The sequence below is a fragment of the Rousettus aegyptiacus genome, unplaced genomic scaffold, assembly GCF_014176215.1.
Source record: "Rousettus aegyptiacus isolate mRouAeg1 unplaced genomic scaffold, mRouAeg1.p scaffold_m13_p_1, whole genome shotgun sequence".
Taxonomy (NCBI): Eukaryota; Metazoa; Chordata; class Mammalia; order Chiroptera; family Pteropodidae; genus Rousettus; species Rousettus aegyptiacus.
The window spans coordinates 11913392-11984109 of NW_023416284.1; the positions used below are offsets into that span (position 1 = coordinate 11913392).

Sequence of the window (70718 nt, forward strand, 5' to 3'; positions counted from 1 at the left end):
AGGAGGCAGTGTGCCTGGTGTGCTCGAGTCACAGCGTGGGGGCTGGGGCGGCTGAGGTGGAGGGAGTGACTGACAGGGACAGTATAAAAGCTGAGGTCAAGGGGTGGGGAGCAGATAATGAAGGGGGCCCTCAGGGCATTGGAGGCACAGTGCTCACCAGCTGGGGATGAGATTGTGAAGGCCAAGGGTGCAGGCAGAGAGGCAGAGAGAGCACAGAGGGGCCGTTGCACTAAACTGGGCATGAGGTGATGCTGGCTCCAACCAAGATGGCACCCACGAAGGTGCTAAGAAGTGTTCAAATTCTAGACGTTTCCCTTCTCGTTTTATTGTTTATATAATGTGTACATTTTACTGCAGTATTTTATAAATACAGAATCTATATGTATTTTGAAGGCAGTGCCAACAGATTGAATGTGGGATGTGGGATGTGAGAAAAAGGATTCGATGTGCAGGTTTTTGGACCTGGGGTGTGGCAAAGATGGAGGAGGGCCCCTCAGCAGAGATGGGGAGAGGCAGGTGGCAGAGGTGCTCGTGAGCGCGTGGGTTGAATTACCTGCCACCCCTCTACTCAGAGGCTCTGCACGCCCCCCTTTGGCCCTCCCAAGTCCTCCTCGCCTTTCAGCTCTCAGACAGATGTCAGGCTCCCAGCATCCCTCTGGGAAGCTTAGCCTGACCCTCCCAGATGGTGGTCACTGCTCCCTGCGCTGACCCCAATTCCAGCCTTTCCCAGTCTGCTTCGTAATCGCCTGTTGACTTGCGTTGCGCCTGGACTGAGAGCGACCTGGAGTTGGATGCATCTCTATTGCGCAGCCCTTAGCCTAGGGCCTGGCTTGGAGCACACGGCTCCTCAGTCCATACTGCCGACGGGGTGCTAATGGCCCTTCCTGGAGAGCAGGCCTTGCCGGGAAAGTGAACAGCATCCCACCTTGCTCTGCTCAGGGTCAAGGCAGTGTCGCTGAGAAGGACTTGGGTACCATCACGGGCCCTTTTCCTCTGTGGTACAGCTCAGGGGCCGAGGCCCAGGGAGTGGAAGACAGCTGGGCTCTCTCCCCAGAACCCTTGTCCTCCACACTGCGCTCAGCCCTGGCCCCTCTTCCTCTTCTGTAGCAGACGGCCAGACACCTCCAGAGTCCTGAGCTGGACTCTGCTGCAGACAGGAATCCCCAAGGAGGGGAGGTGCCCGGCTTGGGCCTGGCCCCATGGTTCCTTTCCTGTCTTTCTGCAAATGCTTCCCCCAAAGACATGTAAGACCCTCGCTGATACCCACAAACCTCGAGCTTCCTTTCTGCAGTTGAAATTACTACACCACGTGCAGGACAGGCAAGTAAGAAGAACAGATCGATTTACTGCACGACCGTGCAAGCCAAGCCAGGCAGAGGCCGAGAGACCTGGTCCCAGACACTTTGCTGACCACCTGCCTCTGGCCCCTTTTCCTCTCACACCAGTGGTGGCATCATTTAATCCAGGCTTTAAGTGTCTGAACTTGAACTACCAAAAGCTGCTCTTAACATTCACCCCGGGATATTTAGATCCCATTTGTTTGCTCATTTTCTTTAAATGTCTGAATCCCCACTGCCCAGCACTGTGCCTGATGCAGAGCGGGGGTTCAGTAAACGTTTGTTGGGTGACTGAGTGATCACGTCCTTCTGTTCTCCATCTTTATGTGAGCATGGCCTTTCTCCTCCCAACCTGCAAGGTAAGGAGCAGGGGCCACGCCCACCAATGTTTCTTTGGCCTTCAAGTGCAGCACAGTGCTGGGAACCCAGGGGTCTTAATGAACGAAAATCAGTTATTCATGGTGAGTTACGCTGCATAAGAAACCACACCAAAACCGAGTGACTTAAAAAAGCAGCTTTTATTAAGCTCACAGTTCTACAGGTCGGCAGTTTAGCCTGGGCAGTTGTGCTGGTCCTGGTTAGGTTCTCTCACGCGTCCGTGGTCAGCTACGGGTTGGCTTTGTTGATCTTTGCCGAGCACCGTCACATGACCGAGGTCTCAGCAGCAGTGACAGCTGGGCTGACCGACGCTGATCCAGGTGGGTTCCCATCCTCCAGCAGGCCGGCCCAGGCTTTTTCTCATTTTCTCATGCCAGAGGCAGTCGTCCTGCGAGAAAGTAGAATGCACCTGACTTCCTGAGGCCCGGGCTGGGGAACCGGTAGACTGTCCCGTCTACGACATCCAGTTGACCAACGCAAGTCACAAGGCCGGTTCGGGGTTCCCATGCAATGGGTGGGGGACAATAGACTCTACCTCTGGATGGGAAGAGCTGAGTGTCACATCGTGAGAGGTTTGGATACCGAGAGGTAAGAACAACCGTGGCTGGTTTTGCAATCTGCCATGCCAGTTGGGCCTTATAAAGATCGAGTCCGCCCACTTTAATGATTATTAGATTCTATGTCTGACGTAACCAGGAGCTTCTAAACTTGGATGGAAATTTTGGATGCATCTGATTTCCTTTCCCGCGTCCTTTCTCCGTTTCCTTGGCATCCGGTGGCGGGTGCTGACGTTCTCCTTCTCTGTGTCCTGAGAGGTGAAAATGGCATCAACTTTCCCCCACCTGAGGGTTTCCAGAAGGCAGAAATCGAGCAAATGAACAACATCAAACGCATCTCTCGGGTCCTTGGCGTGTGCGCCAAGATCCTGTTCTCCAGGATGTCTGCTTTGCTCCCAGCCAGATCTGGATTGTGGGCCTGGTTCCCAAGTACACCCTGTGCCCTGCTTTTGGACGAGTGTGGAGGGAGAGTTTAGGGTAGATCCTAGGGCCCCTTGCCTCCCGGAAACTTGCTACGATGGGGGTTAAGGACATCTCTCTGTGCTGTCAGCTTGTTTTACTGTTTCCCAGCACTTACTACAACGAGAATGTATCATTTATTAATGTGTGTCCTTATGGCCTGTCTCTCTCCATAGAATGCCAGGGTTTTGTCTTTTCCGGACTGACCTCCGGCCTTCTGATGCCGAATGACGAAGGAGTACCCCAGGCCAAATGCTGGAGGGTGAGCTGCGAGAAGGACCGGAGCCTACCGGGCTGAGGGGAGAAGGCTTTCCGGAAGTGATGCTGGAGCTGACCCACTCGGACCGTGGGCTCCCTAGCACTGGAGTTTACGTCTGCCACACCGGGGCCGGGCGGAGAAGAACTGCTTGAAGTTTTTCTCGTAGGTGGGCAGGCTCTCTTTGAAACAGTATGCAGATTGCTTGTCACATTCGCAGGCCCTCAGCCCGCAGAGGCAGCCGACACCGAGACCAAGGGTACATTCACCTGCAGAGAAACCGAGGGTCACGGGGGGGGCGGCACACAGGCCCTGCGCGTCCTCAGAGCTCGTCTCGCATTCCCACTGTCTTGACATTTCACTTGTACGTCACAGGCATCAACTGCTTGAGACACCCAAAATGAAATGCTTGAGGCACATGCTCCCCCCACCCACCAAGTCCGTCCTTCGTCCACACTCTCGGCTCTGCAAATGGCACCACCTCCTACTCGAGCCAGAAAACTAGCAGCCCACCTCGATTCCTCTCCTCCTCTGCCGTTCCATATCCAGCCCCCCAGCAAGTTCCCCTGATTTCTCTACGTTTAAAATATTTCATGCTCTGCCCTCTTCCCTCCAGCTTCTCGGCCACCACCCCCTTCCCTTGTCATCGCCAGCTCTTCCTCCGTAATGGAAGGAAATAAACGGAGACTTTCCTCAAACGTTACCTGGAATTAGGTTTGCTCTCCGGCTTGAAGCCCTACCGTGTTTTTCCTGCTCTTGGGGGAAGACACCCCGAATCCTCGCGGCAGACTCCAAACGGCTCACCGTGACCTGGCCCTCGCCAACCTCTCCACCCTCGTTGGCCCTCACTCTGCCGCCGTTACCCTGCTCCGAGCACGCGGGTTTCTTTCTGTCACACGTCTTGCTCGGTCTCGTCCCAGGGCCTTTGCACTTGCCATTTCATCCCCCGTCTAAAACACGTCCCTCCCGGATCTTCAAGGGGCCGGGTCCATCCCGCCCCTGGCGTCTTGGTCAAGTTTCCCCTCGTCGGAGAGGCTCTCCCCGGCCACCAGATCTGAAGCTCTCTCCCGCCACGCTGCCTCTCGCCCCTGCTCATTCCATTCACTGCCCCTTTCATCGCCGATACTTCTCTTATTTGTCCGCTGGCTTGTACTGTCTCTGACCCTCAAGAGAGAGGGCAAGCTCCTCGACGCTGGGACTTCTCCTGCCTTGTCCAGCGCAGTATCTCCAGCATGCGGAACAACTTTGGGCACATAGTAGGTGCTCAGCAGTCATTGAATAAATGAATGAAACCTCACGGGCCTTCGGGATCCAGTGTCTGCCCTTGGGCCAAGTCACGAGCAGATGGGAATCTTTTATCCAGTAGTCAGAGCTCTGTGTGTGTGTGTGTGTGTGTGTGTGTGTGTGTGTGTGTGTGTCTAAGGCTTCCTCTTCCTAGATAACCCCACCCCGGTTCCACTCTCTTCGGAGGGTTGGGGTAAGAACGCGAGGCAGCCAGACTCCTGGTTTGCTGAGCTTGGGCCAGTTAGCTTCAGTATTCTCACTTATAAAACGGTCATTTAAAATAATGGTGTCAGAAACAAGTAACGGTCTACTTCACGGGGTCGCTGTGAGGACTGTCATCGTCGCTGATGACACACGGAGAGTGCTCTATGAACGCCTGTTATTATTGTGAGGATGTTCCCTTAGCTTCACATGCGGGGGAAAAAAGCCCTCTTAAGGTGGACCCAGTGCTGGCTACAGTCTGTTTGCTTGCCTTTCTCCCTCTCTGAGGTCCGTGATTCCAGCCGGAAGCTGTCCTCCCACATCTCCCTAGAGACTCGCTTTCTCAAGACGCGTCGACACCTGCTCTGTGGCTCAGCTGCGCCTCTCCGTGCGCCCTCGTGAAATGTGCCAGAGTTGCTCGTGCCTCTGGTTCTTGGTTCCTGCTGCCTGGATCCCCTTTACGCTCACATTCCCTGTTCTCCATCTGTGAAAATCCTTCACGATCCATCAAGCCCCAGCACCCCCCAGACACTCCCTTGAGAGTCCCCATGCACATCCACGTCCAGGACTGTCACTTTGGCTGTCCTCTGCATGCCCCTTGCTCCCCTTCCCTGGGCTGCCACCCAGTGTTCTGAAGGAGTCCACCTGGTCTACAGCTGGTCCCCTCAGGGGACAAGGGCTACTTGGGCACAGGGCCCCGGCCCATTCGACCTTGCTCTCCTCCCAGAAGGGCCTGGCCGCACATGATGTCACTTACTCAGGCGCCCGTCTCCCTGGAAACCAGAGGCGAGCCCCTCCCACCCTGCCTCGGCTCCCTCCTCTTTCTTGTCCTTCTCGGTTTCTGTCGAGCTCTTTGTCTCCCGTTCCTTTCTTTTCCATCTCTCCTTTCTTCCATCTCAATTCTTCCTTTCTCTCATATCTCTCTCCCTGTCCTGCTTTACCTTCCAATCCTTTCCAACGCACGGAGGGTAATCCTCTCCTGACAATCAGTTCTACTTCTAAAAGGCTTGGCCCAAGTTCCCAGGCCTCTGGAGCCGATGGTCTTCCAATTTACTTCTGGGGAAATTGAGGCACGAAGAATGTAACTGACAGCGTCAGGCTATTCTTTCTCATTCCGTTAAATAGGTTCCACAAAGGGGACAAAACAAGAAGGCCCGCCTCCCCGCCTATGGCCAACCCGGGTGGCCCGCCACACCTCGAACTGTCCGCGCCCTGGGCCTCCGTCCTGGTCTCTGAGGTCTCTCCCTGGGTGCCCTTGCGCAGTCTCAGGGCTTTGAGTCCCCCTTGAGCACTGATGACTCTCCAGTTCTCATTCCAGCCCGGGCGTCTCCCCTGAGCTCTGGACTTCAACATGCCTGCGTCCGCGTGACTTCCCCCTCGGCTGTCTGACATGCACCTCAAACTCGGTCTGGCTCGCGCCAAGCTCTTGCTGTGTCTTCCTAGTCTGTTCTTCCCCCATCTGCACAAGCCCAGTAGACGACACCATCATCTACGGCTGCTCAGGCCGAGCCTCTCGGGTTCAGCCTCTTTCCTTCACACCCTGTGTATAATCCATCAGGAAACAGGTCCTGACAATTTGCCTCCAAACACTCCCAGCATCTGACGCTTCTCTCCGTCTCTGCTTCATCACCCTGATGTCCCCTACTGTGACTTCTCCCCAGTGCTACCGACACGGCCCACTGATGGCTCTCCTTCTTTCCTCCCTTGCTGCCCAGCTTCTCACACAGTGGCCAGACAGATCTTTCTAAAGCAAAATTAGCACTTATTACTCCCTGCTCCAAAGGCAATTGAAGTGGAAGGCCAGCTCTTTATCCCGTCCCCCCATCCCCGAGAGACTGGCCTTGTCTGAGGCCCAACCTCATCTCCCCTCCTTCCCGTCTCCTCTGCTCCTACCACCCTGGCCAAACGCCACCTCCTTAGGGCGGTCTTGCTCGGCCACCTAGAGTAGCCATTCTCCCCTCCCCCTTGCCATTGTTATTTTTTTTAGCTTGTTGCCTTGTTTTAGATGCTTTGAGCCCTTGTCGCTATCTGAATGTATCTTTACTTTTGAATATTTCATGGTCTGTCTCCCTCCCTGAACATGGGGAGTTTGTCTATTCAATGCAGATCTTCAGCCCCGAGCATGCAGAAAACAGGACCTCACTGCCGGCTGCCCCACTGCCTGGACTTACACTCTGTGGGGCAGTGAAAGGTGCGCATCCCAAGAAACGGGAAGCCAGGTCCTTGGTCCAGACTTGCCGCCTATATGCTTTTGGATCTCAGGCAAGGTTTCTTCTGTCTAAGCCTATGCCTTCAGCTCTCAAACGGGGTAAGAGATATTTGCATTGACTCTTTCATGAGTATTTTTCATTCACTCACCCATCCAACAAACAGGTATTGAGTTCCCAACATGGGTCTGGCCTTTGGCTAGGATCTGAGGATATAAGTCTGAGCCAGTGAATCCCACATGGCATAGCTCCAGGGGCTCCCTGTTCTGTGGGTTCTATAAGAATGAGCGCCCCCCCCCCAACAAGATGGGCTTGTTCCCTATTCTCCTGGAACTCACATTCCAGCTGGGGAGAAAGTTGATGCAAAAATAAACAAGGTAATTAATTTCAGGTCTAGACAAATGCTAAGAGGGAAAAATGGTGATGTGTCAGTGAGTGGAGGTGTGTGAGGAATACATTCAGTAGTAAAGGAGGAAGACGTTTGCTAACTACGGATTCCGATGGCTACCATGCTCACCGTCCCCCTTTGGCAGAGGGAGAAGCCAGAGGCTCTGAGATGGAGGAGACAGCGGTACTGTTGGCTGGAACCCGGTCTCTGCCTCCACCACTAGGCTCCGCCCTGCACAAGATGAGCATGCTTGTGTGGGTGGAGGGGGCTGTCACCACTGGCTGATCTTAAAGTCCCTTGCAAATGCCAAGTACTTATGTAAGCTCACTGAAGGAGGGATAACAACCTCCCAGGTTGCCCGAGGGCCGCCTTCCCTACCCTGCAAATTGGCCCCAGGGCTGGGGTTACAGGCCTTTCTCTGCACTGATGCCCAGTGACATTTAGAGACGTGGACAGGCCAAGTTGTTTTTCTTCTTTCCCTCCCCTGCTCACCAACTGCATCCCAGAGCAGCCACTGGTTGCTAAGCAACCTGGGACTAGGGGTGGGTGCAGGATTTCAGAACTGGAGGCTGGGGAGGCAGTTAACCCTTGCAGGGCGGCTCTTTGGACTGCGGTGTGACTGGGGGTGGGGGAGAGCTTTTGTTCTGCAAGGCTTTCCCGACATTAGCTGGAAGGGATGCAATGCAGAGGAGATGCTTCAAAGGCATCTCTCAATAGTAGTAAAGAAAATCCCAGGGCCTTTTCACAAGGTAAAGGGGAAAAGAAAACTTAGATGAAAAAAGCAACCTCGACTTCTAAAAGGAAGCGCATTACCTAAGCACCTGCTATGGGCCAGAGCCTTTAGTCGGGTTACTTTAGTCGACCCTCACAGCGACCTTATGAAGTGATTATTATTATCTCCATCTTACAGATGGGGAGCCTGAGGCCCAGGTGGTTGTGCAATTACCTGGCTTGAAGGGAGTGACGTTGGGATTTGGACCCAGCTCTTCCCGACTGCACAGCATTGCTCTCTCTGGGCCTCTTAGCGGGGTACCTATTGCTAAAACAGAAAGATCTGGGGCAACACAGAGGAGCAGACTCCCTTTGCCTTTCTTCGCCCTCTGGGCCAAGGCTGAGCAGCCTGACAGACGTGCTACAGACAGTAAGACTCGCATTCGTGTGAGCCCCTCAATTTCCATCACCTCCCCCCAACTCCCCTTCCACTGGGGGAGGGCGGCGTGAGGCAGGAGCTCTAGCTCTGGGGTCAGACGATCTGGGCCCAAACCCCAGCTCTTCTTTCTCTGCCTGTGACCTTGGCCATCTCACTTAACCTCTCTGAGCCTCAGGATCCTCCTCGATAATGAGGAGAATAATGCTGACCTTAAAAGTTTATCACGGGGGTTCCAGGTGCCATCGCAGATGCTCGTAACCTGCAGTTATTGTTACTGTACCTGTTTTATGGATGAAGAGACTGAGGCCCAGGAACCTCAGGCCAGGCAGTGTGTTCAGCCCACTGGGAAGACTTCAGACACCGGCATTTTACTCTTGCTTGTTACTTGACTCAATTCCTTCTCCTATCTGGGCCTCAGTCTTCCCATCGCGAAAATAAAGGGTTGGTCTCAATGGTTCCTAAGGGCACTTTTGGTTCTGGAGAAGGCCACCCTGTGTCTGCCTCGAGGCCTCAGCACATGTCAGCAGCAGACCCAGGATTAGAACCCAGATCACCCTGCTGCCAACCCAGCTCCTGGGAGGTGAAGGTGAAGACGACAGGGGTCAGCCTGGTGCTCACCGGCTGGGTCAGCCGAGGAGAGGGATGCTGATGTCCTGGTGGTGATGGGGAAGTGTCCCCCAGGCTAATGCCCTGGGCGGGTCTCTGGTCAAGTTTCAGGAGCAACTGAGCACCACTGCCTGGCCAGGGGCAGCATTTGTGGAAAGCGCAGCCCAGGCCATGAGGTTCCGGTCCGGCCACCAGCCCCCGCCTGCAACCACCGAGCCTGTGCCAAGTGGAGGATGTTGCCGCATGCCACCTCCTGGGACTCCAGCCTCTGCCCCAGGTCACTCACTCTCCTCCATCGCCTCCATCTCCTGGGGTCCTGCACTGCGGCTCTGATCCTGATAAAGGAGCAGAGTGCCCATGTGACGCCAGCCCGCAGGGGACGAGGGCAGAGACTCAGTATGGGCCTGGGACTACCGTGCGGGAAGGTCCTTTGCACCTACTGGAGTTCCGGTTCCCTCCTGAGAGCACCTCTCCCCTTGTTCCTGGGTCCCTGTGCTTTATGGGGATATCAGAGGAGAGAGCTCCTTGAGTATATTTTTCACTAAAAGTGATGCCTTTTCAGCCATGTCACAGTGATCCTTGACATGATAGATGTTCAAGGTCGAGATGAAAAGAGGTGAGAAGAAACCAGTGAGAAGAAAGCAAGACCATGAGCCAGGTCGAGAAGGAGTCACATTTGTTGCATGTCCCGTCCATCGCCACCCAACAGCCAGGTCTGCACCGAGCCCCTCTCACCCTCCCGGGTGCGGGGCTTAGAGGGATGGGAGGAGATGGTCAAAAACTGGGCCTCTGATCTCCAGGGCGCATCATATGCCACAGTAAACAGGACTTTGGGGGCGGCCTCCTCTGGACCCCCCTCATCTGGCCCTACGCTAGGCCTCGATCCCGTCCCATCTCCTGGACGTGGCCTTGGGACTTCACAGAAGAGACCATTTGTTTTAAGCCAGAGTGTGGCTATTGCCAGGCAGCCTCAACACAAGGGAAAAAGGGGGTTCCCTCCCCACTGACAGTGTGCGTGGGGACTGGGCACCACGAGGCTGAGAAGCAGACCCAGCTAAAGCCGCCTCTCCAGTGGCAGAGGTCTGAGGCGTTTCGGGTCTCTGGGCCCAGCGGGACCACACGGTCCTAACTCGTGGTTCATCTTGTGTCCTGAGCTGAAGTGCTGGGTCAGGAGCCCCAGGGAGCCCTGGGAGGTGAGCACTGAGCCCCCCGGATCTCAAGGGGAAGAGGAGGGTGGGGGAGGTGGCGGGTCCCTGACCTGGGGAGGAGACATGAACTCCAAGACACACTGGCTGCTGTGAACAAACAAACACACGTGGGGAAGAAAGGGGTTTCCGCGGCTCCCCAGGCCAGGAAGGGGGCGAGCCGCACACTCTCAGGGGCTTCCGAACCACTGGCTCCACTGGCACGAGTGGCACCCACAAGGAGCCTCTGGGCAAATGCCCTCAGAGGTGCTGCCCTTTACACCCAACTTGCCCTACACATGCCCACACCCCAGCAGCCCCGGACATCCCCCAGGATGTCGGGAGCCACTCCCCACCCACGGAACCCTCGGCACTTGCCCGCTCTTGTCCTTTCCCCTCTTCTCTGAACAGCCTCGACGACGTGCGAGTCCCCCGCGGCACCTATCACAGTGCTGGGCACGCAATCGCCCTTAACGAATATTTGTTTGACTGAAAGACAGCTGAGTTGCTTTGTGAACACACGACAGACACAAGGAGGGATGTTCCCAGCAGCAACACCTGCCAAGAGAAGCTGCAAAGTTCAACTCAGCTCGTCAACGGCTTTTTACTGAGCACGTACTACGTACATACCCCGGCTCCATGCGCCCAGCGTGTGCTGCGTATAGCTGTGGGCAGGAGCAACCGGGGAGAGACAAAGCCGGGACTCTCTGCTTCTCGGAACTGCCACCTTCCATCTCAAAGCACTTGGGAAAAATCTCACTTCCTACATGTTCTCTGGGCCCGTGAGGAGGCAGACATTAAGGGAAGGGCCAGCCAGGTTCAACGACGTTTCCCCAGAGAGAGGCTACTCACAGGCCACGGTGCCGTTGACGATGCGGAACTGGTAGCTGCTCAACACGGGCTGACAGCCGAGCTGCTTCAGCTTCTCATAGCAGCAGTCATGTGCCAGGCAGCATCTGGGGGCCAGACGAGAGGAGATGAGGGGCTGTGCCTGGAGGCGGGCCCTGGGGAGTCAGCTGGAAAGGACCATCTGCCTCCTCCTCTGTGCAAGAAGGGCCTGAAGGTGGGGACGTCGATTCTAGATGATATTGAAGATAATATAAATAACCGCTCACATGCAGTGAGCCCCGTCTAGTACCCATCTCATCAGCTCTCACGGTAACCCTATGCAGTGCAGTCGCTGTCACCAGGTCACAGGGGAGGAAATGAGATTCGGAGAGGTGAAGTTCCCGAAAGCAGACGGCTAGAAGATGACAGACCCAGGACTCGCTCAGCTCTCGCTCGGTCTGCGTACTCATTCATTCACTTCATGGCTTTTTACTGAGCACCTACTAGGTGCCAAGCACCATGATGGTCTCTGAAGAGACAACTGTCAGCAAACACAGACATATATCCTTTAGTTCTTGCTCTCATGGTGCTCGGTTGGCCAGGGGCAGAAAGGGGATAATATTGCAGGGGAGGAAACCGCTGAGAAACAGTCTCTGCTCCCTTCCTCAGCCAGTGGGGGAGAGGCAGGAATGCATAAACCGGGGACCGAATTCTAAAGCGTGTCTGGCTGATGCCCTGAGCCGGATGCTTCGGTCTTCCCCTCTCCCCACCCCAGGGTGCAAGCAGGATCTCTGCCGTCTGTCACTTTTCCTGAATAGTGTTAGATGTCTCATCAGCCTTTGAACTTGGACAGGGGAGGCACGGAGCATCTCAGCGCCCGAAAGCTGACGTTGCCGCCTAGTCGCTCGTGCCGTTGGGCTTTGCCACGGGCTTCGTGGGTCCTCACTGTTGGCGCCTGTACATCACTGGGACAGGCTGTCCTGGCCACTTGCTGCGAGGATTAAATTAGGTCCCGATGCAGATCACCAATCCCATTGCTCAGCACTCAGCACTCATCAGGGTCAGTTTCCCTCCAGGGCTCTGGGTCCTTCCAGCTGGAACGTTCCATGTCTCATGAGCCCAACCCAGAGGAATTGCGCTCCAGGGGTGATACTTCAGACCCCGCCAAGGGGACGTGTTTATCCAGGGCGGGTGGAAAGCGGCAAGGAACATTTTGTTGATTTCTTCCAATGAAACGGCACACGCACTGCGCCGCTTGCTCCCTCCCGTCCCTTGGCCGGATTGCAGCGACCTCCGCTTTTCCTGGGAACTCACACTCCCCACCCCCATCCTCGGAGCAGGCCTGGCAGCCAGGTTTGTGCCGTGTGACCTCATCCAGATGGACAAGTTTTCCAAACTGGGCCACCGAGATGCTCTCTCCCAGGATATGGAGTTAGGCCTGAGGGACTGCAGGTCGATCCTGCTGCGCCTGGAATCCCAACAACTGGGCAACTGGGAGAAGATCACATTTGCTATGAGGACGGAGCACTGAAAAATGTTCCTAGAGCTCTGAGCAGGACTGGCTACGTGGTTTGCAAGTCCTGGTGCAAAACAGACACAGAAGAATTTCAAGGTGGCAACCGCAGAGCACGTACTAGGCCTTAGAAATGCACAAGCCACACGGTTCAGGAGGAGTCCAGTCCTGGCCTTGGGTTCCTCCAAACCTCCCTCCAATTCCCATACAGGTTTCATTTGTTTGTTTTGTTTTGTTTTAATGCTCGACTGATTTGGTTTCTATGACGTTGCAATGCGAGGGTCCCAATACTTTCTCTCTCTCTCTCTCTCTCTCTCTCTCTCTCTCTCCCCGCGCATGAATCTCAAGGCAAATTAAACGACAGGAGAGCTTAGCGCCTCTGCACTCACCTGTCGGTGTCATCCACAGGCGTCCCTTTGCCCCCCAGCCCACAGTAGCAGCCATATCCGTAATAGGAGAAGAAGGCGCTCCGCCCGGTGATGTGTTTGACCATCCTCTGAAACTGCCAGAAGCCGCTGTGAGTGGGGGCCAGCACTGCCAAGGAGAAGATGAGGAAGAAGGAAAAAAAAAAAAATGCAATGGGAGCAAGGCCACCTGCTTGCTCTCTAACTGGAGTGCTTTGCATTCGTCCCATCAGGAGACCCTGGAGTGCAGTGGGTGCGCATATCTGTATGCTGGGATCGTAGGCCCCTTTAATGGGGAAGAAGGTCAGATCAGATCCACCGCATCACACAGCTAGTTTCTTGCTGGCCCAGGATGAGAACTCAGGTTCCCTGCTATTCAGAACAGTACCATCAACTACAGCCTTCCCTTAAAAACAAACAAACAAACGAACAAAACAAAACAAACAAACAAACAAAAAAACTGCCATCCTAGGCAGAAACACCCTCAGGTCTGATATTAAACATTAAGAGGAAAAGTTCAAAGACAGAAATGCCAGTCCCTACAAATATCACAGGGCATTTACAATTTTACAAAAGAAACAAAATACTTAAGAGGCAGAAAACATGCTCCCAATCTGTTTTTTTTTTTTTTAATGGCAAATACACATGGACTCAGCAATTATTACTCCTAAAAAAAAAAAAAAAGTGTGGGGGCGGAGAATGTATAGAGATGTTCACTGCAGCATTATGTGTGATATCAAAAAACTGGGAACTACTCATATATTCACTGACAGGGACATGATAACTAAATGATGTCTTGAAAACTTCTTACTTTTAATAGCAATCTATCCAGGCAATGGGATTGAGGAAGTAGATGGAGAGAAAAGCAGGCAACATTTATTTGTTTTATATACTTTTGTGCTGTCTGATTTTTTTTTTTTTTTACAATGAAGATGTATTTCTTTTCTACTAAAATGTTTTAAATGTGTGTGTAAAGGTCCAGAGGATGCATTCTTAAGTCTTAAAAGTGGTTGCATCTTGGGTATAGGAAAAGGATTGGGGCCAGGGAAAATGAGAAGGGGCTTTATCTTGTTATTTTATGCTCGTTTTATTTCTTTAATTACAAGCATGTGTTAATTTTGCAATAAAAATAAAACAAAACATAAACTTGAAGAAGAAAAATGGAGACAGAGCGTTTTGGGAAATGTTCCCAGGAAGCTTCCCATCTCACACTGTGGTTTTAGATGTCTTGTCACAAAGCACCATGGAGGGGCCAAAGCCTGAGTGTGGTCACTGATGCCCAAGCAGCCCCAGGGGAGAGGGCGAGACCACACTCGGGTGCTGGTATTCAGGGTACAGCACAGGGGCAGAAATGGTCCTTCCTGCTTATGGGTCCCCCACACCACGATCTTGAAAACTGTAAATTCCACCATGGACTAAGACAACATAGGAACCGCATTTTTGACATTTTGACTTAGGGACCCAAAAGTCAGTGTTCCACAGTTGAAACAGGTTTTAAAAATGAATTTGGACAAATATCTACACAACTAACCAAACCAAAAAGTCAAAGAGTTTTCCAACATAACTAACACTGTTTCCTAGTACGTTCTTTTCACTTTGCAGAGGTATGCAATCCGATCTCCTGGTACCACAACTTACAATTACCAATTATTCACCAATAAATCACCTTTTTGACTGGAAATAAAATTGTTCCTAAGTTAGCTAGATATATATGTGTGTTTTTGTTCTGGACTCTGTGGGACTTTAAATGAAAGACTCCTGAAGGGGATGTATGTGCTAAAAAATGAGTCAAATGTCCACTTTCTTAGCAAATGGTTTTAACCTTTGGTTTCCCTGGAAGTTTTATGAGATCCCAACACTGGGAACAGACCATTTTGCAGAAGAAACAGAAGCAGGAGGACTTTGGTGGGATCCCATTCCACTTGATTCTCTTTTGAGTGACATCCGACTTCCCCTCACTCTATGCCACCTCAGGTGGGTCCGCCCCAAAGACACAGACACACAGACAGGAGGACAGCCCCTTAGAGCTCCCCTAGCTGCTCACTACTCACGGCAGGAGGCGAAGACCGCGAGGACGCCAATGACCTTCATTCCCAAAGAGACCAGAGGGGCGCGGTATCAGGATCACAGCTTCCTCTGCTCTCAAAGGGTCTGCCAGCTGAACTCCTGTTCAGGGAGGAAATGACCAAAGTGAGGAGAGTCCGCGTGGGCGCAAAACCCCAGGCCTTCGAAATCCCTCAGTGAAAGGCTCAGAGCAAAGCGATCATTTTTCAGACCTAATTACCTCTGAATATGATACTCTTTCTGGTATTTAGACCTAAATATAAAGATAAAAAGGCATCAATTGTTTGAAAAGTGCAAGTGTTTTTCTTTTTTTAAGATTTCTTCTTTGAGGACACTATCCCTTCATCTCATTCTTCTTTTGAGGAGTCAGTATTTCCCCTCTTCCCAAATTTTAAAGGTATAAATGTGCTTCAGAATGGAAATTCAATGCGGGAAAATCAATCCTAATTTGCATGGTAGTTCCGCCCACCCTGTTCTCCTTCCTGGATGCTGAAGTATCTCATTCATAAACTTGGCCCCTCCATTTCCTCTTCTTACAGTGAGACTAAAAATACCTATCCGTCATTTCCAACATTCGTTAAGAAGTTACTAAATGCCTATTCACAGAGGCCGGGACATGGAAGCAACAAAGTGTCCTACGATAGATGATTGGCTAAAGAAACTGTGGTACATACATACAATGGAATATAACTCAGCCTTAAGAAGAGATGAAATACTACCATTTGTGACAACATGGATGGACCTCCAGATGATCATGCTAAGTGAAATAAGCCAGACAGAAAAAGTTGAAAATCACATGATATCACTTCTACAAACCTAAAAGCAACAAATGAACAGGACAAACAAATAAAGACTCATGGTCATGGACTATGGACTAGTGGTTACCAGAGGACTATACACTAGTGGTTACTAGTGGGGTGGGGGAGGGGGGAGGAGGTACACCGTATAAAGGGGGTCAAATATAAAGTTTGGGGAAGGGTGAAGTAGGTAAAAGGGATCAAATATATGGTAGCTGAAGGAAACTGGACTTTGGGTGGTGAACACACAATAGAATATACGGATGTCAAATAATAATGTACACCTGAAAATTATGTAATCGTATTAACCAATGTTACCCCAATAAACTTAATTTAAAAAAAAGAAAAGAAATTACTAAATGCTGGGAGCTGTGTTCTCTAAAGGTTTTGTGGGTATTCCATTATTTATATTTAATCCTCAGAAAAACCCGAGAGGCTCTATTATCATTTTAGAGATGGAGAAACCGAGGCCCAGAGAGTTTGAACAACTTCCTTGCTCTCACATAGCTCCCTACTGCACAAGCTTGTGGGGACCCACTGAAATTATGCAAGTAAAAGGGCTTTGTACTCTAAAACACTGTACCAGGTAAACACACCCTTCCTATTCCTATTAGCAATGGTAATGGCGCACTTCCCACAGGATGACAGGGGAGAATGTTGGCTCGGCGTCCCATGTCCTCATGGGGAGCAAGCGGTCAATAAGGCTCTTTAAATTACAAGTGGTCTTTAGACGCCCATAAAAACTCAGGCGAACTCTGATAACGTCAAGACCTGGAGTATGAACAATAGCTCAGTTGAGCCCAGAAGATTTGGCAGGTAAGGGCTTTGGCTAGAGTTACACTCCGAGGCAAAGTTTCCCAGGAAAACTTCTAAACGGGGGTCCTGATAAAGACCGCTGGGAGAATTAGTCAGGCGCCTTTGCTATTTTTGCCCTCTTCGGCAAAATTCTGGTGGATGCTGCGAGGCTGGGCCCTGACCAGGCCTGGTCCCAGCCAGCCTTCATTTCAAATGCTGCGCAGTTGTTTCTAAATTAGGTTCCATCTCTACAGGCTGGCTTCCTTTCTCGCTTTGAGTCTGAAAAAAATAATTGTGTAACGGTTTAGTCCACGAGGAAGAGACTCACATCTTTCAAATGAGCAGGTGACTGCACTTTTGAGAGACAAAAGAGCCTGGGTGCATTATTGGTAATGAAATGGCATGGATTCTTATGAAGTATCAACTATGTGCAATTCTAATGAGACAAAATTCTGGCCCAAAGAAGGCTTCTGAGCAAGCTGGAGAGGCCACATGGGTAAATACAGAGCAATATAGACCAAAAGCCCCAAGCAGGCAGAAACTCTACATGGGGGCCTCCATTGTTTCTGGAATTCATAGTACAGTCTTCAGCAGGGCCCCTCTTCAGAGTTTGGAACCTGCTCCTGACCCTCTCACTCACTGAGAAATGCCTCTGCTGCAGGGAACTGTCTGGCCCAAGGTTATGGCCCCTCCTGGTGATGGGGGTAGGAGTAGCCCCTGGCCAATGACTGGCTGAGGTGGTGATTTAAAGGGCCATCTCTTGTCTCCTTCAGGACAGTTCTGAAAAGCCATCTCAGCCCCAGAGCTCCCTGGATGACCAGCTGAGGCCTTAGAAACTGTCTCTATATGTCGGCTTCTCCCTCTGTGGGTCAGCTTCTCACTCTCCCCAATCTTGCCTTACTCACTTTCTGACAGCTGTCTCCTAAAAGCCTCCCTGCATGGACCTCTGCATCTAGAGTCTGTGTCCACGGAGGGGTACCTAAGCCCAGGTAGAGTGATGAGTATTGCTCTAAATGCCTCTGAGTTTAGAGGAAGGAGCAATGCACTCACTTCCAGTCATCTGTGAGTCACTGAGCTAAGGGCTGTACCTACTCAAAACACAGCTAAGAAAACAAAACAAAAATGACCTGAGCATCCAAGCAGATGTCACGAAGCTATTATTTTGGACACAGTTCTAGCAAGACATCCTTTTCTCAGACCCAGAGTTGAACAGGAATTAAGCCTGAATGGCTGCTCTTAGTAGGAAGGCAAAGAAGGGTGGGGTGGGGGGAGGTAATTAAATCTATAACTGACCAAGCCTGCGAACCTGGGGCCATTGAGCGTAGTGGCAGATGGCGCTAGCTACATCAACAGTATTGCACCTGGAGCACAATTATTGACTTTGTGTTGCCAAGAAAAAGTTGCATTTTGCAAGAGACTGCACAGGTGAAGTGCAAATAACTGGATTCTTTCTCAGAGAAGAGGTGGAAGCAGGGATCCATCACTTCCTGACAGAGCCATTTATGCTACCTGAACCTTCGTTTCTTCATCTGTAAGGTGGAGACAATGACCCTGCCCCCCCCCCACACTCTTGGAATGCTGGCCAGAGTCAACAAGCTCTTGAAGCTGAAAGCACTTGGTCAACAGTAGTCAAGGGCAATTGCTGTGTTTGATATGTTCTGCTTAAGAAGATCAGGAAGTAGACAATACTTTTCTTTTTTTTTTTTTTTAACATTTTCCAATAAAATGGGGGAAATAATAAAAGAACTGTAGTATTTCAAGGGGTAAGTTTTCATTATCCAAAACTTCATCTGCAGGTCTCCTCGTTAAGCTGATTCATCAGGAGGCATGACCAACGGTGCCAGCCCATTGGCTTCTCTACCAGAGCATCCACCACTTCACCTTCTGTTTGAAGGTTATCCTTGATCTTACTTGACACGTGTAATGAGATCAAGGACAGACAGAGTAAGACACTGGGTAGTGACTCCAAAACCTAGGATTGGCTAGTTCAGAAAGAGACCAAATGCTCTTTGCGGACAAGTTGCTAAGAAACCAAAGCTCCTGTCTTTAGCCCAGCCCCTGGATGAGGTCATTTAGACTTCAAGCCAGATAGCTTTGGGGGCACCGATTGGCGGCTTGCTGGATCTCTCAGTAGACAACCCAGCTGTGGAACCAGCATCGTTATCATCATTAGTTTAATTCCCATTTGCCAAGCGGCTCATAACCTGCTGAAGGAGATGTGCGCCGTTAGATGAAAACAATATGATAATGAGCATTAACCCGCCCCAAGCATTCACCACGCGCCAGGCACTGTGCTAAGCCTCTCTCTCATTTCCCCATCACAGCAATCCCGTTCTGATCATCTCCATTCTGCAGATGTGGAAACTGAGATCCAGAGAAGTCAAGACAGTTATCTAAGGTCCCCCCACCAGCTAGCAAGTGGTGGAGGCAGGGTTCAAACTCGAGCCTTGACTCCAGAGGCTACGCTTATGACTCCTACCACTGGTGCCATCGGCGGGCCCAGGTAAAGCGCCGCGCAGGAACGCTGGGCGGGAGGGGGGCTCTGGCGTGGAGTGGGCTTTCGAATCAGCTGGACGGGGGTTTTCAAACCTCTCTGCCAGGGGCCCTCAGGCTCAGCTGTTTTCTAATGCTGTCGCTGCGGAGGAGAGCCATGAGATCCGAGGGGCCGATCTAGTGAGGGTGTATGGTGCCATGTCAGTTGGGCGGGTTCCACTACTAGACCAAAAGGGACCCGAGAAAAGGTGTTCTGGAAAGACCTTCACGAAAGAGGTGACTTTGAAGATGGGCCTTGAAGATCAGTAAATTTGGATTAACGTCAGGGAAGGGTGCGAGATGGAGTAGGCATGAGCGAAGACCCTGAAGATGAAAACTCTGAGGGCCCATTCAAGAAACAGGCTGGCTGCAGCCCGGGGAGAAAGCTGGGGAGTAGAGGGAACCATGGCTAGTAAGGATGCTGAGTCTCCCTGTGAGCTGGCACGGCAGTGACCTCTGGCCACATTACTGAGAACCCACTTTACACGTGCGCATTACAAGGTGTGTCCTTTGCGGGCGCCCTCTTTAAAGAAGGACGGGAGACAAAGGCAGCAGAGCCAGCTCTCTCTTTAAAGAGCGGGTGGGCACAGAAACGGACTGGCCAACTGCCTTTCCTTCCCTCCGGCCTCCCTCTCATTTCCTGCTGTGCATTACATGACACCGGGGAGCAAAAGGCACATACTGACGAATATTAAACAGACCTGAGGGGCAAGCACCATTTCACTGCAGGCGCGTGCGCACGCACGCGAGCGCGCGCGCACACACACACACACACACACACACACGGGGGGGGGGGTGAGAAACCCATCTGATTTTCCAAAAGATTGCATAATTCTTAGGTGATATTAAAATAGCTGATGAAGAATCTACTTTAATCTTTTTTGGGTGGGCGTCGAAGGGCTGAAGAGCATTGCTTAGTTATTTCTGACAAAATCATTTACAAGAATAAGCCACCGGCACCAAGTTGCAAACCCATCAGCTCCTAAAACTGCCACCTCCTGCACCTTCTTGGTGCCTCGGATGCCTCCCTGGATGTCCAGGAGGCCTGCTCGGCCCGGGCTCCCACCAGCAGCTCCCCGGAGCAAGCACTTCCTTTATGAGATGGACCGAGACACCACCGCTGTAAAGATCGCCGCCACCTTTGCAGGCCCCAAAAAACTTCCTATGGGTGCCAGTCACTTGGCACAGAATCGTGTCCAGCCTGTGCCTGCTCTTCCGCCACCCTAGGCTCATACTGTATTGAAAATAATCCGATTTGTAACACTTTATAGGTACGTGAGGTATCTTCTCGAACAAACTGTGAACATCTTGAGGAGGCTGGAGTCACCGTTCACATTGTAACTTGTTCTACGAGGCTGGGATAGACAAGATAGCAAATGTTTTGCTGCAAGGCTAGGCAATAAATCCTATTTTTTTCTAGTGATAATAAAGTTCTTGAATGTCCGCTAACATTATCGTCTAATAACATAGTTGCTAAATTATCCATCTGCATATTCCAAGAGTCTAGAATAGGGCCCAGCAGACAATAGTCCAGGACCCCTTCTGACATTATCTTAATTCCACTGTGGAAGAAAGACTTTATCAATTCAATTGGGTTCTGAAGGATAAGTGAACGCTAGGTTAAGGAAGGGGAGGAGGCGTTGGGGGGGGGGCGGGTTAGAGAAGAATCTTCTAGGCAGAGGGAACGGCAGGAGCAAAGGCCTGGGGTGTGTGTACCCGTGCGGCCCTGTGGCAGAGAACAAACGGGTCCCTTCGCATCAGGACCGGAGGGACACGGGAAAGCAAGGAGACAAAAGCAGACGGGTTTGTAGGCCTGATGGCACGAAGCCGAGAACATTTCCATTCGACGGCTCCTATTTTCTCTCTGAAGAGAGAAGTTTACCTTCTGAGTAGGAAGAGGGAGGGGAAGAGGCGGGAGGTTTCAGCAGAGAGGACAGGGTTGGAAATAGCCACTGAGCAGAAAGGACACAGAACTGAGCTAGAAAAGATAGAAGGATTTCTGGGTAGGGTTCAGGGCCCCGCCAAAGACCACGCATTTCCCTTACATCGCTGTAATGTGGCCGGTCACGATTTCTTCAGTGCCTGGGTGTCAGCGGACTGACTGGGGTTTCATCAAGTAGGAGTGATGGAGAGAGAGCAGGACAAAGGTACGGAGAGGACTCTTGCAAGAAAATGGCTCAGGTAATGGACCAGGGACTCCGCAGGACCAGGGAGAAGCAGGTTGCTAGGCAGGGAGCAAGCAGACAGGCCATGGGCTGGAGTCTCAAGATGTTCAAGGACAAGAGTGGTAGAAGCGAGGACAGGAGTTGCTGGAAGCGTAACAGGTCTTGGTCAGGAGGCTCAAAGCAGGTGCAGGTGCAGTTGATAAGGAGGTTCCAGGTGTGGTCGAAGAGTGGGCGGCAAATGTGGAAATGAGGGCATCAAAGACCTGGTGTTGAAAGAGTTGCACCCGGGAAAGATAAGGCAGACAGGTGGTTCCCGGCTCAAAGGAATGCCTAAAAGCAGCCACGCAGACTCCAGGGTTCCCAGAAAGCAGTCAGTCCAGCAGCTTCATCTGAAAACCAGGTGCACTGACAAGGTCACCGCCTGACCCAAGGTCACGAAACTGGCTTAGGGCCGGCGGACTGCCTCCCCCGCCACCAACCCCACCCCCGTCCCTCCCCCTCCCCGCCCCTGTCCCCTCTCCCAGGGCTCTCTTCCTCCTGGATGGCCTCTCCCCTAGGAGATGGGGAAACCAGGCCAGAGAGGTGAGGAAGAGAGAAAAAAAGGAGGCAGGTGAAGCCAGGACAGGTGCCTGGTTGCATGCCCAGCCTCTGTCCTGAGGCCATGCCCCCACCCCATCGCACCCCACCCCAGACCAGGCCCATTCCGGCCAGACCCGCCAGACCGGAAGCACGTGGCCCCCCACCCGCGCGGTTGCCCGGGAAACCAGGGCTGTTTACCAGTGGACTGAGCCGGAAAGATAGCGGCGGATGGAGCGGAGCAGCGAGGTGAGCGCACCGCTGGGCAGCCAGACCCCCGCGGGAGCCCCGCGGGCCTGCCCGCCGCCACCCGCAGCAGAAAGGGGCCGGGAGAGGCCTCTGGAAGTATTCCCCCCAGGGCGGGTCTCCCTAGACCTGCACGGGGCAAACCCCGGTAGACAGGAGAGGGCCCCTGAGAGTAGTGGCTACTCGCCTGGGGCAGAGCCAGCCTGGCCAGAGCTCACCGTCGCTGTAATTGGACAACTCCCGGACTCTGAGGAAGCCGAGGGACCTAGGAAACCGCTGGGCCATGCCCTCTTGGCTGGGCAGTACGGATGGGGCACAGACCTACAGGGACAAAAGGACATCCCGTCAGTCACATGGAGAGACCGGAACCAGATCTGAGCCTCCCCCAGACCAGTGCTCTTTCACCAAGTCGACTCTCACTTTCTAGACGCTCTTTCCTGCCCCTCCCCCAAATCCCTCCTTCTGCGCTTAAGCTTGCTTCATTCTAGAGCTGTCAGTAGTGGGAATAACTGAGCCATCCCCCTCCGCCTACCCAGTCCCCTTGGAAGCATCCCCATTTCCTTTGCCAAACTTTTGATCGCTTGGTCACTTGTGGTCCAGTCTCTCCACTCCCCTCAAACGGGGCACTCCTGCATTGGACAGTGTATTCTAATCATTAGTCCTGGTTAGAACTGGGAATGGTACCAATATTTTCTCATCCTCAGGCCACCTACCATCTTTGTCGGTTGTTCTGAAAGCCTCAGGGGAGGGGTGGCGATTGGCAGAGAGTGCTATTAACTGATAAAAAAAAATGTTTATAAAAGACCAATTCGAATGTACGCATCCTCAGTACATACCAGCAGATGGTATGTGGGCGGTTGTATTTTATTGCGTTTATTGTAGTTTTCGATTTGGGTTTGCGAGGGAAACAGGGTGGACTGACCCTGTGGTGGGAGGTGGGCACCCTTGGGAAGTAAGAACATGGCTTGAGCTTCTATCAGATTTTCCTCTTTTCCGGTCGACTTGGTGATTAATCTGCAGGAATGAGCACCTGCCCTCTTGGCAACTCTGTGCAAACAGTTCTCGGTGTTTGTTTCCTGACTCCAGCAGGCCTCTGGGCTACGGCTTTTATGTTTAAGTAAACAGGCCACTTGCCCATTCAGCTGGCAGCTTGACGCATGCCTACGCCTAGATCTTGTCAAATCACTTTGCGGTTGAGCGTCTGCCAGGTTTGGAGGTGCTGGAATGAGCCACACGGGGATAATGATGGGTGCTGCAGAAGGCATCCTGGCCGGAGGTGGGCGGGCAGAGTTCAGGACCCAAGGTGTGAATAGGAAGGCACAAAGTTGGCCCAGGTCCCCAAACACCTGTTTTTCCCACGTCCCCTCCCCATGTGCTAGATACCGGGGAGAGTCGGTATTCCTGCCATGCGCCAGATGGTCCCAGCATTCGGGAGGAAGCGGTGGGTTATGAAAGCAGGTTCGATGGAATGGTTTTACCTGAAGGAGGTGTGAGTCTCTAAATAACCATGAGTGGGCTTATAGGAATTAGTCATAATTGAGGTTTTTCTCTGAGATAGCTCACAGTCATGTTATCTTATGACCAGGGTGGCTTGACTATGACACCCCCTGAACATGGATAATTATATAGTACCAAAAGGTAGAGAAAGTGCATGCACATAGTCAAGTTTTACTGTTAAAAATAATCCAGCAGGGAGCCTGGGCGACTTTTTCATCCAAGTTGTTAAGGAAGAGGTTTCTAAGTTACCAAACTTGCTGACAGTTAAACCTTCCCGAAGCATGTGTGGGAGTTGGAAGCCAAGTCTGTGATAATTCTGTAGAAGCTGTGGCAAATTAATAGCCATGCTGCAGGGAGTGTGGGGGGTGGGCAAGGAGGGGGAGCCGGGTTACCAGTTGAGCTTATCTTTGGCAGAACAGTTGGACGATTATGACCCTCCTCCTGCCATCCTGAGTTAGAGTGTAGCGCTGCTTAATTACAACTGAAAGCTTTAGAACCACACGAAAAGGGGGGCAGGGCGCACAGTTTTCACAGTTGATCAGAAAATAGATTAAATTAACAGAAGGTAGGTAGGTGGTTTTTTCTTTTTTTCTTTTCTTTTTTTCCCCCTTTTTTTTTTTTTTTTTTTTTTTTTTTTTTTTGTGACAAGGAGAAGACTCCTGAACTCCCAGCCACCAGACTGGGTGGAAAGGCCAGGGAGAGGCAGAACGGGGTGCGTAGAAGGACGCAGTCTGCGAGCGGAATGGAGCACACACAGGGGCCTTTTGGAAAGAGAAGGTAGCCCTGTTCGAGATTTTGACCTAGGACTTCAGGAGGATACAGGGATGTCGTGTTTTGTTCGGTTGTGGTTTTTAGTAGCACGGAAGGAACACCCCCCTCAGAGTAGACAGGAATGGTAATGGGCACGGAATGGCAAGGCTAAGGGCCTTGAGTTACCTTCTTTAGGACTGTGTGATGATGATGACTTGGAGTAAGATTAAAGTGTGGCGTTAGAAGGAATTTATTAGGAGGCATTTATTTCACGTTTTCGAGGCAATTTCAGTAGACAGTAGCTCATCGGAATCGACCTTCTGGCCTTTCTGTGCAGTGGGCGGGGCGGGCATGAGTCCTATGCTCAGCTGGTTAGGGTTGACTAGGAGTAGAACCCATGTCCCAGGGACACCCCGGGGAAGAGCTCTGAAGCAACAAGTAAGGTTTTTGGACCTCAAATAATGAAAGTACCAAACAAACAAAACTAAAAACAAAAGCAAAAAAACCCCCTCACCATTGAATTAAGTCCTTATTACGCACCAAGCCTGGTGCTTATGGCCTTACCTACGTTATTTCATATTACTGTCCTCATGTGACAGATAAAGAGACTGATGTTCGGAGGTGTTTAAACAACGTCTTCAGGGATATATAGCTAATTCTATAGATGAGGAAGGTGGTATACCAGAAGGGTGGAGCGATCGCCCTAAGGTCACGTAGCTAGCTGGCGGCAGAGCCTGAACTAGAACCCAGGTCTTATGACAGCGGGGCCCGTGTCCTTTACACCCAAACATGTCGCTTCTTGGGGATCGTGAGGCACTGGGAAGTTCCCAGAGGGCTGGGAGAGACCTGGGCAGCAGTCATGGTGCCAGTCGGGATTCAGAGGGTGACGGGGAGCCCAAGACATTGCAGTGTCCTGGGAAGGAGTAAGCAGGGATCGGGAGGAGGAAGTGGCGGTAACCGCGTTGGCGAAGGAGCCCCCAAGATGGGGAGGAGAGCGCAGAAGACCTGCTCTGGCGGTTGCGGGCCTGCATGGAGAAATGGCCACACCTCCCACCATGCTTCAGAACTCTGCTTCTGTGTGATTTCACAAGCACGTGTGAGCACCCCAGAGGGGAGAGAGGAGTACGGAAGCCCCCCCCCCCCCCCGTCCGCAAGTGTTTACAAAGCAGCTGGGGAAACAGAAACAGCAGGAGACAGAAGGTGGTAAGTGCTGGGGGAGACACCCAGCCTGGTCCTCAAAACAAGACAGGCGTCACCCACCCGGGCTCTGTTGCAGGCTCTGCCGTTAGCTGGCTGCGTGATCATGGGGCTCACATGTCTATAGAATTAGCATGTGTCCAGAGTCCCCTTTGGAGTTGGTCTGGGACAGAGTTTGGTAAATGGCGGCCCATGAGCCGGATCTGGCCCACAACCATGCTTTTGTGTGGCTTGATAGCTAAGAATAGCTCTTATACTTTTAAATGGTTGGTGGCAGGGAATCAAAGGAATATTTTGTGCCACATGAAAATTGTATGAAATTCAAATTTCCGTGTCCATACGTGAAGTTTTTTATTGGAACCCAAGTACACCTGATCATTTATATCCTGTCTGTGGCGACTTTCACGCCAAAAGAGCACAGTTGAGTGGTTGTGATGGACCATGTGGCCAGCAAAGCTGAAACTATGTGCTGTCTGGCCATTTACAGGGAAGGTTTGCGACCACTGCTCGAGACCCTGAGGTCATCCCCGTGAGTGCTGGCCAGTGGGCAGATAGCAATGGAGCCTCCCGCTCCTGTCCCTCCTCCACCTCTGGTGACAAAGTTAGGGCAGTGGGGGGATACTGCATTAAGTGATTTGTGCAGAGCCACCTAAACGAGGTTGAATGAAAAGGCAGTAAGAAGGAAAATGAAGTAAGGGCACGCTATGGGGAGATGGAAGAAGAGTAAGGAAAGGATTGAAGGAGAGATGGAAACGGGGGTCACAGAGGGTGGCTCGTTCCATGGTGAACCCTGGACCAGAGCCAACGACTGTCCCATGTTTCAGCGAACTTTCTACATGGAGTGCAGAGGGAACTCTGTTGGTCTGCCGCTCAGCTCCTGAGGGAAGCCAAGCCCGGTTTCCCCGTGTGGTAACTTAACAGGGCTGCTTTCACTCTTTTGAGCAAAGGCAGCCCCTGTAATGCTGTTTTGTGTGTCATTTATGGCCGTTTTTGTGCTCCGATGGCAGCAGGGTCAAGCAGCAGGAGCAGAGACCACATAGCTCCCAAAGCTGAAAATATTTACAGAAAAAGTTAGCTAACTATAACATGGCTTGTTCCGTCTCATCGTTCTGGTCTCAGCTTAAAGGCACCCCTCCTCCCATCAAGAATAAGAATTAGTCCCCACCCTAGTCACCCTCTGATGTAATACTTTATTTTCTTTATAGTAGTTATTACCCTTTAAAAAGATCTGTTTACTTGTGGGGTTAACACTTGTCTTTCCTCACTATAATAATGTAAGTGGACTTTGGTCCAGTGATATAGTCCACTACCTGAAATGAATGAATGAATGAATGAATTGCAGCTCATGTCCCTCTCTAAATGTCAGGAATCTAGAGAGAAAGTCCCTGGCACGCAGGGAGCGAATGGCTGAAATCCAGAAGTCCCAGGAAGCTTAATCCATGGCCTCCTCTCTTTCCTCCTGCTTTCTTAGGGGTCTTGAGAAGCAATGGCCACAGAAGCCCCAGTGAACATAGCCCCCAATGAATGCAGCACCGTTGTCGGCACGGCAGCTGACACCTTCATTTGGCAGCCAACCCCACTGAACATGCACGTCATAAGGCCCAAGTCCGCCAAGGGACGCACACGGCCGAGTCTGTGCAGACCCCAGGGCACGGGGGTGCGCTCTCACCGCACGGCATCCCCTCCGCCTCCAGCCATCCCCTGCGAGTCGCCAGGCAGCCAGAAACCAGGAGCCTGCGCGCCCAGATCTCCAAAGCAGGGAGCTCCCGATGAGGTCCCCGAGCTGCTGCAGCAGGTGCCCGTTGGGGCTTCCTCTTCCCTCAACAAATACCCGGTCCTACCTTCCATCAGCAGGAAGACCCCGGAGGAGGGGGCTGTGGAAACAGTCGCTAAAAAGGCCAGCTCGCTGCAACTCAGCAGCATCCGGGCTCTTCACCAAGAGGAGACTTGCACCATGAAGACAGGCAGAGAAGATCCCAGGGCTCCGGCTTGTTCCCTGGAGAGGAAACTCATCATCCAAAGCAGGAGTCAGAGCTCCTCCGGGGCCGGAGATCTGGAGGAACCGTCAGATCAAGAGCCGAGGCTGCTGCTGGCTGTCAGATCACCATCAGGACGAAGGTTCGTCCGTCATTTCCGGCCAACTGACGAATTGCAAACCGTTGTTGCTGTGGCCGAACACAAGAACAAGGCCACCTACCAACACTGCAGCATCGAAACGATGGAGGTGCCCAGGAGACGTTTCTCTGACCTCACCAAATCCCTACAGGAGTGCAGAATCCCCCACAAGTCGGTGCTGGGCATCTCACAGGAAGACGGGGAGGGGTGGCCCTGAGTCCACAGCCACCCAGCTGGGGTCCTGGGTGTCTGCGCAGGTATGTGCTCCGGTGCTGTGGCCTCTTGGGCAGGTGGTTCCAAGTGCCACGGGGACTTGGTGCATCTGTGATTCCTGGGACTCTCGTCTTCGCAGCATCTCCTTCGAAGCAGCGAAATTAGCACGTGCACCAGCCACACTACGAAGATTCTCTTCCCGTTGTCAAGTTCTCTGCTTCCCTGGGGTGAACTGGCACGTCACCAGGGCTGCTCCTAGAACAGCTGTGACCAAGCCTTCTCCTTCCCAGAGTGCTGGGTCCCTTCCGAAGCACCTGCTCGCCTTTTCAATGAACTCTCATTCTTTCGAAGCCTATGGGTTTGCCTTTCTGTATCTGATGCGGGATTAAACACTTCCCAGAGAGGATTCTAGCCTGGTAAATAACCAGGGTTCAGGATATGTTGATCTGGCATTTGTATTTCTTGCAAGCATCTTTAAGAAACAGGCCCCGAGCCTGTCTTGGAAGCGGCCCCTTTGCTGGGGCTGGGGTGTCTAGATTCTCTTGGGGGGGTTACTGTTTGCGTGACGTGGCTGTAGAGGAGAGAACCAGTCTTTTGCTGATAGAAATCCCCATTTCTAAAGCAGCCTGAGAGCTAGAAAGCAAATCACCTCCACAGCCATGGATTAGCCAGGAGTTACTTTTAAATAGAGACTGGCCAGGTTTACAACTTTTGGTAGCTCTTCTGTGTGTGCGGAATTCTTCCCAAACTGAGATAAACCCATGTTATCTGATTTCCTTTGCTTTTGTCACTAATAGAATCTTTTGTAATTGCACAAACTAACGATTTTGTACACGTTCGTGCTAAAGGCCGCCCTGGCTTATCTGGGTGTGGATCCGTCGTTTTATCTCCAGTTTCAGTGTCTTGCCTACTTCAGACACCGAAGCTCCAAAGGTGCCCTTGTTCTCCAACTAAGAATCTTCCTCCGGGCGGGGGCTGGGGGGTCCTTCAGTGTGCTGTCTCTTGCTATGTCTATGCTGAGCCACCGTGTGCCCAGATGTCTGGTTTGACCAGCATGAAGCACATCCGACCGCCTTAGCCTGTAGCTGTACCGCAGGCCAGTCTCGTCTTTCCAACTTTGGACAGTTCGCCAAAATTCTCACGTATTGTGAGTTCAGCTCGTCTCATCTGGATCCCCTTTAAGGCCAAATCACCACTCAGAGTTAGGGAAACTTGTCCTCCCCAGAGCTCGGTCATCACGAAGCCCTGATACGGACGCAGAGAAGGCAGGAGTTCGAGAAGCACGTCCCTGTTGCTCCCTCAGCGACAAGCGCATCTTGTGCACAGATAAGGGATGTGGTTGGAAATGTTACTTCCAGCAAATCGATACCTAGCCGTGGAGATCAGCGTCATTTCTTCTGAAGAAGGCTCACCTTGTCCCGACTGCATCCCGCACCCCTCCACGATCACTCTAGAATAGGTTATTTCTGAAGGTTTTGCAAAATTCCTTAAGACCATCAGCACCTGGTCAGCAGCTCCTTTAACTGCAAAGGTCAGCTGGTGCTTGCAGAGCCTTCGGCAGCTCATGCAGCTGGCCGTGTCTCCTAATTACCGGCCATGGCAGAAGGGACGGTGGGCTTGAGCCCGATACAGTACAGGCATCTCACCTCCCACCTGAGACTCAAGCACACAACTCTGCCTTTGATCTCCCAGGCTGGGGGAAGAGCCTCCTGCAAAAATCACACCTACTCTGTGGTAAGAATAAAAATCCCACCCACCTGGGACTCTGTAATTTCTCCAGGCAGGAAATCTTTAGCAAACATCAGTGAAATAGGGCATGCTTGAAGGAGTTAGAAGCGTCTGCAGTTAGGGGTTTGCTGCTGCTAGCGAGCTTAGAATTTTGGAGTGGTGAAGAAAAAAAAATAGAAGGCAAGAAGCAGAGAAATATTTTAGGATATGTGGATAAAGCTAGATTTGAACCAGCTCAATAAACTTTTTTTTTTTTAAAACAAGATGATGAATCTAACAATAAAACTGATTTCTGTGAAACTGAGTCAATAGAGAAGCACATCTTATATGTTGGCCCAAGACTTAGGCTGCCACAGTCCAGTGAACGGAAAGGTTTGGTAACCTGGTCTTCGTTTTTTCTCCTCGGCAAAGCACTGGGCTCCGCCGTGAGGTCCTGTCCTCCTCCCCAGATGCCCTCGCGTCCCATAGCTCTTGCTCTCGCCATATGTCACGGCTTTAAACTTGTCTGCATGGAAAGAGTGTCCTGAAGTCCTCCTGAAAGTCATTCCATGTACGCTTCTTTTAAGGTGGGCAAGAGCAGACTGTGTGTCAGGATGTCAGAGTTCTGACAGCTCTGCACGGGCACTCCCTGGCCTACAGGGCTAAGCCAGGCCCAGCACTTTCCTCTTGGAGGCCCTGGGTAGGTCAGCTACACCCACTTTGTGGTCACAGACCTCAGTTGTTCATTTAGCCAACAGCCACTGGGGGCCTGCCCCGTGTCACACTTGGTGGTTGGCATGGGCGCCCAAGCACAAAAGCATTGGCACGAAGATAGGCACTTCCGGCCCTCAACCCAGACCCCGCTGAGGCCGGCTTTGTCCATGAAGGACCCCAGAGTGAGGCCCAGGCTGGTTCGCTGCCATGTTCTCCCCACCTCGTGGAAATGCGACGGCAACTCTTTCTCGCCATTTCTAGTGATGGTACAAGGAAAACTGCTTCTTAGGGAGGTGAACTTTGCATAGGACAAAGCGTCATGATAAGCTCTTCCGGCATGTCCCCTGATAAAGTCCAATAGGTAAATTAGTCTTGGCAGCAGAAGGCTCAGCAGGGGAAATAAGTGACTCATCATCGAGAGTCCAGAACATTTTCACCAACAGATGGCAGGTGGTTTTGACACAACAGTCCTTGCCCTGAAAGTACCTGGGGACACAGCCAACAGCCGTCAAGCCGGGGCAGCCCTGCTGAAGGGTTGGGCCTGTGAACATGACTGTGAGCCAGCAGTCACCCACCCCCGAGCTCCCACACACAATCCTCAAGGAGCCGACACAAGTCTTGAGGCAGTCCATTTCCATTAAAAACCGCAAGGACAAGCAACAGATCACTATCACACGTTGCAAAAGCAGGAATTCTGAGAACTAAGATTCGCTTTTGTTCACGCTCTTACCTGCCATTTAAAATGGGGTTTTCATGTCAAACAAAGCCCAATCCCAAGAGGCAAAAGTTCCTCTTTACAGACTTTTTTTTTTTTATTATTATTAAGGTCTTCATAATAAGTCGAGATAAAAAGGTGCACGGTTTCCTTTGGTTTGGGGTATATTTTAGAAGAACCTTTCATATGGTAAGAGAACCTACTTTTCATCCTTTTATATGGAATGGCAAAGAAAACTAGATTATTTTACTTTAGCACTAGTTTGGAAGTCACTCTAAGAGCTAAGCAGGATCATGTGTTTTCTTAGCCCACTAAGCGACACATCAGAACAAAATTAAGTTCGTGACCGTGTCTACCCTCGCCCCAAAACCAGAACTCGCCAAACACCACCCTACGGGCAGAGGTCAGAGGCCACTGCAGAGGAGTTAGCAATCTACGTGAAGCAGAGCTTTGGTGACTCACCGAATGATGTTATAGCTCACATTATAAAAATAAAGTTGGGCGTTGTGTTTCATGTCTATACTAGTGACATTTTCCTTTCCCGATTAGGGCAGTTTCTCCCAGCCCCTTCCTACATCCGTCTGTGTTCCTTTACCTTCAGACAGTTTAGGAAGCAGCAGTGCTCCTGGAAGGGTTGATGTGGAAGAACAGATCTCTGGAGGTATTTTTGGACACACTGAAATCCTATCCCGAGAGGCTGAACAACTGATATTCATGCAGAACAGGGCAAATTTCCCCGAGTGGGAGGGAGACCAAGCCCTGCACTGAGAGAAGAAGAGGGTCCTTTGGCAGAGACTGTAGAAAGGATTCAGCACACACGCCAAAGTAAGAGCCAAAAGGAAAGTTTATTAGAAAAGAGGGCACACGCCACAGACAGAGCGTGGTCTCCTCTCAGAGGCAGAGCGTGAGAGGGTCGTGGACAGCGAGAGTAAAGGCAGTGAGAGGGACCCTGAGCGTTCAGAAAATTCAGTCTATGTATCATTCTTGAGCTCCTGTGAGTTACAGTTTAAAGACTTTGTTTACCCATTTCCTTTGATACGAACATAGACGAGGAAGGGGAAGGGAAGGGTCTATGCAGCCTGAAAGGCATGCAGGCAGTTCCCAGCCTTTGATCCATAGCTTCCCAAGGTTTTCGCCATAAGGAATGGATGATTTTACTTGTGCAGGGCAGACACTTCGAGACTGTTGTTCCCGTTCCCCCTTCACAGGTGTGGGGAATGGGTGGTTAGCGATCCCAGCAGAAACCTCCCTTTGTTCTGCAGGTGTCCTCCTGGCCTGGCTGCAGAGTCGATCAGTATATTGCAGTCTCTGAATGTAGCTTGATTTAACGTTTAATTATCTTGCCTACATTAATATGACAACTGCCAGTGGGTGTAATTAAGCATGCCTCCCTCTGATGGTCCTGTTCAGAGGAGCATTCAGCCTGCTGTGTTGAGAGTAGACTGTGGGGCCCAGGGTGAAAAATGGGAGACCAGCTACCGGAGGTCGACAGTAAGCAGGGGAGAGATGATGGTGGCCCAGGCCAGGGTGGTCGCCGCAGACGTCACAACAGGTGGTCAGATTCTGGACATAAAATCCATTTTCTGAAGAAAATCAAAGCAAAATAGTTGGACAAGGTGGGATTTACTCAAGTGGACTTAGTTCGACCACGTCACCAATGTGGACTGTTCTTGCAAAAACAAACAAAAAATGACAGCAATAAGACAAACATGTGGTGGGCAGGAGAGAAACATTGCCTAGCAGTGTTTCCCTTCAGATAAAGAAAATGTGTGACTATTCTTGATGTACAAAGAATCCCAAAGCTATTAATTGCTTTTAGAAGAGAGGCAGCTAGAAAGGTCACTGTTTCAATGTGTACCTTAAACAATTGCCGCCTAACTCTATGGGTATGATTACTGACCAAGGTTACTTCAAAAGAAATCCTTGTTCCGGTAAAATAACACATTGTTTATATCTCCTCTCCCCCTTCCCTCCCTCCCCTTCCTCCCTTCATTCCATTCATTCAAAGCCAGCAGCTGATTTGGGATGCATTTCTTCTTGGGAGGGCAAACAAAATCCATTGTTCCTTCGGCCTAATTAACAAAGCTCCTAGTTTCATAATTTTCATGCCCACCTTTTCTTTACAATGAGATCTGCGCAATAGGGCCTTGGTCCATTTTGTGACGAGCTGGGAACTGCACCTCTGACAGAGAGGTAGAGATGACGGGTCCAGTCGGTTGGTACAGCCTGGGTCTGCTCTGACCACAGCCCGCTGTCAACAAGAGAGGCCAGCCACCTGCAGACAAACCGTGGGAGGATGGCAGTAACTCTCACCCTCCCGACTGGGAAGTATAGGCTGGAGATCACCGGCTGTCCCCACTCTAGCCCTGGGATATGGCAATGTCGACTCAGACCAGACTTAAACGTCCTGCGTCCCAACGACTCCAGATCCAGACTCCGTAGTTTCCCCAACCCAGGCCTGGGACTTGGCTCACTCTTTTCCTTCTCAAAGGAGCTCCCGGCAGGCCCTCATCGTGTTCAAATCCCTTGTAATAAATTCATTCAACAAATATATATATTAAGCGCCTATATGCCAGGCACATATGACGTCTATCAGCAAAGGCGCTGACCCCAAATCCCTGCCCTTATAGAGGTTACATTGTAAGGCAGAGAGACAGAAAAGAAACAACACACACGATAAATAACATAGTGTGATAGGAAGGGATACATTCCATGGAAAACAGGAAAGAGGAGCCGGTAAGACGGGACTGGGGAGCAGGGGGATGGCGGAGGAGGATGGGATCTTCCATGGTGGCTAAGGCAGCCCTCATTGACAAAGTAACATCTGAGTGGAGAACCTGAAGGAGATGACAGAATGGGGGGCGGGAGAAGCGTGTTCCTGGCAGAGGGGATGCAAACGTCCCAAGGACAAAGCCACATCTAGCCTGTCAGAGGAAAGGCATGTGGTGAGAGAGGGAGGGGTAGAGCTTAGAGATGCGAGTGGGGACACAGATCACAGGGGGCCTTTTAGGCACTATAACGTGGGGTAAAATGGGGAGCCCCTGTGGATGCTGAGCAGAGAAGTCATACCTGACACGTGTGTTCAAATCAGCACACCGGCAGCTGTGCTGAGAACAGGCAAGGGGAGAGGATGGAAGACCGAATAGAAGCTATCGCTTCCACAGTCCAGGTGAGAGATAAAGACCAAGGTGGGAGCCACAGAGTCACCAGAAGTGGCCAGCTTCAGGGTATATAATTCACTTACTTCAAAAAAGTAATATCTAATTTTATTATAAAAATAGTATTAAAGTAAATGCTAACCCATAATATGCATCGTCATCATAAATCACTTTTCCAGGCAGAAGAGGCTCACTCTTACAGAATCCATTACACTCTGCCCCGTAAGCAAAACACATGCTTTTATTTTTTTTTTAATTGAAAACTTGAAAAATATGGAGAAGATTGAAGAGAAAAAGTCGTCCGTAACCCTTTCAGAATTAACCATTGTTAATATTTTGGCATATATTACTTCATTCTTATGGATTAAATTTATTTTGCACATTACTCTCTTGCCAGTGGCACCCATGAACATTTTCAACATTTGTAATCTTAGCCAACACCGAAGTTTTATACTTTTTCTGAATTTCTACACTCTTCATAATTATTTTAAGACTGAGTAATATTCCATCATGTTGATATACTGTAATTGATTAAACTATTTCCCTTTTATGGCACATTTACCTATGTCCAGGTTTTTGCTATAGAAGTCAATGCTGAAATCTTCATTTATGTAGCTTTTTGCATCTTTCGAATTATTTCTTTAGGACAAATTTTCAGGGATAGGGTCAAATTACATAAAACACTTTTTGCTTTGTTTTTCAAAGGATTGGATAGCAAGCACCTAACAGGTTCATTGCAGCATCTTTTGAGGTTACTGCTTTTTATAATTTTCTTTACTTTTGTTGATGGAAAATAGAAACTAAAAGGATTTTTTTTTGCATGTTTTTGATTGCTATTAAATACTAATATTTTATGTCTTTTAACATATATTAAATATTAAAATTAAAAACTCAAAGTGCAGTTAATTCGTTGTCATAATCTGAGATGCTCTATTCCAATCGAAGCCAAGGAAAGTGAGGATGGATGGGGGTGGGGCTGAGAGATAAATTTCTTTGTTCTGAATATTCATATTTGTTGAAACAGGCATTGTCCTTGACATAAGCATTACATTTTCCAAAGACATATATTCATGAACCGAACGAACTATATGAATGTTGGATTTTTATGAATCAAACCTTATTTAAATACAGATCATTTCATTGAGCCCACGAACTCAACATGTACGTGAACCAGAAATGGGGCATAAAGGTGAATCGGACAGGTCTTTGCAAATCAAGGAATTTCTAATCTAGCGGGAAGAGGCATGTAAATAAAAACACCATATATGGTAAGTACTGTCCTGTCTTTCATCTCACTTGACAATAGTCTGAAAACGACTAAGCACGATAGTGGCAGAAACTACAGCAAATAGTCTCGGAAAGGATGTCTATACGCTCATTTTCAGAGGAGTCTGGTCAAAGCCAAGAGCATTCAATCTGAGGACCTGGACTACCAAGCCATTGTTCTGATGCCATTTAATTGGCATTTAAAAAGAAGGTGGAGGGGGTATGAGAGGTGGATTGAGGCAAAGGCCAGTCTGGGAGCACAGGAAACCAGTCCACTCTACAGAGAGCATTTGTCCCACTGCCATTTATACTGGAAAGGGGTCGCTGAGGAGACACTCCTGGGGCTTACTGAAATGCTTCCGGACTTGGTCCTGGACATCGAGGCTGTGCTATGCTGCTCAAATCATTCCCTACTAGGCTGGCCAGCCAAGGCATGTAGTACCGACCAGTCTAGATTCCTCAGTCTCATCTTCCAGGCAGTCCAAGGTGTGATCCATCTGCTCAAGAGAGAACGAATCAACACACACTCCCAGTTAATCTTGGAGACTTCAGGCAAAGGTGTGGGAAGACCAGTATGTGAAAGGGCGAGCGTGCAGCTGGTAGACAAGGACTAGGCTGCAAGCATCGGGGGAAACACAGACCATCACCAACAAATCTTTAACTCGGCACAGCCAGACATGCTTCCCAAATGTCTTTGAACTCTTAAGACGGTCCAACTGGTGAAAATTGAACAATGGATTTTTTTAAGGGGACCTCAGCATCCAAATGGCTCTGAAGCTTTTTAAAAAGATCTGCCCCAGTCTCTGGGGTTGGAGCCTGGGAACTGCCCGTTTAGGCCACTCCATCCCCCTACCCCGCCACTCTCTGAAATGCTAAGGGTCGGCCAGGCTGAGAATGGCTGGGCTGAGCTATGTCATTTCAGGAATCTTTCCGACTCCTGTGATCTATGATGCTCTTCATCTCAGTCTCAGCAGGGCAAACCAGCGCCTGGCCTCCAAACCTGCCCTGGGCCATCCTGCTCTTGAATCTCAGCTTGAATTTCCTCCTCTCCAATCCCATTCTACATGTCAGGAGCCACCTGTCAGTTCTGACTTCTCTGGTGACCTCTCCTTTCCCTAAATTTCCCCTACTCATTATCCCCCTCAAGTTCTCATAAAAGAAATGCTCCGAAGTCCCATGTTCTATGTGTGGGTGGGTCATAACTTTGCTCAACCCGCAAGTTTCCCGTTCACAGGTGGAAATGATTGCCTCATAAAGGGCTATTGTGCAGAACCAGATGAAGAAGTCATGTTCACTGAGGATGTTTTGACACCTGTAAAAATATATATAAATGCTAGTTTTTATTTTTGTAACTACCCATCTTGCACTGCCGTCATTTCTCTCGTCATTTGTTTTACAGACGTTTATTGAGCAGCTGCTTTGTGCCAGGTGCCGGGAATGAGCTCACTGCCCTCAACAAGCTTCCCACCCTGTGCGAGGAGGCAGAGAGGTACACAGAAAACTATACTATCACGAGATTAGCCCCACTGTGTAAAGCGTACCTGGCACATAGTTGGCACTCAGTAAGTGTTGGTGGAATAAATGAATGCGCTAAAGGGTATTATGGAATCACAGATGAAGATGGGGGAAGCTTCTGGAAAAAACGTGGAAGCTGAGAGTCGGTTGGAGAGAACCGGCCAAGGGAGGAGCAATGTCCCAGAACTAGTGCTCAGCTGGTCTCTTTCACAAGGCTGCAAGGGCTTTCAACACTGGCCTATGACATGTTCATCTCTGCACTCTCCTGGGTGTCTGCCGATGGGGCCTGCACATGTGAAGTGCCAACCTCCCCTAAATGAAACTGTTAAAGACTTTACTTTAGAAACAAAACACAGCAACTACTCGGCACGAAAAGCATAAAGCTAACAGGTCATTTGGGTCACCCAAGCCCCTTGGCCATTTCACAGTGACATGTCTCGCAATGATACCGTCCCTAGTGAGCTTGGCATGTTTTTCAAAGTCCTCACAGTGCCCCGTGTAGAGCTAGCAAACACAGATTAATTCAGTCCATCTGCTTTGGTCCTCATCCACATATTTCAGCATGGGCCTCTCATTACCTTAATCAAGATAATATATTCTCAGCAGCGAGGGATGGTGAAGATAAGCAGGCTCCTGTTCTGTAAATATTTTACGTTTTCAAAAGAACAGAAATCCAGTCTGCAGGTGAGACGGCCACCGTACAGCTAATCAAATACTCTGATGGCCCGAGCTCTGGTCCCTTTCATCTCTGAATGAAAATGCCGTGACCTAAGCTCAGAGAATCGATCTAAAGCAGAGCTGTGATCTCGAATACATTGGGTGAATACATTTCGGGGTCCCTCTATGATCTCTGTCCTTGGAATAGCCAAGAAGAGAAATGGAGCCTTGAGACTAGGATGATCTCTGGACTTATTCCCTGTCTGAAGACGCAGATTGGACAATCTCTCAGCGCCTTTTCTATTCTGTGGCTCCCCAGCCCACCAGGGCCTGGGTCTTTATTAGTCATCACTGAAATTTTTGCTAAAAGCAGTTGCTGAGCTATAAGCCTGAATGGGCTCTTTTCTATACAACACCTAAATCTGAGTTTCAAGTTCAACGACTGTCATAGAGCCCCCTGACATGGCCAGCTCCCCAGCCTGAATGGGACGGCTCTTCTGCACCAACCAGTTCGCCTGGGGCCAGGCGAGCAAGTGGCGTGAACAGAAAGTCTGACCCAGCTCTGGAACCTCTGGCTCCTGGAGAAAAGTCTTCCCTTATTTAATGTAACCAGTGCCTAAACCGATGCCACGACACGAGAGGGTGGTCGTGCGGGCGGTTGTGTGCAGAGGTTGCTGTGCAGGTCCGATGACATTTTCTCTGCCTGAAGGAGATGGTGGAACTAGGGAATGTTCGTTTTAAACTTACGCAGGAGGCTGCGCCTGCTGCCCCAGCTTGCTCACCTCCCCCTCCCCTTCCCCTCCTCTCACGACTGCTCAGTATGTACCTCATTAACCTGCCTTTACTTTCTTCCCTTTCTGTTATGCCTGAAATTTTATTATTCATGAATTTTTAACTAGTTGTTTGCCCAATTCCAATACAAGGTCCATGAGAGCTGGGACCTCGCCTGTCTGAACTCCTGGCACCCAGTGCCTGGCTGGTAACTACATATCGAATACATGAATGAATGCCCCACGCCCCAAGAGCGCAGCTCTGGTACACTGGATTTTAGTTTCTTGAAAATGGCAACCTAAAGGTACATTAGCTACGAGGAAGTCGAATCCCTGGCTTCCTGGAACTACCTTCTAAGCCAGTGCCACTGACTTCAGCTCAAGCGACAGAACAAACTGAGCCACACTGAGTTATTTAAGCCACCAGGGCAAAATGAGCCCTCTGTGTTCTCGAAGTGCATGACCCCCCCCCCACCTCCCCTCCAGGCCAGACCACCTGGGCTCGACCCCAGACCTCCCGCCCACCTTGGGCAAGTCGTTTGCCCTCTCTGCACCTCAGTTTCCCAGCATTTCTAGAGGGTAGTTAGGGTCCTTAACTCCTGGTGTTAGTTAATACACGTGAAGCACTGAGAATTGAATGTGGGACGTGGTCACCCCTCTTGTCAAAAATTCTGCAGGGAAAATGAATGGAGTTGCTCTTGCAAGTGCTCAGAGGCAACCTGAGAGTCAGAGAGGGCTCTGGGCCGACGGCCGCCCCTGAAGGCCGGAGGGCCACCGAGGCTGCAGGGGTCTGCCCCCCCTCTACCTCCCCCTCTCCTCTCTCCCGAAGCGCTCCTCCCTGGTCCCTCTGTTCAGGCCCTTTGCCCCTGCACAGCGCCACCTGGTGTACTTCCTGGAAGAGCTCTGCAGCCATTCACAGGCTCGTCTAGGCCCAGGGATGAAAACAAGTGGGCTCATGGGCTACTGGCGGGAAATGGTGGCAAAGACCCCAACTCTTTGAACAGTAGGCGAACACAGACATGAGTTAAAATCTATGCAACCCTTTGCTATACATCGTCTGTGGGTAGAGTTTTTCCCCAAGCGGGAGAAAGAAGAGGAAAAGGGGCTGGGTGTGCCCAAGGCCTCCCGCGCTCGCTCGGCCTGACCCTCTCTGCATGCCACAGCTGAGAATTCCCTCCTCAGCTGGCTGCCGGTAGAACCCGGGAGAATTTCCAGCTGAAGCGAGGAGGGGACAAGGAGATGGAACTAACCTGTTTTTAGTGTCTGCTAAGAACTTCATAGATAGACGCTCATTTGATTGACCAGTTATTCCTCTGAGGCAATGTTATGACCTTTTGCCTCTCACTGAGGCAGTGGGGTTCAGAAAGGAAGGGTGACTTTGCCAGCACGCCCTGCTCAGCGACTGGGGGAGTTGGAACCAGCAGCTCTTTGATGACAAAGCGGTGGACAGACTCTGGGGGAAGGGGTGCCAGCATCTAATCTGTGCAAGGAAACCCTGCTGGGAACCGAAATACCTTCCTTCCAGCCCCGGCTGAGAACCCCGCCAGAGTTCAGAGGTCATTTCCCTTCCAGGTGCCAGTGCGAATCCATTTCGTCGTCACAAAAATGGCGAAAAGATTTAATAGCGTTTACTATCCCCTAAACATCAATTACACAATTGTCATGTTTAGGAGAAGTTGTGGTGCGAATGTTCACACCATGTCTCTCGAGGGGGCTGGAAGAGTGTTCCCCAAGGCCGAGCTGTGCCATTCGGCAACGCCCAAGCCCCTTGCAGCAGAGGTGGCGGTGGGGGCAGGGCCAGCTCTGGGCAATCAGGAACCATGTTGGCCTGCACTGGGCAGGAGGGTCCTGCTCACGGAGTGTGTGACTCTCCACTCGAGCAAGTCAGGGCAGGCCACACAGACGGGTCACCCTGAGTCTGGAATGACGGAACAGGAGTCTTCTAGGCAGCGAGGAGTTTGGAGTCAGGAAAGGGTCTCCTCTGCCACGAATGAGAGTTCAGTGACTGGCGTGTGTCCTTCCAGGGTAGGGAGCATTAGGTGGGGGTCGTAAAGGGCCCTGCAGACCACGCTAAGGAGTGCGGACTTGACCCTGTAGGCAAAGGGGAGCCAACAGAGGCTTTAGCACACGAGTGCATCATGACCCCAACCAGAGGCTGGTTCCAGCGAGACTTCCTGGTGCCCGTGTGGACGGTGGACGAGAGTGAGACTGGCTGGAAGCAGGGAGGTCAGTTTGCAGGGCCTGAGCTAAGGCCGTTGCGCCATAAAGGACAGCCTCACTCTACATTCTCTACGAAGGACGGTGTGGAGATTTCGTGTTTGTAGCCAGGCTGACGTGTCAGCATTGCCACCCGAGCACCAGCCAGACTGCCAACACGCACAGAAGGAACGAGGCTGCCGTGAAACAAAGCCCGGAGCAGCAGCCCACCGACGTGCAGGCTGGGCCCTCTCCGCCACTGTCACCGCATTCAGTGCGGCCTGCGAAGATAAGCCCGAGAGTAGCCGAGACCTTCTGCAGGGACTGCAGGCAACAACCCTCCCTGATCCCTGCCTGTATTTCCCCACTCGAAAAAGGGACACATCTCCTCCCTTAAGGATATTATGAATAAGACGGGCAATAAAGACTGTAAACATACGTTGTGTGCCAGGCACCAGAACACACGCTTTCTGTGGGTTCTCTCTTTTAACCATACCGCAACCCTGGAGTGGGCTCTAGAAGAGTACTCAAAAGCCATAATGACAGAAGGAAGGGTCCTTGAAGAGAAAGGAGAAACAGCACAGAGTCATCTGAACCCTGAAAACCCAAACTAGCGTTCGTGGATAAGAGTACATCATGTAGAGAAATCTCTTCCTCCCCCCTCTCTCACCCCTCCTCATCCCACCAGAAATCAGGGGGTTGTTGCCAAGGCCTCTGGTAAATGCTCTTTGCCTATGCAATATCTGCTGAATTGTCATCACACTTAAAACAAAGTTCTTTGTTAAGCGATGGGGAGGCCTGTCTTTGGAGATCTTCCTTTTTAGCCAGACTTGGAACTGGCTATAACACTTAATGAGGTGGTCAGTAGCTTTTACAGCATGTCCATTAGTTACACTTCTCAAGCCCTGGCTTAAAAAAAGACATTAAACTCCTATGGGCACACAGTGAAGTCCTTCACCCCTAACATTGACCCCTTGACAACGAGGCTGTAGAGAGTCCCTGGGAAGCCAACTGTTTCATGCCAAGCATTTACTGCATGAAACAATATTTGGGGGCCAGTGTGAGGTACAGCTCGTCCAACTGTTTGGAGAGGAGTCTGCTGTTACTAGTTTAGGAAGATGACTTGGCCAGCAAAATTAACTAAGGGCAGGAAGATTCTAGACGACTACTTTTGCAAACGTTCTCACGTGCCATTTTAAGAAATGCTAAGTGACTAGCTGTTAGATGTTTTTCACGGGTGGAGGTTGATGCTGCTAAGTTGAGGATGGCAGGTCTTTGTTCTTCTTAAAAAGACGAGCAGTAAGTCCAACCACCACTAGGGCCTATACCAAAAAGCCACCCACAGTGGTGTCTGAGAAAGAGAGGATCTCTGGGTTTGGTCAGCACTTCCCCATCATCCAGAGGCCAAGATGTGGAGGGGGAGGAAACCTGGCTCAAGGCAAAGCTGCACCAGAGTGGGGACTAGCGGGCAGAGCCCTGAAACCCTTGGTAAACATGTCGCTTCTCTGGGAAGCCATGACTATTTAGGAGAGGCAGTTCCCTCTCCCATCTTCTCGAAGCAGAGTCAGGAACCACCTAGAAATATGCCCGTCAGGGTTCTGTGGCTCTGGCCTCTGAGGATAAGTGGCGTCCAGTGGGCTGAGTGCCTCTACCAAGCCATGTGACAAGACCAGCCTCTGTGAGTTACAAGTAAACCTAAAACTAAAGGAGTTCCTCACATAAGGTGAACAGGAGATAAATGCAGACAACTCTGTACCCTGTAAACACCTGTGCTGTCCGGGGCAGGTGAGTCAATGTCACAGTGATGCTTCCAGACCTGAGCCTCTGGATCCAAGCACCAAAGGGCTCATGGGGTTAAATTTCAGACCCAGCTGGATCCAAACCCCAGAGTCTCCTATCTCTGCTTGACCAAACACCTGTCAGAAGAGTCCTTAACACTTGGATGTTGATTTTAATTTTGGGATTCTCTAGAGACTCCATTAAAACTGGGAAATCTTTACAAGCCCTATAGAGGCTGAAATGTACACTCTCAAAAAACAAACAAACAAAAATCTACCACACCTGTGTCAGAAAACACCCCACATCCTCAAAATGTGGAAGTATAATGCAGGCACCCTGTCCGGACCCAGTTCATAAAGCAGGATCTAGCCCTCTCTGGCACGATCAGCAACCAGAAGGTCAAGGTCAGAAGGCCCCTGAGGCACTTTCTTTTGGAAGTGAGGTGGACCAGCTGTCTCAGAAACCTAGGTGAGTCGCAAGGCAGCCAGGTGGTCATCCATCCAAGTATAGGAAGAAAACCTTTACCTAGATTCTGCTTCCAGAAGGAGCCACATTTTGCACTTGTAAAACTGTTTCCTGGCTGAGAGCTGACCTACATCGCAGTCCCTGCCCACACTGGTAATTGTTGACCGCGGGGTGCCTGTTCTTTGGCCACCGTCCCTTCTCTGATTTTCAGCCCGTTAATTGGTTTCCAGTGGTTCTGTTGCGCCAACGGTACTGAATCCCTCCCTGTGATCTGTCTGTCCGCTGGCTTTCCTGAGCATGCCCAGGGGAACAGACAACCCCCCGAAGACATCACAGTGACCCCAAAGAGGCGTTCCATTCACCGCAACCACCTTTGAGGAAGGGGGTTGTTCGTTTTTGAAAGATGTTTGTGACCACGTGGGAAGGGACAGGCGAGGAGACAGGGCATGCTAGGCTGTTCGTCACCCAGAGCGGGGGTAGGCAGGCAGGTTAAGCTGATGGGGAGGCACCCTCTCTTCTTCCTTTAAGACCAAAGAATAATCAAAGCAGAAAAGAATGGTGAGGCGGAGGGGGGAGCCGACGTGAACGCCCCACTTAAGGAGAGACAGGGGAGCTCCACTCTCTTGGCTGAGAAGATTCTTAGTGTAAGAAGAGTAACAAATCAAAGTGCCTTTAGAGGGTCACACATAAGGACTCAGATGAGGAGACTTCATCAGAGAGGGAGAAGTGACTGGTTAGTGGAAGCATCTAGAATAGCTCCTCAGGCTTCCTGTCTCCTGAGTCAATGCTCTTTCTGCTCATGACAAATAACACTATGACCTCCCCTCCATGTGGGCTGTGATCTGTTTGATTCACAGCTATATCCTGAGGGCCTCGGAGAGTGCCTGGCACATAGAAAGGAATCAATCAATATCTTTAGACTGAGTGAATGTCTTATTTAGCGACTTGTTTCCCTTTAGGCAGAGTAGATTGGGGGTCTATTCAAGCTGTTTTAGGGCTCACATGTGTAAGTGCATTACATAGGGGTTTTCTTTACGTGCTATTCACAGTCTTGGTTCGATAATGGGAGAGGGTTCCTGTTACCACGATCCGGGGTGCTGCTCATCACAGCATGGATCAGGTCAACGTGGGGACTGGAGGGAAAGGGGGGGCCATGAAAGTGAGAATTGTTCAAAAGTCTTTTAGTTAAAGGAATTCAATGAGGAATAAAGAAGAGTCAGCCAGTGTGGAGCAACTAGGAGGCTAACAGCCTCAAGATCAAGGCCAAGAGAGGACAGAAAGAGGCTCCAGCATGTGCGGCTGGGGAGGGACAGCTCAGTTCAGAAACACTGAGTAATGAACGGAGGGCCCTGCCAGAATCAAGAGGAAAAGGCTTGTCAGAGATTTTCCTCTGGTTGATGATTACAGAGGTTTGGGAACATGTCGGCTTTTATGACACACTGCTGGATATCGCCGTGATTCATTTGGTGCCAAGTCTCTGGTGAGAAATGCAACCCAATTCTAAAAGTGTCCCCATGGGACAAAATGGTCTACATCATGAAGAAACTCATCATAGCCCCTTTCCCAGGTGTTGAGCTGAAAAGCAGGACTGTTTATCCTTTTATGTCTCAACAGACTCCTGGACTATACAGAAAGGCCCGCTTTTAATCAAGCACTCTGGAGGAGAAAGAATTGCAGAGAGCAGGCAGCAATGGAGAAGAGGGGCCACAGAAGCAGGTGGAGGCAGGGCCTCGCTTGGGGGCTGGCTTTCTGTTTGGCGGCTGCCAGGCCAGGCTCTCAGCGCTCAGCATCAGCAAGGCTGCTCTGCCACCCAGAGAACTCAGAACATTTTCACCTGGGGTAAACCAGGCTATGCGATGCTGCACTGTGACTCAGCCAGTGCCCTGGGCACTGAAGGTCGTGTCAAACCTTAGTCAGTTCAGGAAATTGTAGTCCACGGAAGTCCCTGAGTCAGATTCTCTGGGTTAGAAAAACAAATGGCATTAAACGTTCCCCTTACTCTAACCGGCTTCGAGAAGTTAAATGAAAGGAGTAAGCTTAAAGGTTAACAGCGCATTCTTAGTACTTGCACTTATGGCTTAAGACTCTGCCTGCAATCTTCCATTTAAGGCAGGCTGGGCTCCCCCTTCCTGCTGGAATGATGGTCTAGAAGTCAAGGGAAGGCCCAGGCTCTGAAGGAAAAGAATGCCGCCAAGAAATCCTTTCGCTGTTTTAGGTTATCCACGAGACACTAGACTAAGAGTCATCTCAAAGCACAGTCATATGTTTCGAATAAACATTTGGGATTTTACTTTAAGGGAATGAAGTTAGGCACTCGCTTCCACCTTTCCCTCCACCCCTCCAACTGACACTGAATAATGCAGCGTGCATTTTCCCTTTCACGATCACGGGTAGCAGTCTACTCAGTGCGAATGCCTTTTAGCAGCAGACTGGCTGTGAAGCCAAAGGCGCCAGTCCACTTTAGTTAAGGTCAAGCCAGGCTCTAAAGTCAAAAATCAAGAGTGCCGCTCCCCCTCCTCTCACCCTCATCCCTCTTCAGGGATCTGGGTAGCCTGGGGACCTGGAACTACCTGGGGACAAGGAAGTGGCAAATTTTTCCTTAGCTCTAAAAAAGTTGGTGAGGGAAAGGATGGGAAAGGCTGGGATTGGCAGCCCACAAACTTTCTCTTCTCTCCCCTCCGGGCACAGGTGACCTGTGGCATCTCTTGCTTGTAACTCCATGTAATATACGTGGTCTTATCATGTGCTGAATTTCATGGCACATGGCAGGGCATGAGGAGCCAGGTGGACAAATGAATTTGCTTTGGCCTTGCACCCGTCACTGAGAGTCTGGCTAAGGCATGCTACAGGGTAGTAAATAGTGGACGCCTTCTCTTCAGACACTGGCCTCACATTTGTTCATCTCCAGCTCAGCCATAGTATGAAATGCTAGTCAACCAATATTAGAAGTTCTTCTTCTATCTCCCGGTTTCTTTACTGCAGTATAAAGCAAAGAACGCTGAACCAAGGCTCAAATGATGCGGCTCTGTAGTACTGATGCTGCCACTAGCTGGCTGTGTGACACTCGGAAAAGCCATATCCCTCTCTGGTTTTCAAGCTCCTTTGGTATCAAAGAGGACAGTTGATCCTTCAGTCTATTTTAAAGGTTCGCCACTAAAAAAAAAAAAAAAAAAGGCAACGGGGCCTTTTTCTTTTCTCCACTAGATGGCAGTATGCCTCCAATGCAAGGCCCTGCAGGGCCTGCAGCAATCCTGTGGGTATTTTTTTTCAGCAGTTGCACTTGGCCCAGCACAGCCAAGGCCCAGGTCGGCTGCCCCTCTTCCAGGACCAAGCTGAGATGGAGCAATCAGGCTCCACAGGCTGAATCAGGGCAGAACAGGAAATGGTCAGGAGCTTCAAAAAGCCATTTGGTTTTCAAAGAGTGAAGTTCTGGTTAAGGTTAAGGTTGGACAGGCCAGGCAGGTTCCTGGGGGCAGGGCCCGGACTCTGAACCCCACTGCGTTGTCTGTGTTGCCCTGGGTACCCTGTTTTCACGCGACGAGTTGCCAGAGGGTTCGCGTGCAGGCTCTGTGCTAGACTTCTATTTGCAGCTCAGCTGTCTAGAATGTCAGCATCACAGATCAAAGGCTCTGAAGCATTAAAAAGACACTTAGGGCGGATATCTTGCTGAAGAGGTTGGAGTCCAGGTCACCTGTGACCAGCAGCCTTCCTTATGTCTGTTCAAGTCAAAGACGACAAGACTGACATCTTTTTCCTTTCAGCTGTAATCTTGATATTATTATTTTTTTTTTTAGAAAAGATCAAATAGTTCGAGTCAACAAATGTTCCAGAATAACTATGTTTTAAAATGTAGTCAGTAAACCCTTTTTTGAATACTTCAAACAATACAGTATCAAGTAAAAAAAAATACTTACAGTCTTTGGGGAGGAAACTCTGTATAAATGTATCTAAAATTATGTTAAATTTTGTCCAGAGATGAGAGCAAATATTAGAGTATAAGGAACAAGTAGAAAGAGAGTTTGGTCTGTGGCATTTGTGCGATTATATTTCCCTTAAATTTAGAGTGTTCTTAGTTTTGCTCCGATGTTTGAAAAATATCGATTGCAATTTCCTAATAAGGATGATCTACTGACTCCTAAAAAGCTTCCTGTATTTCCCTAAAAATATGTTTCCATTTTAAAACCCTTTTCAAGTCGTCTGCCTAAAGGTCAGAATTTCCATCAAGTGTGGCTGTTTTGAGTATTTTTAAAGATTTCCTTTCTGAACCTCACCATTGATGCTTTTCCGATTGATTTTTAATGTAATGTAATGTTTTGGATATACAGAATAATCATTTGTTCTCTCTTTAAATCAAAGGCAATATAAAATTGAAAAATCATAAATAATGAATTCATAATCTCACCACTATAAAATAACTACCATCACCATGATAGTCCCACCTAGATGCTGGCCACATATATAGCTATTTTTGTTTAGCTGCAATCATAGAATACATGCTATTTTGCAGAATGCTTGTTTTTAAAGACTTGCCAAAATGTATCCAATATCCAGCTGACATAGTTTCCAATAACGAAAGTATCAATACCTAAATCCGGAGGTCCTTCAGAATGGCACTCACTTAAAACTAAAGTGATGCTGGGGAGTCACAGTACCTAACACGACCTATTTACTTTCTAGAAACTGTAATACCTGTGGATTCTTACAAGCACGAAAGGACTCTGAGGCCTCCACGTGCATGACTCAGCAACCCTTCGCCGGTCGGTCATGGTTACCTGCCCTTCTCATTCCGCAGCGGGTCTGGCTGTCATCAAGCTTCCGGAAAAGGGGGAGGGGCCATATCAATGAAGTCACGGCTGGAAGGAGACAGGAGAGTCACTTCAACACCAAATGTATTTCCGGCTCCACGAAGAGGTTCAGAAACCACTTTATAGCACAACGCTTTTGGTTTAAAGACCTACGGAATAAGTCGAGATCAGTGCTAATGTTTAATTACAACAAATACAAAATAAACTACAGTCGTGTCCTTAAATTTTGCTCAGAGCAGCCTTGCAGATACCAGCAATGAGACATGGCAAGCCAGTAATTAAAATGTAGACTTTGCTTTCATGCCATTACAGGGTAAGAATGGGCATGACTTGCTAAAATACTTCCATACGATGGTAATTACTTGATAATTCTCTGCAAGGTTATATTAAGGCATCCCATGCAACCCCAGATGCCAAGACAAAAGAGGTCCCTTTTAATAAAGCTTTGTCACATAACCATCTATTTATACCCTGCCTTGACTCAGAATTCGAGGTAGCCAACAATAACAGGAATGAAACAGCTGCCATTTGTGAGTGACTGTGACATGGCGGACACTGCACACCAGGCGTTTTATTTACATTGCCTATAATTTTACAGAAATCCCTCCGGGAGAGATATTATTAGGGAAGCAACAGGCGCAGAGGTTAAGAACTCAGGCCCTGGAGTCGGACTATCTGGCTTTAAATCATGGGTCCATCACTAACCAGCTGTGAGTGAGACTTTGGCTCGTTTATCTCTGTGGCTGTTTATCGCCCGTGTAATGGAGATGTTAGCGACTGCTTCATAAGGGCTGGAGCTAAAGGAGTGCTTCGAATAGGGCCCGGCACGCAGGAAAGCCTCGCTGTTAGGAAGGTGGCGAAGACATTCAGCGCTCACCCGGGAGCTCACATGCTCTTGGAAATGTCCGATCCCCCTTGTGGGCACAGCCATGTAGCTAGTTTGAGTCAATGAAATATGAGCGGAAGTGGCAGGTATCATTTTTGGACACAACATTTAAGAGCCAATACGTGACTCTTTAGCTCCCCCTTCCCCAGCTCCGTGACCCTAGAAGCCACCATGTTGAGATGGTGGGAACATTGGATGAAGGGTGCCTGAATCTCAGGGTCACCAGGGAGGAGGCCCCAGATGATACACATCAGATTTTGCATGAGCAAAATATTAATTTTTGCTGAACCGAGTTACCAAATGTCTCCAGATTTACCTGTTACCGCATCATAACATACCCTATCCTGACTAACACGGCCACTCCTATCTTATGCTCATTACCTTCTTTTTTACATTTTGAAGAAACTAAGGGTCGGCTAGCCAAAGAGAGAACCTCCATTCAAACCCAGATGTCTACCGAACTCTCAAAGTAGCATCATTAACTAACTTTTGCCTCTTCTGAAATCCCCGCAGACTCCTGGGTGTGATGAAAAAAAAGCTCCCCCTTAATTAAACACTGATGAAAATGTCAAAGATGGTTACTGTGGGGGACTATGTATATTTGTGAATCTGCACTGTGCCCACCTTTAAAAACCACATCAGAAAACTGGGGGGGGGGGGAGATATGCTTTGAATTCTTCGATCACACTAAAGGGAGAATACTCTCAATCTCAAATTTGAACACTATCGTAGATGGGCTGGTGTGCTGGAGACGCCAGTGGCAGGAAGTCCAGGACACTGGAGGGCCACGGGAGGAAGAGCTTCGATAGTCTGTTAAAAGGGGATGAGGAGAGCTGAAGACATTCTGATCAGCAGGGGATTCAGTCAGCAGGGGTGGGGGCCCACTGTCTCTGGCTGCCAACAGTCTTCCCACCTACCCCATCTCCATCAAATCTGTAATAACTCAGCACCCCTCTTTTTTCTTTCAAAGGCCCTCAGCAGAAATAACGTTATATATGAAAGCAAAGAGCTCTTCTGGGACTTCTCCCAGGCTAAAAGACAGGGTGTGGGGATGATCTTTCCAAATTCTAGGCTAACTCGCTGTTTCACCTCGGTTTCCTCTCTGTGAGATCATGGACTATACACTGTATCTCAAGTTCCTGCCAGTCCTCAAAGTCCACGTGTCTATGAAGAAGGAATGCTAGCAATACATCCTCATGGAGGCTCTAATTTCACAGCTTAAAAACATGAGTTGAAGCAAAATGTAGTGTTCATTCTACATCTTTCCCCCCACCTTTTTTTTCATCCACAAAATCATTATAATTTCTGCTGCCTACCACACGGGGATGGTATGAAAATGAACTTGGGGCTACAAAACACCTTAAAAGCCTCTCATGAAATGTTATATAGGTGCTAAACATTAATCTCCAACAGCCACCTCTCACTACCAATTTCTAGCTTAAAAATTCTACCATTATCATCTCCATGGATGTATGAGATTTTTGTCTTTACTTTGGTTAAGTAACACTTTTTACCTAAATTGAAGTTCTTGATGCATACTGTGAAAAATTAGAAAATCTGGAAAAAATATAAGGAATGAAATAAAAATCACTTAGAGCCCCATTCCCAAGTAACAACTTTGGTACAGTGATCAGCTTGGTACACTTCCTTCCAGTCGTCAACTATATGTCTTTTAAAATTTAAGTCAAGGTCAGGCTCAACATACAATTTTACATCTGACTTTAACATGATGTCATAAACATTTTCCCCTGTCTTTCGTTAAACTTTTTTCATAATTGCAACTTTTATTCGCTATGTAAAACTCCCTCTGATGGTGCTTTCTAACCTCCTTAACCACGTCCTCATTGCTGGACATTTCAATCTTTTCGACGTGTTCCTATCATGACTAATGGCAGAGATAAATTTCTTAAGCGTTTTTGGTGTTCCTAATTATTTCCTTAGGGTATATTCTTATGTGCAACTAGTTTATACTAAAACAGTTTCCAGCAAATACTCAATGCTGAAAAAAACCTAAGTAGAGAAGCCAGTCATTTTATTTGATGTGACAAATGACCTACTGAAGTAGCAAAGATCCTTCCGCGAGGGCCCCTGAATGAGAGAGTGATGGCTTCCGGTATAAAGATGCAAAGACAGAGTGATGCTCGAGGTTGCTCTTAAACTAGGGTTAAGGTATTGTTACATGGCACCTCTTAACAAGAGACATTAGTTTAAAAGTATAATATTTCTATTCAAGGAAAAGCATCTGGCCACCCACATCTTTCTTGTAATTCAACAGGCCCCCCCCCTGCCTACAGACTCCGAGCTGACAGACGTGAGAGCTTTGAGAGTGTAACCTTTGTGTGTCCTCCATCTGAAAGCAGAGCACCCAGAAGCTCAGCTCGGGCCTAAACAGTTGCCAAGGATACCCCGAGGAGCCACGGAATCCAGACTCAATCGGTCCAAGTGCCCTCACTGGTTAAACACTTTTTCTTTTTATTTTGACAGATTAATTCATATTTTTCAAACACAAACCAGGCAAAATACCTAAAGCGATCCGGGTTTCATTTTTTTGTATGCGTTCAGCTACTAGTGACTACTCGTCTTTAAGACAGACATCCATCCCATCAATAAGCATCACAATAATGATGTTAAGAACAACAACAATTACAGCATCAAACCTTTTATCACACCAGGCATCACTTCCATGAAAACGGTGGGCAGATGTGCCAGTCACAGCTGTTTTTGGATCTGCAAGCAGAATTAAAGCAAGTAAAACTAAGGAGTTCACCTGAAAAAAAAAAAAAGTGGTTTATTAACAAGAAACGTTTATTACGTGACTATGGGGCCAAGGGCCCTGCCACGGGCTTTATATACATTTTCGCCAGTCCTCACAACCACCCTGCTAGGGACGTGCTTTCGGTTCCATTCTACAGAGAGGGAAACTGAGGCTGACTGAGGTTGAGAGATAGATTGTACACTGGTCATGGTAGAGCTGGGGTTTGAACGCAGCGAACACCCAAGTTTCCAGACCTTTGGCAGGTTCCTTGTAAATTGGAGGTCACAGTATTGCCACCGTAATGGTGAAAACAAAGTGTTTGCAGCTTCTAGTCTCACGATGCTTCTTGAGAACCCTTCTTCAGCGGGTCTTCAAAAACAAAACGAAACAAAACAAAAAAAACTGTTGGTCTCCAAAGAACAGCGATCAATTTACTCTCCCCACCCCGAAGAATTTCCTAAACCCTGTCCACACAGAGACAGCCCCACGGCCTCTATATTGGAACCATTCTTGGGCTAAATCCTGCAAGAGGAGATTAAAAACAAACAAAGCGCTTCCACTAGAAACTGTAAGAAGTGGCTCTTTTTTGAAGGTAAGAATTAAAAGTGACAGGGAATCTGTGAAGGAGCCAGAATGATGACAGGTGGCGAGGACGAGTTGGAGGGACAATCACACTTCTGCTTATGAGAAACGGCTCCAAAGAAAGTCACTTCATGCCGCGGGCCTCGTGGGTGATACTGAGATAGCACCATTTAAACCAGCTAGAGCCACCTACGGCGTGCAGACTGGGGAGTTTTTTTTTTTTCCAGCGCTTACATATTTGTTCAGCTCTGTTAACTCTTGAGCACTGCAGAAAGGCTCCTAAGAGATTGGACCAGCAATCAGGATGCCGGATTCCAGAACCGGTTCTGTCACCAACGAGCTGGAGCTCACCCTCACCTTTATGGAGAAGGGTAGACTACCCGGGGGCCCCTCCAAGTTTAATTCAGTGTCATTTAATCCGATTGGACACGCAGTTATTCAGCCCTGTGCCGGCACTATCCTGGCTTTAAGATGTGAAGACTTGGTCCCTGTCCTAGAGAAACTCCATGTCTGGTAAGGAGAAGGGCGTGTATATAAACAATCCCCGTGGTTCATGAGATGAGTGCAGTTAAAAAAATAAAAATAAATTAAAAAAAAAAAAAAGGAAAAAATGAAGGGAAGGAAAGAAAGAAAAAGCAAGGGGAGGCACGATCTGTTCTGAACTGGGGACTTGCGGAAGGTTCAGGAAGCAAACGATGTCTAAGCTGGCTTAGAAGGAACATGAGGCCTTTGCTGATGGGGGAGAAAGGGCGGCATCTGGTAACTGGCCGCCCTGGTACTTTCTAACCTGGAGTGATGCAGAGGTCAGATTTCTGTAAGCCCCCTGGGAGCGAAGGAGCCGGGCCATCGGTCGCTTCAACGGGTGGCATGATCCATGGTGATCTGACTTGGAGTAGCTCTAAACTCAGGGGGCCAGGTGGGTATCCTCTCGGGCAGGGCTGTGCTGAATCAGCACCTCCAGGTTGAGAGGCGGGTGGTGGCGGTGACCAGGAGGCTGAGTGAACAGGGCCTCAAGCCCAGCGTCCACCTTTCCAGGTGTCATCTACTCAAGATTTCAGTTTTAGGCAGGTTCTGTTGCTTGAATATTTTTGAAAACCAGTGCCCTCGGGCCTGGACTGGTTATCAGTTCCCAGGGATCTTCCCACAGGAAGCCTTGAACATGGAAGGTCTGATTACTCCCTCTTCCTCACTCCCAATATCCGCTCAGCCAGCAATTCCTGTGCATCTGTCTTCTAACAGTCTCTCAAGTCTCTCCACCTCTCCCCATCCCCAACGGTCCCCTAGCTCAGGCCACCACTGACTTGCACCTGGACCACTGTGAAACCTCCCGAATGATCCCCCCACGCCCCATCTAGACCCCTTCTAATCAGTTCCCCCACATACCTGCTGGGGTATTTCAGGAACACAATTTGATCATAAGGATCCTCTGCTGAAAACCTTTTAATGCTTTCCCTATAGTCCCCTACTGTCCCCAATCCTTCGTGTGGCTGAAGAGCCTACATATGACTGGGGCACTGCTCCAGCCTCAACTCATGACATCCTTCTCTTCTTCCCTTGGCTCTGGCAAGTGGGACTTTTTCGGCTCTTAGAACAAAAGCAGCTGTCTCTCTCCCTCCCACTTCCCATCCGTTGTTCCTGCAATGGGCGACTCTGTTCTGGCCCCTCTGCCCAGCCACCTCTAACTTGACCTTCGCTTCTCAGTTTAAACTTCATTCCTCAGGAAAGTCTGCAGTGTCCACACGGGACAAGCCGATAGTGCTCAGGATTCATCTTCTGCAGCACTTTGTACATTTTAATTTGTTTACAATCACTTGCCTATTGTCTATCTTCCAAAGAGCTGTGTTTTGTTCATTACTCTATAGTGGCTGCACACAACAGAGGCTCAATATTTATCTTAAAAAACATTTAGTCTGATCTCGGAAGCTAAGCAGGGTCGGGCCTGGTTAGTACTTGGATGGGAGACCACCTAGGAAGACCAGGTGCTGTAGGCATAAAAAATAAAAAATAAGAGATTGCAAACTAACAAGGTCCTTGAAACCTGTGAGGTCAAGCAAGGGTTGCCTCACTTAAAAACAAACAAACAAACAAAACCCATTCAGTTAAAGCCCTTGTATCTCTCTTCCCTTCTGTGCAGGCACACGCTGCCCTGTGGTCCCCTCCCGCCTCCCCCGGCTCTGCTCTCCTCTCTCCTCCATCTCATGGTCCGCTTCCCGCCACTGGGCCCCTCTGTTCTGTCTTCAGGCATCACAACAACCTCGCACGCCGTGCGAGATGACCGCAATCGAGAGAGCAACTTTATTTTCTCCCGGGCGATGCCTCGTATGTCATTATTCACCCAGGACTGTTATTTCTACCAAAATAATCATCAAAACTCTAGAGTTCTGTGCCTAGAGTCCAGCATCCAGGTTTTAGCACACACAAAAAAGGAAGAGATGTTAATTAAAACGTTTGTCTGGTCTCAATTCACACTGCTACTTTTTCAGGCAGGTGCCTATATGTACTAGGGGGGATGTGCTGGTTAAACCGTAATTCAGCTTAGTGAAGACGTAGAGCTAATATCATAGAATGTTGGTGGTCGAGAGTGGGACAGGTGGGCAGAGCGATCCCCTTAGGAGTGTAAGATTTATAAAGCATCGTGCACAGAGAAAGAAAGGAGAAGTCTTGCTTCTCCAAGTCCAAAGGCTCTCTCTCCTCTGCAGTGCAGCCTCTTGCGGGCACAGGCCACGTGACCAGGAACCAAGCCTCAACGACAGAGGCAGATTTGTTCAGCAAAGCCTGTTTCAAAGCAATTAAAAAGAGAATGTCATCCTGTAGAGGCTGCAAACAAAAGGCCAGGGATGCTTTTTCCTTTTTTTAATTGATCTGAGCTGTCACCTACTTCATTAGCAACCAGATTAGGTCCTAATTAGCACCCTAATTAAGTGCTTTAAATCAGAATGTGAGAGGGGTGTGAACTGGGAAGGGAAGGCAGGGTCAGGTTGGACAGGACCACTTGCAAGAAATGTAAATAGGCTTTTAACCTGAGGCAGCGGCACAAACTTTGGTCTTGCAAGTGGACTTCTGTATAGAGAGTGTCCAGCGAGCATTTTATTTCTGAGGCGGTGTGCAGCCTCGCACTTAGAACGTCTGGGCAGCGAAGCACAAATAACTGGAAAATATTTCACAGGCAGGACTCAAGGGAGAAAGCAAAATTGATGCTTTTGGCTCACAGGCTGTCCTCGTACGCTCTCTAGAGTGACTTTCTTGACCTTATGAAACCCTTGGACTCTAGGCAACCAAGAAGAATCTCTCAAATCTGAGATTTGTGGAAACCCAGCATCGTTTCTTGCAACGCCACGAGGAGGCAAACACAGACCCTCACGCACACTCCACTTTAAAAGCACTTCACATCGAGATGTTTGTTCTGAGGTGGCGGCAGTTGTTTATCAGCCATATGCTACTTTCAGCTGCCAGTGCTGAGAACTCCCATCTCCCTCAGCTAAACAGACCGCGGGACAGCGGCCAGGACAGAGAGACCACAGACATCCACCACAAAATCTTGGGAATTTTATTCCTCGACGCAAGTACCAAATTTCAACTGCTAAGTTTTTTTTTATTTCTTTTTTTGGCAATCAAGCACAGAGGAAAATAAACATCTTTATTTCTCTCTAAAACTCTCTACTTCGACATGATTTCTCCTTCTTTTCCTGTCTCTGGTGTGTTCATAAACGGGCGTCAGGGAAGAGATCATTTGGTATGGCCCTTCGTTATAAACGAGACTTTTTCATGCTTGTGTGATGAAGGGATTTCACTAGTTCATCAGCACAAAGCCCTTTCTTGGCGCCCAGATATTATAATCCTGCCCCACCTCTGGAATTTTCTGTCTCTGAAATTTTCTACACCTGAAAAGTAGACTGAAAGCAGGTTCGGTCCATTTGGTTACAACGGATTGAACCGTAGATGCTACGAAGCTCTCCGAAAGACTTTTCTGAATTAAGGGGTGTGTGGACTGTGTGTGGTGATGGGGGGGGGTGAACTAGAGGGACGGGAAGTATGAATTCATCATAAAACTTGCATCAATTTGTGTTATAAACAAATCAAGGTCCCTTCTTAGGAGTATCTTGTTTAGTCACTGTCCCTCTGTGTCAGGACGGTGATGACAAAAATTAAAGTTGACTAAAGATGTCTTAAGGTTACGACATCAGAATGCCCTATTCCTACCAGTTATCCCTTCCAGTGGGGTGGGGTGCTCAGGACAAGGAATTTTGGGGTCAGACCATCCTAAGTGTGACCGGAGAAGGGTTTTTATCTGTTCTGAGTCCCTGTTTCCTTATCTGTAAAATGGGGCTGACAGACTCTTTGCTTGCAGAAGTTTTGTGAATACTCAGTGAGAAAGCATTTGTCAAGTGCTAAGCACGTGGTAATGACTAATGGATGCGAGTCCCCTTCTCTTGCTTCTCTCCTCATCCTTTTCTGCATTTTCTTTTCCTCTCTCAGGACTCTCCCTTCCTCTTCTCCTAGAACCAACTGCATATCTGAATTCGGAAAATATTTTTCCATTGATTCACCTGTAGATCAACTGAATCCAAAACACAGGGCATCTGAATTTCTCGTATATAATTTTCATGAGTTTTATGCATTCCTAGAAGTCTTGTAATTCATATGGAAACAATCAAGATTTATGGTGCTCATTAAAACAGTCTAAAAATGAAGCCCTGAGAATAATGGCTCATTGTCCTCATTATTCCAGGAATTTCGTAGAATCTCTTTACATTGTCTCTTGTCGTAGAACTTCAAATGGTAGTTACCTTTCTCTCCACCTCCTCTTGCCTCCTCTGCATTATCAGCCTTGACAATAGCACTTATCACAAGACAGGCGGGTGCCCTTACCGAAGGGCACAAGCTGCAAACGAAATCACCAACACGATTCAAAACCTCTGACAGACTGACTTTTGGTGCAGTCAAAAGGGGAGAAATGCTCTGGTTATCCCTGCAAATGAAAGGTCTTCCTGTCCCCCTTAAAAACTCCATCACTTAAAAAATACACACAGCCCACTTCAAGGGCTATTCACTGCACTCAAGGGCTGGAAGCAGGGAAAACGAAGGGGTTTTCAGCAGCATCTGCCATCGATGTCTAACACTTACTGCCCGTTACTACAAGCCAGGCTCCATCCTAAATGCATGACTTATCTTGCTCACCACCGCTGATGGGATAGGTACAATTATCGTTATGCTCGCATTACAAATAACAAAGCTGAGGTTCTGAGAAGGTCCGTCTGGAAGATCACACCACTGTAAGTGGTGGAGTGTGGGATTCAAATCCAGGCCATGTAGCTCCCAAGCCCTCCTCTGTCTCCTGTTCGCAGGATGCAGGTTTATGTACCAAAAGGCTGGATTCCCTGAGACATAGATCTGAGACAGAGAGCTGTAGAAGAACGGTTTTCGGAGCGTGCGTTTGGATCACACCTGTGGCAGAATGAAAGCGGGAAGAATGGGCAGAAGGAGAAAGAGGACTACAGTGCAGCCAGGATAAAAGCCTCAGCGATCCCGCTGAGCGGCCCCGCAGAGCTGTGCCGCACTGAGGCCCGCAGGCGGGCCAGTGGAGGGGGGGTGGGGACCCAGCTGAGAGCTGTCAGCCACCGACACGCCCAGCAGCTAGAAGAATGAGAACTGAGGTCCCGATGGGGGTGGGACGCCTGAGCAATTCACCACAGAAGCTAAAGGGAAGGGGAGGTTTCCCAACATGGCATGTGATTAGAACTCAGTAACTGGCTGAACATCAGTGCGTCTCCATGTCTCGTCTGTAAAAAAAAAAAAAAAAAAAAAAAAAAAAGATGCGGCCTATCACAGGATTATTGAAAAAGCAGTTAAACTATTGTATAGACATTCGTGCTACTAGATAAATGTTTCCTCCCCAGTTTCGTAGGAACCTAACACTCCATAGAGAAGGCGCAAGGTGAAGGCGAAGCCAAAAGGGACTGCTGTAGATTCACACAGAACAGACTCACAACCGGCCAGTCAGGAAAACACCAGGCTTGGGCTACACGATTGAGGTTTGCGTCATGAAAAGCTATTACTTCCTCTCTGTCACTGTCCCTTCCTACATTGTCGGGCAGGACACAGAACGGGATGGAGGTGGGGACACCGGCAATCCCCAGAGTCAACCTACTCCAAAATCCCAAAACACAGGAAAGCCGGTCTGACACACATAGCCCAAAGGAGACAGAAAATGTCATACAGGACAGAACAGCGGCCTCAGCAAATGTCAGATGCCCTTACATTTTCTCTTGTTGGAACGGCAACAGGAAGAAAGCCCAAAGGTTTCTTAAAGAAAAGGAAAACAAAAACCTCACCAGCCCACGAACCGCAATTTGTTGGAGAATATGAGCAACTATAAACGAAGAAGACACTCCTAATATGTGAAAGATATTATGTTCCCGCCACCTAGCCAAAGTACACACTGGTCTCAACACATGTTCTTAAGATCATATCAGTGCTCAGTAGGGTTAGGATTTAAGGTAGCACATGTGTGTCAAACCGTGGGGAGGAAGGAAAAGAGAAAACTGTCATTGATGAGCAGGCAGAATGTCACTAGATACTCAAGCTTTAGCTCATTTAGTCTTCCAAATGACACCGAGAGGGGTTATGGGGATTATCCCTATTTCTTAGATCAGAAACTGAGGCGCAAAAAGGTAAATATTTTCCCAGGTTTACTGTGCTAAGTAATTTAATGGACTAATGGGATATGAACTCAGGCTTGTCCTCTTTCCACCACTCCAGTGCCTGTAGATGTTCCACAGGAGGGCAGAATGGCACTCCAGTCAATGACGTCAGCATGCCTAGGACAGCCCCAGGTCCCGACCACCTCACTCCCCATGACAAACCCAGCTGGTAGCACTTCCAGCAGGGAGGCAGCAGCACACGCTGCTAGAGCTCAGTGTCAAACGGGGGAAGCCACAGTGGGTACGTGACTGCCAACTGCAAGACCCCGCCCCCGCCCAATCCCAGCGCCCAGCACGGGGGCCACCCTCCTCCCCAAGGGTATCAGGGTTTCTCAGGCTCCTGAGGATCTCAGAGCCTCGAAGAGCTTGATGGCCGTGAACTTGTAACAGGAAAGCGAAGCGAACACTCTGGCGTGCCTGGGTGGGCCCCAGGCCTGTTGAAGTTAGACACATTTCTCTCCTTGAGAAGGATCTAGGTCCTAAAACTATCTTTTATCATTTTTTAGATGTCTGATCTTGGGTAAATAATGTGAGCTCTCTGAGCTCCAGTCATCATCTGTACAATGGGGTAAAATGCCCCCCAAACTTGTCACATGGCAGTGTTCCTCAGCATGAAATGCAGATGCCTGAAATTATTAGGTTGGATACCAACAGGGCATTAAAGAACCTGAAATCGCAAGACAGAATATTATTTTTCCCTACTTGCCTTCGGCTTGTTCCAGTTAAGGCCACAGAAAACACCTGCCGGTTGTGGTTTGTCTCTATGTCTCTCTAACATTCACTAATCTCCCTTTTTAGCAGAGAACAGGCCTCGGGTCCAGAGCATTATCTAGCCGGAGCTTGACAATACTGCTTTGCTTTAATTGTATTTATCTTCCTGGTCATCTTCTATTTATGGTCAATGATCCTGGCTTTCTACTTACAGTGGTAATAACAACTTTCTTTTAAAAATATATTTAAGTAATAAATCAAGTAGAATAAAGGAAATTAAGTAGAATAATAATATAGGTTGTATACAGAAATGGCAAAAATTGTGAAGATAGAGCATAAATGACTGAATTTTGGAGAACACGGTAAAAGAGATTAGAGAATGCTTCCAATGACCTAGCACATGCCTACTGCATATTCATCGATATTAGCTATCAAATTATAATTTTTTTTGTTATTAGCCTTGGATTTTAATTGCACGACTCCCTGCCGAACTACCCAGGCGCTCCAGCTTCTTTTTCACAGCGCTCTGGGGCTAACACAGCATTTTTTTCTAATAAAGGAGGAGAGGAAGAAAATGAAATAGACGCAAAAGATTTGCATTCACAGCTCAGCTCCACCACTTACTAGGTGTATAACCTCAAATAAGTCAAGTAACTTGGCTCAGTTCAGACTGCGTGATAACAGCTACCCTTTTTTAACGCACTTATTATGTGCCAAGGTACTGTGTGATAAGGGCTTTACGCATTATTATGCTCAAATCTCACAATAATCCTATGGAGGGGGGATTATTAGCTTCATTATACAGATGGGGAAATAAAACTCAGAGAGGTCATGTGAGGTACTTTTTTAGGTCACACAGTGGTGACTGGCAGCGCCAGCATTCAAACCCAGAGCTGATATCATGATGAAAAGATACAGTAGACAGAATGTGTCTTCTGCATAATAGGCATTTGATAAGTGGCTGTATCTCAATACACGTAGAACATTCCTAGCCAAGGCACCAAAGGAATCGATTTTCTCAAACTGGGTTCAAGAGATGCACAGGAGGAGAGAAGGAAGAACCAGCTGCTGCTTAAGAGTTAAGTCAGTGAACATCCGGCTTTTAGCATTTGCAGCAGGACTAGAACTTGTACTCCCCTGGTGATTTGCCTTGAAGAGACAGCTAATGAGGATGAGCAAGGCTGGGTGTGCAGCGGCACATCTGCTCCTGCCAACCACATTTTCCCTTTAAATGCTCAGGGCTGACAAAGAGAGCATTGTGGGGAAGAATTCCCCGCATCCAACCCAGAGCAGGGCTGACTTGCACGGTGCTTGCTGGGAGGCAGGAAGAGGCCGAGAGGCATGGAGGAGGCTGGGAGAGGGCTGCAGACAGAGCCCTACACCCCCAAGAAGCAACGACAGGTGTAAACGCAGTGTGATTAAGAGGGAGCATTGAGAGCGGTAAAAATCACTGTCGGCAAAGCACCCCCAGGAGTAGAAAGCTGCCCTGATTTAAATGAAAAGTAAGGTTTGGACTGCTGGTCCCATGAGTCAGATGCTTGCACTGTACAGTCAATTTTAATCATTATTATGAGGTTAATTGTTTAATTTTTTTAAAGATCATCATAAAAAGAGTACCTTAAAGCATCCATGTGCTAGTGATGATTTTCAGTGTTCCTGAAAAAAAAGCAGGAAGGCAGAAGGCTCTGAAAGGCAGGAAGAACGTGGTTCACTGGAAGGAGCCCCCAGTTCGGTGGACAAGATGCTGAAGTAGCACTGGGGAGGCCAGGAGGATGGGGGCGGCAAGCATGGCGTTTCCCTCTACCTAGCTAGAGAGGAAAGACAGAGAAGTATCTCGACGGGAACTGGGAAGGAGAAAGAACAGGATGGCTGGCGGCTCTGTGTCAGACAGGAAAAAGCTGATTCTACAGAAGCATTCGTGAAATGGCTCCATTAATTTTGAAAGGCATGAGCTGATACATGTTGACTGTACTGGTTCGAGTGAGTATTATGCAAATGAACCCAAAGGGAACAGATAATGCTTCAGGGTCACCACCTGTCATATTCTAGTGCCTTGCATTTTGAAGAAGGTTAAGAATAGCTGACTTAGTCCTTAAAATACCTGAGTGGGAGTCAATAGTTTTGAACACCATTATTTCGAATCTGACTCATTATGGGCAACATTAATTTCCTATTTACAGAAACCACTTTCCAACACATGACAGACCCTATTTATTCAATTTACCACCTACACACCTGTCAGATGTTACTGATGTCCAGAGGCTTCGCAAATACTAGTCTTCCCCACACATTTGGAAAAGCTATGATCTTTCAATTACGGTCTTAAAGGGGTAGACTTCACCGTTTGTCTCGATCATATTGACTTAATGGATGAATCATGAATTGTTAAAAGGATTTTAAACCACTGGAAGGAAAAAAAAAAAACCTGTATCAAAGCAAGTCAACCCATCAGATGGCATTTTTTTTTCCCACAAGATAGTCCCACACCAGCCAGTCCCCACTCAGCCAAGGCCACAACAAAATGATTCCTTACCCTTGTTCACAAATATGCATTTAATGCCCTCTTGGTTCTATGGAGTTTTCAGAAAGTTGAGAACTCCATGACCCAGCCACCTCTTGGGAGATTAAACTAGAAGATAGAAAATGGTTTAGAAGCGGCATTTCCTTCACACATAGGACAAAGCAGTAGAAGAAATGACTACAGGCAAAAGATAAACAAACAATATACAGATTCCTTTCTTTAGGCCCATTTTCCTCAAGCTCTTCAATCTTAAATTGGATGAATAGGACTATAGTTTTTCTAGTCAATATTTATTAAAATATTCAACATAGCTATATTGCACTTTGTATTAATGTACCTATTGGTGCTATTACAGAATAAAGTGCTTTTTTTTGACAAGTCTATATTTAGAGGATATAAGAGAAATTAATGATAATATTCACACATCTGCCAAGGGCTGTCTGTCTCTTTAAGATGACATTTACAGTAGCCTATTATTTCTTCCCTTTTTTCCTTCCTTTATTACTGTTGTGATATTATGTGTGCAAATAAAATCAACAAGAAAACTAAAAAAGAATCTGGTCTTTTTTTTAACCCATTTTTTAATAACAACAAATACAGAAAGAATTATATTATCATAAACCTAGAAAGATTGAATAATCTTGCCAAGTTAGCAGCCTCTGCCTCCCATACACACTATTATAATAGCTTCTAAAAGAAAATAATAAGGGTCTTCTTCTTAAATGGCAGAATGTGCCCAATTTATGGACGATGAAAAATGCATGGCCTCCAAGTCACCTCGTATGCATCCTAATTCTTCCTTTTCCTTCTGATTCACCTCCATGGAGACAATTAAGCAGATCTGTGGGGACCTGTGTCAAGCAGAACATGCGAAACGGTGCTTGGACGGTAGCAAAGAACGGATTGGCAGAGATCGATGCTCTGGGGTCACTGCAAGAAACAGAAGAATGAGCAACCCCAGCAGTGGTTTCTCTCTGCCTCAGTCTCTTCTCTTTACTGCCGGGCTAACCTTCCTTCCTGTTATGGATATGTGTTTGTATGGAGCCCAGCCTCCGAGTACCCTGCTTCCAGGAGCAATCCTGTTTTCATTTTGTTCTCTACATTTTGTGCCACTTGGCACACTGCGGTCCTCTGGTAACAAATACTGGTCTTGAGAGGTACACATAAACCAAACTCGGCTGTCCCAACCATCTGGACTCAACGACAAGATTGTTATTGGAGTCACTGGGGGAAGTTGATGACCTCTTTTTCCTAGACTTCGGCATTGTAAGATGTGATCTTGGAACTGCTGCAACCATCCTATCACCATGAGGAGAAGCCTGCCAGAGAAAAGTGTCTACTCAAAGGATGCAGAGCAGAGATTCAGGAAGAAATTGTTTCATCTTTAGAGCTGTTGGATCAAGCTATGCTTAAAGTAAGGTCTAACCCTGGACTTTCCAATTGTGTTAGCTAATAAATGCCCTTTTGCTTAAGCCTATTTGGGATAGGTTTCTCTTGCTGGCTGCTAAGAGTAACAAGAGATATATTTCTCATGCCACTGACTTGCAAATGTTACCGCTTATGCTCGAAAAATGCCAATGGCTTCCTATTGTCTTTAGAATGAAGTTTAAATCCCATAGCCTGACACCTGAGTCCATCCACAAAGTAGCCTCAACTTACTTCCTCGCCTTTATTTTGAGTGGCTACCTTCTATGAAACTTTTCTTCGGTCAAACTGGGACACTCTTTATCCCCTAAATATTAAGCACCTATAGCCGCCTTTGGAAAGTCTTGTTTTTCTCTAAGAAATAACTCAAGTCTCACCCCTCAAGGCCCTAGAGATCTCTCCTTTCTCTGAAGTCTCATCACATCCACTATTTTGAGCTTCTCTTTGGTACTTGACATAAGTGGTTCTACTGCTCTCATTCTTTCAATCATTTTTTAATGGGCATCTATGTATGTTAGGCACAGTGCTGGGTGCTGAGGAGACATGCTATCTGTTCTCAAAGAGCTTGAAGACTAATGGGCAAATCGCTGACCAAATATTTATGCAAAGAGTACTATATAATTACAACTGAGATAAGTATTACCAAAAAAAGATCAGAGTGTCATAAGAAGGCATAATAAGAGAACCAATCTAAATAGAGGGGGCCAGGGAAGACTTCCCTGGAAAAGCGACCATCGATGCATAAAGAGAAGATCAGTGTGGCTTGGAAGGAGACAACTGAGCGGGAGTGGCAGACACTGGAGTTAGAGAGGTCAGCGGGGGCAACTTCTGAGGACCATCAGAGGGCTTGACATTTAGAATGGCTCTAAATCTTAATCCACCGGCAAAGGCATTGGGAGATTTTCAGCAGAGAAGTAGCCTGATCATCTCTGCACTTTAAAAGATCACTCTTGTTGCCATATAGAAAAGTGGATTAGAGGAGAGAATTGAGAAACAGCTGTTACAGGGGACGGATGGTGGCAGCTTGAACTTTGGCAACATGAACAGGGATGGACAAAAGTAAGTGGATCCCAGTTATATTGCGAAGGTAGAAGCTATATGATTCGGTGATTTGTTGGATGTGGGCGGGGAGATATGAGGGATAGGAGACCCCCAGGATGACTCCTGAGTGCCTGGCTTTAGCCACTCCGTAAAGATGGGAAACCTCGGAGGAGGCTCGTTTCAAATAAATTTAACTTGAAGTTGTTACGGAGTAAATGCATCTGTTAAGTAGATGTGCGTGTTTGAAGTTTAAAAGTCTAGACTTGAGATAAAACCTTGGGAGTTTCTGACATGTAGTGGGTTCTTAAAGCAATAGAAGTGTATGAGTTCGCCCAAGAGTGTAAAGCTAAAAGACGACCTGGACCAATAAGAGATAGATGTGCCTAGCATTTCAGATAAACTGAAACTTCTTGAGAACTGGAATTCTGCCTCACCTATTTCTTTGAAGAGACAGTGCTTTGGACTACAATATATTAAAAAAATACTCATTGTGGATGACACTAAATAGTAGACAGAAAGAACAGTGGGCTGAAAATGAGACATCTGTTCCAAAATTTTATGATTCTGGGTGAAAGGAAAAACCTTTAGTCTACACTCAATTTAACTGTATGTGACAGGCCCTCACTTATTTAACTAGTCTTAAATAGAGCCTGTAGACACAAATGCTGTATAGGGCTGAGAGAAGGGAAGAAAAGTAAGGTGTTTTCCATCTTCCTTAATTATCTTATTTAATTCCCACTACATGCCTATGAGTAACAATCCTGTGGAAGCTAGCTTTTACAGGTGATAGCTGAAGAACTTGAGGTTCACAAAATTTCAATCACACAGCCACTAAGCAGTGGGACCAGACTTCAAATCCACATTTATTTTTCTCCCAAACCTTTACTTTTTTCATCTACAGTACATTGTCCCCAAATCCCCACTCAACAACACACAATTTATAATGACAGTTAACTAACGACACAAAGTTGTCTCTGATTAAGTGTCGAGGTAAAAGCAGTGGACTGTGAAATGCTACAGTTTAAAGAAAGGGAAGATCAATATGATACAGACAGTTGGGCAAGTGTGGTAGGCTAGCCGTATCTTGAAATAAGGGTAAAAGAGCTTAAGAGTCAGGAATGCACGTTCATGAGACAGGGCGGCAAACCCCAAAGCCGCAACACTAACAAGAGAAATAAAATTAAGCCTCGGCAATTCTGCAGTTATGTGCTTCTCACGGGTCCTTTGAGAATCTGTTCCCAGGGTCAGGGGCATGTCTGTGATAATGGATAGTTCCACTATCCATTATTGGGAACAGGTAAAGCACTTAAATCTTTTTCATGACAGATAAAGAGCTGGGAAAGCATGTAACTTTTGGCTCTAAACAACATTCACCGAAAAACGTGCCAATCACGAGTAAAATAAAACAACCAATGGCTTTAATAAAATAATAAAGATCATTTGTGAAATCCCCGATTAGTCCTAATTTAACTCTCCTTGTATGAGATCCCCCCAATACATTCTTTCCCCTCAAAACTGCAAGTTCCTTGAGAACAGAGACCATATCACAGTCATTTTCTCATGCCTTGAGGGCTTGGCACAATGCCTTGTCCAAATGTGTTTTAAGCTACTGGAATACCGAGCCTTGTAAATGAAAAGAGGAAGCAATGAGAATGCCAAGGGTGTTCTTCCTATTACTAGGTTTTTATCAACCACAGGAGGAAGGAAGGGAAGCAGGAGTCAAATGTTCCATTTCAACATCCACAATTTTCAACCTCTCAAATTAATTAGATTGCAGTATATCCCGAACATGCCAGAGAACTACACTCAAAGCAGTTACAAATTAGCGACCCACTTTAATCCCTTTGAAGGCTAGTGAAGACATACTGCATAGCAAGAATAATATCATCGTCATCTCTTTGCACCGAGCCAATCTTATTCTCAACTCCCCCAGTGACTAATTGGATCCATTTGCAAGAAATCTGGCCAGGGAGAGTGAGGTGACCTGAGGCCTGGAAACAGCAAGGCTTGACCTCTTTCTTAATAAAAATGCTACAGCCATAAATGTGCATTTCTAAGAGCTCATATTGATAACACGCTTAAAAGCATGCCAAGGGCTTTCGCTGTCTCCATCTCATTTGCTTTCCCCCCAATAACCTTGTGACTCGGTAGCACTTAGCATAGTACCTGGTAAGAGAATAATTAGTATTCACTGAATGGAATGAGGCCAGTCAGGAATGGTTTGTCCCGTTTCACAGATGAAGAATCCAGGCTCAGAGAAAAATAAAAGCTAAGGTCTCTCCAGGGCTCTCAGAGAGGGCAGTGCTCAGTTTGCCTAGCTGTAAAGTGTGCGCACGCACTGAGATAGTTCTGCGGTCTGGTCCATTCCATGACTTCTGAGTTCTAAAGAACCACCTTGGGGGTTCAGAGCTCACCCATTCCTACCCTGAGGGCCCTTCCGGGTTTCGCGTTTTCTAGGCCTGCTCTGAGTCCCTCCACTCCTGTTCTCCCCAGCCCGCCCGCAGACCATTGCAATATCCATCTTCCCTTGCCCATCTTGGTGACCATGACCGCGGGTGCAAGACGGAGGCCTGACCCTGGAACTGGCAGGCTCTGGGACTACTCTAAGCTGGTGCAGACCTGGGCTCTTTAATACGTACGAGACCACCGCGCCTGCGCAAGAAGTGCCTCTATTCCCACCCACGTGGGAACCCAAGCCTAGGACTTCCAGTCCAGGACCAAACTCCTTCTCAAACCCTAGTAAGGAAGAGCAATGTCTATAACAGATAGACTTTTAGATTACTGTTCCATGCTGCTAGTTAGAAACAAAATGGTAGCTCTTGGAAAGGCAGTTTAAGAGCAAATCCCAACTCCACTGCTTATTACCTTGGTGACCTTGAGTTTCCTCATTTGTAAATGTGAGTTTTAAATGTGCTAGTAATTGATGTAAATCACCTACACTATAACAGCGTCTGGCACTTAGTAAGCATTACATAAGTGTTTTATTATCCCAAATATTTTATTGGACAAAGAGGTTATCGGTACTACCGTGGAAATAGCCTTTTTGATATTGTTAGCATGTGATTACAAGATTCGTCCTCCCCTTTCTTAATTACCAAGAAGTCTTCTCTTCTTTGCCTGAATATTTTACCATCCCTCCAAAGCTGCCGACCACCAGGCATTGTTCAATAGGAGTGGTGTCTCAGGCTGTGCTTATGTATAAGAGAAAGCCTAAAATTTTGATGTGGTAAGACATCAAAGTGTAGTTGTCACTCAACATTTGGCTAGTGATGGCTCTCCCAATATTTCCTTCCTTTGTACATATTTTTCGATAAACAAAGTAAAGCCTTACTTTGACTTATAAGTCTGTGGTCTTCCTTTCCACAATATTTGTAGTAGATTGCAAAAATCCTTCCATCTCTATACACATTCCTCTTTGAAATATATATATTTGCTGTATTTTCCATTGAGATATAGAGTTTATTTCTCTAGACGCTTGAATCTGGGCTGGCCTTGTGACATGCCTTGACAAATAAACTGCAATAGAAGTCTCACTATCGAGGTTGTAAGCCTAGACCTCAGAGGCCTCGTAACTTCCACTCTCTTTCTTTCTTGCTGCTGGGGTGAGCAACCATTTCAAATTTTCCAGAGAAGTTTTTTATAACATGGGACTTTTCATTGTTAAAACCCAGATAGTCTCAGGCAAAGCAGTATGGTCCCCTAAATGTTGCCCTGAGGCTGCCATCATCCTTGAGGATGAGAGATACTGAGAAGAGAATGACCCACTTAACATTCATCACCACCAGCATTGGCTCTTTCAGCTGTAGTCAAATTGCCAGATGATAGCAGCCACATAATTAAATTCAGGTGAGATCAGCAGACCCACCCAGCTGAACTTATCCCACATTTCTGTCCTACAGGTTTGTGAGCAAAGTCAATGGTGGTTGTTTAAGCCATCAAGTTTTGATTTATTACACAGCAACAGATAACTGATATAATACTATACTATAACCCCTTAACTACAGGGACATATGCTGAAATCCTAAGGCCCCACCAATCCCAGGAAGAGTCCTAAGACTCATAGATAACTACTCACTTTGCTCTGCCCATGGATTCTCCCCATCTCACATAAGAAAGCTTTGTTTCACTTTCTTACTGAACGAACAGATAATTAATACACTAACTTCAGGGTTGTACCTTTTGAGGATTCTTCAGCATTAACTATTTCAGCATCTGATCATACATTCGGTCAACAAATATTTTTTGTGCATCTACATCTGTGTCAGGCACAGTTCTAGGCACTGAGAATAGAGTCATGAACAAGACAAAATCCCTAGTGGAAGAGACAGATATTAAAACAATATTTCTATAACTATAACATCAGGTAGTAATAAATGCCATGTGGGAACAAAAAGCTCAATATGAAAATAGAGAGTGATAGGTAACAGGGAAAGTCTTCCCATTTCAAATGACAGTGTTATAAATGAACTAATTAGCAAGAAAAAGAAAAACTGTAGTCGTCCAAAGCTCAGGAGACGCTGGGGAGCTGTTCTTTCAGCACCTCTCTCGTTAGCTGAACTCCTTCATTCACCTGAGATGTTGGGCGTTTACTGTGGTGTGGGATATAGCTCTGGCAGAATAAGAGGAGACAAAACAAATAGGTCATGGACCCTCTCCCCAGGGGAATTATAGCTGAAACAGCACAAAAATGTGCAGTACCACAGCATGTTAATTTTGCTTAGTGCCATGCCAGAGCAGGGAAACATACAGGTATCCATTTCCCCACCAGCACTCGTCCACACCTAGTCACCTTTGCTTCCCTAGAAAATCCTGGTGTCTTTCAGTTCCTCGAATGTTTATATCCTTCCCGACTCAGGACCTTTGCTCATCATCCCTCAGCCGGCGGAGCTCCTCTCCCCACCCCCTCCCATTCACCCACTTAACTTAGCTTTCTCTGACATTCCACTTCTTTAAGGAATACTGCCATAGTCTGCCCAGACTGAGTCAGTGTATCAGTTAACCATAAACCATCATTCTGCATAACAAATAGCCACAACCACCTTAGCAACTTACATCAATAAGCATCTATTGAACTCACAAGTGCGCAAGTTAGCTAGAGGTCAGCTGACGTGGATTGGCTGGGCAGCTCTGCTGATACCAGCTGGGCTCTCCCACTCATATTTAGAGCTCAGGGCTTGGATAACTTAGGCTCTACTCAACTAGAGTGGCTCATCTGAGGTAAGTCTGCTCCATGTGTCTCTCAGCCTCCTCATGGGCTCAGTGAGCTAGTTGAGGCATATTCTCAAGGTGATGGCAGGGGCACAAAAGGGCAAGTGGAAACGCATCGAGACCTGTCAAGGCCTGCACTGGAATTGGCTCACTGTCACCTTCACTTTATCTTATTGGCCAAAGCAAGTCATACAGCTGAGCCAAAAGTCAGTGGGATGTGAAAATACACTCTGATGCTATACAAGCAACTTCAAAGTCATGTGACAAGGTTGAAACTACAAAGAAAGGTAAGGAACTTGAACCGATGATGCAATCTGCCACAGTCAGGTTCCCCCTCACATCTTGTCCAGGCACCCTCAAGTTCTTCATGGGGCTTGCCACATGTTACAATATATGCATTTATTTATTTGATGTCTTATTTTCCCACTAGACAATATTATTTACACAAAGAAAGAACAAGTCAGGATTGTTCATTTCTGTATCTAACATGGTGCTTAACACAGTGCTTGGCACACAGTAGGTGTTCAACAAGTATGTGTTGATCAAAAGAATGTAAGTTGTAGAAACAATAGTGAGAATTGTTTACAGGAGGGAGAAATAATTTCTAAATGGGTCGAGCAATGCAACCTTCTTGAAGAAAGGGGCTATGAGTTAAGAATTAAGTGAATTTTCCTCTGGCTCATGTCTAGTCTCTTTGTCTGGTTTTGAAGCAGAGATTGGACTTCAAACGTATTCAATCCAAATAGCAGAGGGGTTACTATTCCCTGCCTCTTTGTGAGTGGTGGTGAGGTCTTTGGGAGGGTCCAGATACACAGCTGAGAGTGTCCTGGACTGGAAACCCCTGGGATCCAGTGCCAGGTTTCCTGTTTTCTCTCCATCTTCCTCTTTGCCTTCACCATCCCAACCCCACAATCCTTCCTCCAGATGGTGAGTAAACTGATTTTGTTAAAACCTTAGTACTGAAAGCCTTCTACAGCTTCTCGTTTTCCTTAGGATACTGTCTGGAGGCCAAGTGCAGCTGACAGCATTCTGAAAATGGCACTCCCACCTCCCCCTTCAGCCCCATCTCTTGATCTGTGCCCTGCCTCTCACCACCTAAGCGCCAGAAGTACTGTATTAGCTTCAATTTCCAGAAAACACCAAGCCGATTTCCTGCCTAGGACTTTGTTCACACGGCCTCCCCTGCTTAGAACACCCTGCTCCACTTATCCCCACAGCCCTCCATCCCCCGCAGCCTGGCACACCCCTCTCTGCCTTGCATTTATTACATCCTCTGGGGAGTCTTGCCTGGCATATCTGTACAACTTGTCTCTCCTTCCTTCATTTCAGACTTCTCTTCTCGAACATGAGATACTGTTGGAGACTATTCGTTCATATGACATAATGGTTAAGATCATGGATTTTGAATCAGTTACGCCACTTGCTTATAGTAGATGACAGTC

At 48.3% G+C, this 70718-nt stretch overlaps 2 protein-coding genes across 7 annotated transcripts; one reads left to right on the top strand and one right to left on the bottom strand.

Annotated features, from left to right (window-relative positions):
• Positions 1 to 1701: 1701 nt before the first annotated feature.
• Positions 1702 to 22265, bottom strand: PLA2G2C (phospholipase A2 group IIC). 4 transcript variants are annotated; one of them, XM_016128411.2, is made up of 5 exons: positions 22146 to 22265; positions 14804 to 14918; positions 12738 to 12882; positions 10860 to 10963; positions 1702 to 3256 (listed from the first exon to the last, which is right to left on the bottom strand). In XM_016128411.2, exons 2-5 carry the CDS (start codon positions 14841 to 14843, stop codon positions 3087 to 3089), a joined length of 459 nt encoding a protein of 152 aa, XP_015983897.1. In that variant the 5' UTR covers positions 14844 to 14918; positions 22146 to 22265; the 3' UTR covers positions 1702 to 3086. The 4 variants fall into 4 exon arrangements, 2 of the variants coding, with proteins under 2 accessions (XP_015983897.1, XP_036085369.1); XR_004953623.1 differs by lacking the exons at positions 14804 to 14918; positions 22146 to 22265 and having other exon boundaries at positions 1702 to 2523; positions 3022 to 3256; positions 12738 to 12989; XR_004953622.1 differs by lacking the exons at positions 14804 to 14918; positions 22146 to 22265 and having other exon boundaries at positions 1702 to 2523; positions 2939 to 3256; positions 12738 to 12989.
• On the top strand, positions 21667 to 29652 carry UBXN10 (UBX domain protein 10). 3 transcript variants are annotated; one of them, XM_016128409.2, is made up of 2 exons: positions 21667 to 21687; positions 26843 to 29652. In XM_016128409.2, exon 2 carries the CDS (start codon positions 26858 to 26860, stop codon positions 27701 to 27703), a length of 846 nt encoding a protein of 281 aa, XP_015983895.1. In that variant the 5' UTR covers positions 21667 to 21687; positions 26843 to 26857; the 3' UTR covers positions 27704 to 29652. The 3 variants fall into 3 exon arrangements, with proteins under 3 accessions (XP_015983895.1, XP_015983893.1, XP_015983894.1); XM_016128407.2 differs by lacking the exon at positions 21667 to 21687 and adding an exon at positions 21702 to 21930; XM_016128408.2 differs by lacking the exon at positions 21667 to 21687 and adding an exon at positions 24080 to 24201.
• Positions 29653 to 70718: the final 41066 nt, after the last annotated feature.

Bases quoted from the DNA above. Each gene is read 5' to 3' on its own strand.
- UBXN10 (XM_016128409.2), top strand. From the start codon at position 26,858: ATGGCCACAGAAGCCCCAGTGAACATAGCCCCCAATGAATGCAGCACC.
- PLA2G2C (XM_036229476.1), bottom strand. From the start codon at position 12,982: ATGGGACGAATGCAAAGCACTCCAGTTAGAGAGCAAGCAGGTGGCCTT. The intron at 10,964-12,737 runs GTGAGTGCAGAG...TCTGGCCCCCAG, and splicing joins CCTGTGGATGACACCGACAG to ATGCTGCCTGGCACATGACT. The intron at 3,257-10,859 runs GTGAGTAGCCTC...GTTTCTCTGCAG, and splicing joins CGTCAACGGCACCGTGGCCT to GTGAATGTACCCTTGGTCTC.